Source organism: Lissotriton helveticus, chromosome 4_2 (assembly GCF_964261635.1).
Source record: "Lissotriton helveticus chromosome 4_2, aLisHel1.1, whole genome shotgun sequence".
Lineage (NCBI taxonomy): Eukaryota > Metazoa > Chordata > Amphibia > Caudata > Salamandridae > Lissotriton > Lissotriton helveticus.
In genome coordinates this window covers 78,186,627-78,258,715 of record NC_136064.1, presented here as the reverse complement: position 1 = coordinate 78,258,715, position 72,089 = coordinate 78,186,627, and positions in this window count along the sequence as shown.

Genomic DNA, 72,089 nt, shown 5'->3' with positions numbered 1-72,089 from the left:
GTCAACAGGGCGTCAAGTGACATATGAGGCCACCTTAACTGTAAAATGTGATGAAGCGATGTCTGTGAACGTAACCCGCGTACATGTTTGGACCTATGGGGTAAGACCAGCCTGGTAAGCTCTCTCCTAAACTATCACAACCTTAGGGTCTCACTTGCAATTTGGTGGCAGTAACTCTGCTCTGATTGATGGAGGGAGGGCTGAATAGGGAAGAGAATTCACTGTCATAGAATAGACTGCTTGCACTGCCTCCACAACCTGGCGGGCTTTCAGGTGCCACGCCACTGTAAATAATGCTGTCAGTTTAGCAGAGTGAGATTAGAATGATAGCGCAATGCTATAGCACTCACCATCTTCAGTAGCATCGACAACTGCTGCAGCACTCAATGTGTTCAGTACATTGATTACTGCTGCAGCACTCACTGAGTTCAATACACTGATTACTGCTGCAGCACTCACTGTGTTCAGTACATTGATTACTGCTGCAGCACTCACTGTCTTCAGAACACTGATTACTGCTGCAGCACTCGCCGAGTTCCGTACATTGATTACTGATGCAGCACCACAGCTTCAGTAGCCAGATTTCTGCTGCAGCACTCACCGTGTTCAGTACATGATTACTGCTATAGCACTCACTGTGTTCAGTACATGGATTACTGCTGCAGCACTCACCATGTTCAGGAGCACCAACTACTGTTGCTACACTCACCATGTTCAGAACACTGATTACTGCTGAAGCATTCACCATGATCAGTAGCACCAACTACTGCTGCAGAACTCACCATGTTCAGCAGGCTTATTACTGGTGCAGCACTAACGTGTACAGAACACTGACTACTGCTGCAGCACTTACCATTCTTAGTAGCACCAACTACTGCTGCAGCAGTCATCGTGTTCAGTACACTGATTACTGCTGCAGCACTCACTGTCTTCAGGACACAGATTATGGCTGAAGCACTCACCATGTTCAGGAGCACCAACTACTACTGCAGAACTCACCATGGTCAGCAGGCTGATTACTGCTGCAGTACTACCGTCTTTAGAACACAGATTACTGCTTCAGCACTCAGCATGTTCAGAACACTGATTACTGCTGCAGCACTCACCATGTTCAGTAGCTCCAACTACTGCTGCAGCACTCACTGCATTCAGTACACTGATTACTGCTGCAGGACTCACCGTGTTCAGTACACTGATTACTGCTGCAGCACTCACCAAGTTCAAAACACTGATTACTGCTGCAGCACTCACCATCTTCAGAACACTGATTACTGCTGCTGCACTCACCATGGTCAGTACACTGATTACTGCTGCAGCACTCACCATGTTTAGTAGAACCAACTACTGCTGCAGCACTCACCATGTTCAGTAGCACCAACTACTGCTGCAGCACTCACCATGTTCAGTAGCACCAACTACTGCTGCAACACTCACAGTGTTCAGTACACTGATTACTGCTGCAGCACTCACCATCTGCAGAACACTGATTACTGCTGCAGAACACACTGTCTTCAGAACACTGATTACTGCTGCAGCACTCACCATGGTCAGTACACTAATTACTGCTGCAGAACTCACTGTCTTCAGAACACTGATTACTGCTGCAGCACTCACCATGGTCAGTACACTGATTACTGCTGCAGCGCTCACCATCTTGAGAACACTGATTACTGTTGAAGTACTCACCATGTTCAGTAGCTCCAACACTACTGCTGCAGCACTCACTGTGTTCAGTACACTGATTACTGTTGCAGCACTCACTGTGTACAGTACACTGATTACTGCTGCAGCACTCACCAAGTTCAAAACACTGATTACTGCTGCAGCACTCACCGTCTTCAGAACACTGATTACTGCTGCAGCACTCACCATGGTCAGTACACTGATTACTGCTGCAGCACTCACCATGTTTAGTAGCACCAAATACTGCTGCAGCACTCACCATGGTCAGTAGCACCAACTACTGCTGCAACACTCACCGTGTTCAGGACACTGATTACTGCTGCAACACTCACCATCTGCAGAACACTGATTACACCTGCAGCACTCACCGTGTTCAGAACACTGATTACTGCTGCTGCACTCACTGTCTTCAGAACACTAATTACTGCTGCAACACTCACTATGGTCAGTACACTGATTACTGCTGCAGTGCTCACCATCTTCAGAACGCTGATTACAGCTGCGGCACTCACCATCTTCAGAACATTGATTAATGCTACAGCACTCACCATGTTCAGAACACTGATTACTGCTGAAGCACTCACCATATTCAGTGGCACCAACTACTGCTGCAGAACTCACCATGTTCAGTAGCACCAACTACTACTGCAGAACTCAACATGTTCAGCAGGCTGACTACTGCTGCAGCACTACCGTCTTCAGAACACTGATTACTGCTGAAGCACTCACCATGTTCAGTAGCACCAACTACTGCTGCAGTACTTACCATTCTTAGTAGCACCAACTACTGCTGCAGCAATCGTCGTGTTCAGTACACTGATTACCGCTGCAGCACTCACTGTCTTCAGAACACAGATTACTGCTACAGTACTCAGCATGTTCAGAAGACTGATTACTACTGAAGCACTCACCATGTTCAGTATCTCCAACGACTGCGGCAGCACTCACTATGTTCGGTAGCACTAACTACTGCTGCAGCACTCACTGTGTTCAGTACACTCATTACTGCTGCAGCACTCACCGTGTTCAGTACACTGATTACTGCTGCAACACTCACCAAGTTCAAAACACTAATTACTGCTGCGGCACTCACCATCTTCAGAACACTGATTACTGCTGCTGCACTCACCATAGTCACTACACTGATTACTGCTGCAGCACTCACCATGTTCAGAACACTGATTACTGCTGCAGCACTCGCCGTCTTCAGAACACTGATTACTGCTGCAGCACTCACCATGGTCAGTACATGCTGCAGCACTCACCGTCTTCAGAACACTGATTACTGCTGCAGCACTCACAATGGTCAGTACACTGATTACGGCTGCAACACTCACCATCTTCAGAACACTGACTACTGCTGCATCACTCACCATGTTTAGTAGCACCAACTACTGCTGTAGCACTCACCATGTTCAGTAGCACCAACTACTGCTGCAACACTCACCGTGTTCCGTACACTGATTACTGCTGCAGCACTCACCATCTTCAGAACACTGATTATTGCTGCAGCACTCACCGTCTTCAGAACGCTGATTACTGCTGCACCACTCACAGCTTCAGAACGCTAATTACTGCTGTAGCACTCACCATGTTCAATACACTGATTACTGCTGCAGCACTCACCGTATTCAGAACACTGATTACTGCTGTAGCACTCACCATGTTCAGTACACTGATTACTGCTGCAGCACCCACCATCTTCAGAACACTGACTACTACTGCAGCACTCACCGTGTTCCTTACATTGATTAATGCTGCAGCACTCACTGTTTTCAGTAAATTGATTACTGCTGCAGCACTCACCACCTTTCCGAACACTGATTACTACTGCAGTACTTACGGGCTTCAGTACATTCATTACTGCTGCAGCACTCACCATGTTCAATAGCACCTACAACTGCTGCAACACTCACCATGTTCAGTAACACCTACTACTGCTGCAGCACTCACCATGTTCTGTACACTGATTACTGCTGCAGCACTCACCGTGTTCAGCAGCACTGACTAGTGCTATGGCACTCACCAGGTTCAGTAGCATTGGCTAGTGATACAGCACTCGCTCAGCTCAGTAGCACTGACTACTGCTGCAGCACTTACCATGTTCTGTAGCACTAACTGCTATGGCAGCACTCACTGTGGTCAGTACTCTGATTACTGTTCAGTACTTTGATTATTGCTACAGCACTCCCCGTGTTCAGTAGCACTTACTAGTGCTGTTGCAATCACCTTTTTCAGTAGCACTGATTAAAGCTGCATCACTCACCATGTTCAGTAGCACGGTCCACTGCTGCAGCACTCACCATGTTCAGTAGCACTGATTACTGCTGCGGCACTCGCCGTGTTCAGCAGCACTGACTAGTGCTATGGCACTCACCAGGTTCAGTAGCATTGGCTAGTGCTACAGCACTCGCTCTGCTCAGTAGCACTGACTACTGCTGCAGCACTTACCATGTTCAGTAGCACTAGCGACTGCTGCAGCACTCGCCGTCTTCAGAACACTGATTACTGCTGCAGCACTCACCGTCTTCAGAACACTGATTACTGCTGCAGCACTCACCATCTTCAGAACACTGACTACTGTTGCATCACTCACCATGTTTAGTAACACCAACTACTGCTGCAGCACTCACCATGTTCAGTAGCACCAACTACCGTGCAACACTCACCGTGTTCAGTACACTGATTACTGCTGCAGCACTCACCATCGTCAGAACACTGATTACTGCTGCAGCACTCACCGTCTTCAGAATGCTGATTACTGCTGCAGCACTCACAGCTTCAGAACACTAATTACTGCTGCAGCACTCACCATGTTCAATAGACTGATTACTGATGCAGTACTCACTGTCTTCAGAACACTGATTACTGCTGAAGCACTCACCATGTTCAGTACACTGATTACTGCTGCAGCACTCACCATCTTCAGAACACTGACTACTACTGCAGCACTCACCATGTTCATTACATTGATTAATGCTGCAGCACTCACTGTGTTCAGTACATTGACTGCTGCTGCAGCACTCACTACCTTCAGAACACTGATTACTACTGCAGCACTCACCGCTTCAGTATATTGAGTACTGCTGCAGCACTCACCATGTTCAATAGCACCTACAACTGCTGCAGCACTCACCATGTTCAGTACACTGATTATTGCTGCAGCCTTCACCGTCTTCAGAACACTGAATAATGCTGCAGCACTCACCATGTTCAGTAGCACCTACTACTGCTGCAGCACTCACCATGTTCTGTACACTGATTACTGCTGAAGCACTCACCGTCTTCAGTATCACCAACTGCTATGGCAGCACTCACTGTTTTCAGTACTCTGATTACTGTTCAGTACTTTGATTAGTGCTACAGTACTCTCAGTATTCAGTAGCACTTACTAGTGCTGCTGCAATCGCCTTTTTCAGTAGCTCTGATTAAAGCTGCAGCACTCACCATGTTCAATAGCACTGATTACTGCTGCAGCACTCACCATCTTCAGTAGCACTGACTACTGCTGTGGCACTCACCATGTTCAGTAGCACTGATTACTGCTGTGGCACTCACCATCTTCAGTAGCACTGACTACTGCTGCGGCACTCACCATGTTCAGTAGCACTGATTACTGCTGCAGCACTCACCATTTTCAGTAGCACTGTCTACTGCTGCGGCACTCACCATGTTCAGTAGCACTGTCCACTGCTGCAGCACTCACCATGTTCAGTAGCATTGATTACTGCTGCAGCACTCTCCATCTTCAGTTGCACTGACTACTGCTGCGGCACTCACCATGTTCAGCAGCACTGACTATTGCTACGGCACTCACTAGGTTCAGTAGCACTGACTACTGATGTAGCACTTACCATGTTTAGTAGCACTGGTTATTGCTGCAGCACTCACCTTGTTCAGTAGCACTGACTACTGCTGTAGCACTCCCCATGTTCATTCACACGGACTAGTGCTACAGCATTCACCATGTTGAGTACCACTGACTTCTGCTACAGCACTCACCATGTTCAGTAGCACTGATTACTGCTGCAGCACTCACCATCTTCAGTAGCACTGACTACTGCTGCGGCACTCACCATGTTCAGCAGCACTGACTAGTGCTACGGCACTCACCAGGTTCAGTAGCACTGGCTAGTGCTACAGCATTCGCTCTGCTCAGAAGCAATGACTACTGCTGCAGCACTTACCATGTTCAGTAGCACTGGCTATTGCTGCAGCACTCACCTTGTTCAGTAGCACTGACTACTGATGTAGCACTCCCCATGTTCATTCGCATGGACTAGTGCTACAGCATTCACCATGTTGAGTACCACTGACTTCTGCTACAGCACTCACAGTGTTCACTAGTGCTGCGGCACTCACTGTGTTCAGTAGCACTGACTAGTGCTGCAGCACTCACCATGTTTTGTAGCATTGACTAGTGTTGCCGCACCCACAGGGCTCAGTAGCACTGAATAGTGCTGCAGCACTCACTATGTTCAAGAGCACTGACTGGTGCTTTGGCACTCACCCTGTTCAGTAGCACTGACTAATGCTGCGGCACTCACCGTGTTCAGTACCACTGACTAGTGCTTTGGCACTCACCCTGTTCAGTAGCACTGACTAGTGCTTCGGTACTCACCACGTTCAGTAGCACTGACTAGTTCTGTGATATTCACCATGTTCAGTAGCACTGACTTCTGCTATGGCACTCACAGTGTTAAATAGTACTGACTAGTGCTGCAGCACTCACTGCTCAAATTAAGCACTGCCTATGACTCAAGAGGTAAAACCATCATGAAACCATTGAGTGGTTTTCCGCTATACAGAAGTTAAATAACATAACCTTAGAGACTTTCTCGTTGCACACTCCCCTTCACTAACCTTAATCCTGTTGAAAAATCTATGTGAGAAGTTGTGCTGTGTGTGGTTTGACGTCAGCCTGCCAACAACGCCTGGAAGACAAACATATCTGCTGGGCTTAATTTGAAAAATAATGACTGCCAGTGCCCTAAGCAGTGCCTAGAAGTCCTCAACTGGTGCATTCAAACATCAGTGCACTGAATATCAAGGCTGCATCGTCCTGAATCCATCTCAGGCCTCTTTAATCCTCCACCAGACAATCCCTTCCCCTTTAAGTCTCTCTAGCAGATCCCTGCTTTCTCCCTTGGTGGCGGCTTTTCCTTCTTTCTCTTGTGTGTTTTTCCCTCTCTTGCTTCCGGTAAATGTCTGATGATGGAAAAATAACTGCTGGTCCCCAAAAATGAGTGCCCGTAGCCCTCACTAGCAACCACCAGCTCGAATCTGCCAACAACGTGATGCCACTGATCTTATGTGAATGACCCTGGAGCAGGCCCCCTTGCACTGACTTGTGTTCCTCTGCAATCTCTCGGAATTATTTCACAAATACTTTGGGGGTCCTGCTCATCTTTTTAGGAACAGTGCCCATGAATAGTCATCAATGGCGCAGACTTTAAAACATTCATAAAAAGTGAGGAAATAAATGACGTAAGTAATTAGTGGTCAGATCATAACATTAGTCAGCGCAATGACAACAGAAGACGGATGTATGACGTTACAACGCATACTTTTACAACGCCTACCTTTACATCGCAAGTTTTACAACGCATACCATTACAACGCATAATGCTTTTAGGCGCTGGATAGTGAATAGTTTAATTTACTATTCCAACTCCAGTCCCCGTGGATAGTAGGGAAGGTTATTGGATAGTAAATTAACCTATTCCCTATCCTAGAGCGCCCCCCAGCGCAATGCGTTGTAATAATTTGCGTTGTAAAAGTTGCGTTGTAATGGTAGTTCGTTGTAAAAGTTTCGTTGTAAAGGTTGTTTCCCCAGAAGACACACCCACAATCCAAAAGTGGCTGTGCTATTGTCAAGTGACTAAGGGCCTAATTTAGATCTTGACGCATGGGTTACTCCATCACAATGGGGATGGATATCCCGTCCAATGAAATATACATTCTATAGGAAATAATGGGATTTTAGTTCGGCCGACGGGATTTCTGTCATCATTGTGATGGAGTAACCTGTGAGCCGAAATCTAAATCAGGCCTTAAGGGATGAAGGACAGCTTCACATCTGCAAGGATGTAAGTGACAAGCAGACCTAAACCCAGATCAGTTGACTGAGGGTGAGTGTTTGATTTGCTCCAACACTCCGTCCATCATCCCCTTTGGTATCGCTTTGTTCGCCCTAAGTTGGCAGGGTATGCCCAGACGTGGGTCCCTTGCTCACTCTGCCACTGGATTCAAGATAGCCTGGCTGATGAGGATTATGAACCTGAAACTGGTCCCAGGATGCTTGTTTCCGGTCCAGGGAAGACATGGCTTGGCAGTTCGGGCTGGACTGTTCCCACAAGGCACAGGGTCAGACGGATTTGCATATGGCCATGTCTGAACTGGGGTGGTGGAGTGAGCTAAAGAATGATGATGGATTAAACCCAGATCAGTTGACAGCGGGTGAGTGTTCAATTTCCTCTAGCGCTCCGTCCATCATCCCCTTTTGTATCGCTTTGTACGCCCTAAGTGTGGCAGGGTATGCTCAGACGTGAGTCCCTTGTTCACTTGGCCACTGGATTCAAGATAGCCTGGCTGATGAGGATTATGAACCTGAAACTGGTCCCAGGATGCTTGTTTCCGGTCCAGGGAAGACATGGCTTGGCAGTTCGGGCTGGACTGTTCCCACAAGGCACAGGGTCAGACGGATTTGCATATGGCCATGTCTGAACTGGGGTGGTGGAGTGAGCTAAAGAATGATGATGGATTAAACCCAGATCAGTTGACTGGGGGTGAGTGTTCAATTTGCTCTAGCGCTCCGTCCATCATCCCCTTAGGTATAGCAGACCTGGGCAGCTGAAAGAACACGTAGTCAATTTGTGGAGATTTCAAGCCTCAATCGTCGCCTACATACTTCCTTGAGGACCCCCTTTGTGCGGTGAAAGAGGCAGATATCCTGACCCTTTGTGTAGGACACAGAAGCAGGGCCGTGCCTCCCATCTAGAGGACATATTGTGTGGCAGAGGGAGATGCCCGGAGCAGCTGGGACTGCTCATTGGCTGCTCATCTAGTCCCATCTCCAATTCCCCATCGCCGTTGGCAGATGCGCAAGGCGTCATCGTGTTTCCAAGAGGGATGGTGCGCATGGCAACCCCAGAGCTGCCGAGGGCGGGAAGCCCGCTCCATCCTCTCCATGTCTCTGGCTGGATGTGGCTGGGATGATTGTCTCATCATCTCGGATCATGGCTGCGCCACTCGAGCATCCCCTGAAGAGCCTGGGATGGTCCTCGCCGGAGGATGCAGCCGGGTGGTCCCTCGGCTAATTGAAGAGCCAAGACGCTGCCTCGGTGAACAACAGCTTTGGAGCCCGGTAATGAGAGGAAGCAGCTGGAGCTCAGAAAATGCAATAATTGCAGAGCGAAGCGCGCCCTAATTATAAGGTGTGGCGGCGACGCTCCTGGATTCACTTTCCCTCTTCATCTCAGTCGTCTCTCGAGAAGAACCTTCTCATGAGAGGTGCACGTGGGCGCTACCTCAGAGACGCGCTACGGACGCGCATGCTCGTGACACCCGGAGTGGGAGGGAGGCTTGTTTCCTTGTTTACTTGCAACTTAGAACGTTGGAAACTCTACTCACAGAATCATCAAGATACGAAAGGGTGCCTGATATTAACCATGTAGGTCAGGTTTGCGACCGCCTGTGATTGGCTGCAGACACAGGGCTGGTGTCCTGCAAGGAACATCAGACCTAGTTTGGGAATGTTTACATTCTCAAATAGGAAACATATTTGTTTTAAAGCAGCTATTTCACCTCAGTGGAACCATTACTGCTTTAAGAAAAATGTTTCCTGTTTGGGAAGACCTCAAGAGGAGCATGCAGTGGTCACAGGGACAGCACGCGGTTCCCCCCAAATCCGTCCAGCATGATTCTGAAAGGGGGTGCTGTTCAATAGGGACATTTTCTCCTTTGTGAATATGTTACCACCTCCTTTGAGACCTACGTTACTTATCGATGGTTTGCCGCCACAGCTGAATTCATAAACAATTGATACATAACATTGTGATTCAATTAGGAGAAGACACACCTTTCATACACCTTCCAAACTTCCTCAAATTTGGAATTAATTGGCAAACATCTTTTGCAATTCAAAAAGTGTTTTTTTTCGAACTTCAAAAGTAGTTTAGCAGCTAGCAAAATGCCATTCTGCAGTCACAAACTTTGTAATTTTGTGAACCGCAGGGTTTGCGAATGTAAAATGGCTTTGTACATTAGACTCAAAGCGAGGCGGGCAATCAGTGCAAATCATTTTAATTAGTATCTGATTGGGGTCATGCCAGATTTGTCAGTTAGAATATCTTTTGCATTGTATTAGTTGCAGGGGATGGTTATATGGACTCATGAGTTCAGGTACAAAAGAGAAATACGATAGTGGCCCTTAACATATTTTGATTAAAGCCACAGTTATTATAAGATACTAGCTCACCCGTCGCGCGTTGCTGCGATCTCCGAAGAAATGAAATTCAATGAAACTCGTTATGATAACGTTCAGTTTACATTGTGTCATTTTTATTGAAACTTATTCATTTTAATATGGAAAACATTTCAAAGTGTTGTTTTAATTCTATTTATTTATTCGAGTGCTTGTGGATACACGATTTTTTGTTTTTCCGTCTGGTGCGTACATCAGTGTTGGAAAGATTATGAGGGCCCTGGGGGGCCGATATTTAAAAAGAATTTATGCCAGAAACCTTCGCGGGAGTGTACTCAACAACTTCCCAAAGTTTCATGGTGATCGGATGAATGGTGTTTTAATTCTATTTATTTATTCAAGTGCTTGTGGATACACAATTTGTTGTTTTTCCGTCTAGTGCATACATCAGTATTCGAAAGATTATGAGGACCCTGGGGGGCCGATCTTTAAAAAAATGTTATGCCAGAAACCTTTGCGGGAGTGTACTCAACAACTTCCCAAAGTTTCATGGCGATCGGATGAATGGTGTAGTAATGCATAAAGGACAAACAGACAGACATACATACATTCGTTTTTATATATATAGATATGGTAAGTGGTATGCTATGAAGCTTTAGGATCATCCAGCCATAAAGTAGGCAACAGGCAATACATCATTTCACACCGCGTTAAGGTCCCCTGGCATCATTAACCAGTGCCATCACATTACCTCCAACCCACCTTCTATGCTTCCAAAGGACACTTAGGCCACACTTGCAACACACAGAAGAATGACGATAAGGCTGTGACCTCAATATCCTCCATTAATCTGTTCCTGGTCAGTGGCCTTCCACGTGGATCACCTCCAGCCTGATATTGAATCCAACACTCTTGAACCTACAGCGAAAGCGTAGGGACCACCCGACCAACAATGCACAGTGGAGGATAAAGGTGTTGGGACAATCCTAGGTGGCTGCTTTACAGATTACCACTAACAAGAGAAGGCCCTAAATATTTTACTAGTGAGTAGCCTCCTGCTAGTGAACAGAACCAGAACCATCGGGGCATCTAAATGGGTGTAAGTTTGTAAGCGGTGACACCAAAATCCACACACTGGTTGTCCCATTTCCAAAATCCTGCTGATCAGAAGAGGTAGATCTCAAAAGCTCTCTGGACATCAATTGTGTAACCTAACTATGCATTAAGAGAAAAGGGGAACAATAAGGGGAGAGGATGTAGCCTTACGGCTAGAGCGGTTGACGTCAAAGCTCGAGAACCGGGTTCGAGTCTCGGCAACGACGCTCAACATCCTGTGATTCTGGGCAAATCACTTACACTCCCAGTGCCTAACAAAAATGAATGTGTCCTCAGGTAACGAAACAGGTGCTACGTAAAGCACTCTGATACCCGATATCTTAGGGTATAGTTTGCACTATATAAAACTCGTTAAAAAATAAAAACATAAAAAATAAAAGAGAAGAGTAACCCTAGAACCTAATCCGTTTGAAAACAGGAGAAAACATTTGGCAAAAGATGGATCTGGGGTGAAACAAAGATCAAATTCCTGGCAGAGAAGCCCGGTGATGTCCTGTTGATGTCTGGTTCACAGACCCGCCACAGAGAAAGGACACTGGCAGAGTGGAAGTTCATGAGAGAACAGCTGAAAAGAAAGATCTTGGAGAGAGGCAATAATTTTTGCAGGAAAGGAAGATGCTGTTGGGGTGATCCACCTCTTCACTGTTAAACTCCTGGATATGGACCAGGGATATCCAAAGTAGGTTATCTTCTGCTGGAATTCAACTCTGACAGGGTCAATAGATCTAGATCACATGTCCAACCATGCACCCATCTGATTGGTATGAATAAGCGACCTCCTCAAACCTTGAAAGCCTTGAAAGGGTATAAGTCGTCCCCCCCAACCCCCCCACCCCCCCCCCCCCCCGGTGTATGGTCAAACACCTTGTGGAAATGTAACTTTGAAGGTGCCATCAAAGCACAGTTTTCATTCATCTTTCAGTGCCAGCCAAGGTCACTACTGCAGTATTTTGGAAAAACCTGAACCTCTGCCATTGCAGAGATAGTTATTAAATATTTGCTGTATTGTAAAACAATTCTGCAGAGATCTCAGATAAATTCCCCAATCAGATATTTGGAGCAAGTTATTAGGTCGAGCCGACCACACAGCTCTGCTATCTTGCTGCAAAAGACATGTTGTGGGCTTCCAAGAGCATAGAGGGGCTGGTAGTCCATCTATTGCCTGTCTTTGGTTCACTTTACTGTCACTCTCATTTGCCTGTTTCTTATTTGATGCCTTGATGTGTCCATATTCAGTTTGTCTGTCTCCTTTACAATTTCAATGTGTCATTTCACTTTTCACTTTCCGGGAACTACTTTTTTTTGTCTTCAGTACTCCATGAGAGTCCATGTGTTTTCCAGCTCTCTCCCCAGTGTTCTTCGTTTCCCCCTCTGGTGCTGTTTCTTGCTCTCTCTCACCCTTCGCGAGGCCATCGCTCTGGTATGCTTCTCCTCGCGTTGCTTTCTCGCCTGTGTGCTTCTCCCCCCAGATCCACATTGCACTCTCTGTCACCCATTCACGTTTCTTCTCCCACACCTTTTTCAGTTCTTTTTCATTCTTCTTTAGCCATGCTACTCAGCATCAGGAATGCTGTACAGCATCACTAAAAAGCATTGGCAACGCCAATAGCTCCCAAAGTCTGGATCTTTTGGCTTTGCCACTGCTTGTTGATTAAGTGACCATCCACTTCAATGTCAAAACTGCACACCTTCAAAGCTTCATCCATGATTGCCAGATATGGAGACTCTTGTGCCTTTCTCTAGTCTTAGGTGTGACTTACTCGTGAACTCCTTGGAGTCGTACACACTTCAGGTGAGAGGGAAGGGAGGCAATTTACTTTCTAACAAATAAAAGTTGTTTAGAAGCAAGTAGAACGAAAAGATACCCTCCAATCACAGTTTAACAGGGATTTGAAGGGGAAAGGCAAAAGTATTATATTGTTCATATACTTTTATTAAATATTCAATACGTATGTAGGAGATTTCATTATTACAATGTGTTATTCTTCATTCAACTAAGGGTCAATTTTAATTTAATTTAATTTTTAGTTTCCTTGTTATTTTCATTTCACAATTTTTTTGTTTCCTTTTTTATAGTATTTGTATGTCTTTTCTTTTTTCTTTTCTCTTCTTTTCCATTCTCTTTTTTATTGTTTTATTTTTATTTATTTTCAGTTTGTTTGTTTAGTATTTTATTCACACTAGTAAGGGTGATGTATAAATTGAATAAACAGCCATTTGAGATTAGCAATAAAATTGTTCATGGTCGACCAATGAAAATTCCTTCAGTTCATTCCTAGTGTTTTTTTTCTCATTCCTGCTCTGGAGTCAGGGTCTGGTTAGACAAAGATGTCTCCATGTTGGGATGCTGCAGAGATAATGAGACTATTAGGACGTTCTCTGCTGAGACCTCTGACATTCCTCTGCATTAATTAAGTGGTACCCTTAATTACCCATCCTTCAGGTGGGAAGGAAGAGGTGTCTGAAAGATGAACAAATTGGGTCTTGTGCTTCAGTCCGTCGAACTGGGATATATTGACTTCCTAATTGGGTCAGAGACCTCCTGGTCTATTCTGGGAATCCATAGGCCGAGTTCGATCACTTCAGTTCATGAAGAACAAGCGCTGGAGCTGCACAGTTCTCACCCTTTTAACCCATCCTCGGGGTCTGCTAATGAGCTGTCTCCCTTCTCAACACCACTCAGAAGCTTCAGAGTTTGCTTTCACCTAGCATATTACGTTTAAATGTAATATAACCGCTCATATTGTATAAATATAGCGCCTTATACCATATACAAACTTTTAGTTAAAATATTGAGATGTGCATTTTTATGATTACGTTTTTAACATCCTGTATTGCAATTTCTGTGCCTGTCAATTTTAAGTGTATTCAAGCGTAGGCTTAATGTATTTAAACAAGGATTCATTTAGGACTGTCTTAATATCTTCTTATATCTTGTGTTGTGAAAATGTAATATGAATACTTACCCTTTCTTTTAACGTACAACATGGTTAATAATAAGTCAGACATCTTTGCTTTAAATACTACAGATAGATATTCATCAGTGCCCTAAGTACAAGTGTCACAAGGTGCATCCGTCTTTGAAGAAGAAGCGCTGGGCTGACCTGTACAAAATAAACAGACAATAAACAGACAATATCCCAACTGGTATTACTGTAAAGACAATTAGACATGCATGCGAAAACCATTACAAGAACAGAAACAAGGAGACTCAATATGTTTTAGAACGTGCTCATGGCATCGTATAATTGGAGGAAAAATAATAATAATAGGAAACACAGTTGTAGCAGCACTGTACATGAATAAATAAAACAACCCAAGTTGGACTTGGTGCTAGGTATGTGCAAGTGACACATGGGTGGCGACGCAAGTGACAATTGTGTTCAGCATGAACGGCGCACGGTGTGAAAGTGTGTTCAATATATACAGTGAATCGAAAGGTTAATGTGGCTCAAGTTAGGTACCAATGCAAAAGTTTGTCTGGTTTGGAAAACAATGATTTAGATGAGCCACGCTGGGGGATTCGCCATTTAATGAGCTGAGTGGTCGACGACGCTTCGATCCTCGTTAGTCAGGATCATCTTCAGGACCGGGATGCCTTTTGAAAGCGGTGCTGGAGCAGCAAGGCGAATGGAGTAGATCGGAGAGCGGGATCAGGTGATTAATGTCCGGTGGTAACCTGCAGAGAAGGCCACCTCGCCTCGCAGGGTACATGTAGATATGCCGGGGGCTGAGTGTCCCGGAGGGGGACGGAGGGAGGCACCTCTGTTAGACCATACCTGGAGCTGAGTGGAGCCGCGGGGGACGGCGTTGCCTTGCCACGATCGTGTGCAGAGGGCCGGTGATTGTTAGCTGACCTGTACAGCATAGGTCTGGGAATGTGGTGGTCACCGTGTCCCTTCGATGTTGCAGAAAACCCGATGCACTGACCACTTACACTGCTGCGCCTCTGGGGCCAGGCTGTCTGTGCCAGGTGCACCGGGAGGATGGGGCCGGCAGAGGCGGGCGTTCCTTGCATGCCTGCAACATGGTCGGTTGAAAGGTACCTATGTGCAAAGTAAGGCTCAGAAACAGCCGCGGCCGGCAGTGGGAGGAAATGCAGGGCAGTGACGTGGGGAGGGGGAGGGGCAGGGTGGGGGATAGTAATGTATGGATTACGGAGTTTTACAGGTAAGTAAACATTTAAATAAAGAAAACGAATTTTGTTTCGTGCACTGCATCGCATTTTGGGGTGCAGTGTACTCAACGAAATTCGTTTTATTATTTTATATGTTTACTTACCTGTTAAAGTTCATAATCCATACATTACTACCCCCCACCCTGCCCCTCCCCCTCCCTGTATTTGGGGTGCTAGAGGGTGTCAAAGTGACACCACCTGCACCCTTGCAGGATTCGGTATTTACCGAATCGGTAAATACCGATTCGGTAAATGTGAAAAGAAAATTACCTACATCTGACTACTTCTATTTTACCGATTCATAAATACCGAATCGGTAAAATTCGGTATTTATGAATCGGTAAAATAGAATTACCTACATCTGGCCCTAGGTTAGCTTCATCAGGAAGCACTAATAGATAAAATAAAGCAGGTGCTCGAATTCAGTTAAACTCTAGCACCTGCTTCTATTAGTGCTTCCTGTTGAAGCTAACTTAGTAACTATTTTAGAATGGCGCTGGCAGCTTGCCGGCGACATTCTAAAATAGTTACAAGCTTGAAGCTTGAACTTTTGCCCCCCGGATCCGTTCCGCTCGCAGATTTGCGGATTTTCGGCAAATTCGCAGGAATTCGCGGATTGCGAATTTGCCAAAAATCTGCAAAATCCGCGAGCGGAACTGATTTTGCGCCCATGCTTAGGTAGCCGCTTCCGTTGCCACAGTATCACACTTCTAATGTGCTTGTTTCTTTTAGGAATATCTGCACCTCCTTCATGTACATTTGCAATTTTTTTCCCGTTTGTATCTTTTATGTTACTCATGTATTCCTAAGACCTTATGTATCGCAACTGGTTCTTTTGTAAAGCGCTCTGACACCTTCGGGTAATGTTCGCGCTATATACAATCGCAATGAATAAATAAATAAAAATCTGTTTCTCCAGCAGAGTCACGTTTAAATTCTTGTGATTTGCTAGTTTGCCTTTCTCCTGCCCTTAATTTATTTTCAATTTTTTGCATACGCACATAACAAATGGAAATAACACAGGAGGTAACAAAACAGTATACAATGCTCGACCTGGGACCTCCACAACAGGACACAAAACTACAGGCGTGGCTTCTATAAAGGACACAATACTCTACACAAAAACTCAAAAATAAGATGTGTGATTATTGGAAAGAGCTCGTAAACTAGAAACAATACAATGATTGTAAACCAGAATTAAACAAGCACTGCATATGTGGCCCCCAGAATGCGACACCATACTCCAGATGTACATTCCAATACCTGAATGGGACACACTGCTCCCACAACACAATATTCCAGATGTACATTCCCATCTCTGAATGGGACACGATGCTCCAGTGATGCAATACTCCAGATGTACATTCCAACACCTGAATGGGACACAATGCTCCAGAGACACAATACTCCAGATGTACATTCCAATACCTGAATGGGACACAGTGCTCCAGCAACACATTACTCCAGATGTACATTCCAATACCTGAATGGGACACAATGCTCCCACAACACAATATTCCAGATGTACATGCCAATATCTGAATGGGACACAGTGCTCCAGCAACACAATACTCCAGATGTACATTCCAATACCTGAATGGGACACAATGCTCCAGCAACACAAGACTCCAGATTTACATTCCAATACCTGAATGGGACACAATGCTCCAGCGATGCAATACTCCAGATGTACATTCCAATACCTTAATGGCACATAATGCTCCAATGACGCAACACTCCAGATGTACATTCCCATCCCTGAATGGCACACAATGCTCCAGAGACACAATACTCCAGATGTACATTCCAATAGCTGAATGGGACACAATGCTCCAGCGACGCAAATCTCCAGATGTACATTCAAATACCTGAATGGGACGCAAAATATTGAAGAGACACACTAAATGCATTAAATAGGTATCCCACCTTACGTGGGTTTTGATAGGGTTTTGGTATGATATAGGCATGGTCAGTGATCCTTGGCATTAATAGATAGTTTGGAATATGTTGGGGGCATCTGCCCCCTTCAAAAACAGATCCTGCCTTCCTCAGGATCCACTACCCAAGCATGGTGTATGCTAAGCCACTCAGGGGTTCCCCTATTGCCAGAGGTCTCCCTGTCTGCAGTGCTTAATGTGAGCCTGTTGTTTCCGGTGCTCGGTACCAGTCGTTAATTGTCAATACCGGAGCTTGACAGTCTGCTACAAGGTGGTGCTGTCTGGCTAGTTTAGAGATTACTCAAAAAATAACCCTAAAAAGGAATAAGTCACCTGCCCAGAATATAAGGAAGCGGAAATATCTCGCTATAAATAGATAATGACTTTAAAAATGGAGCGAGTTTGAACTAAATGATTTTTTTTTATATCTAAGCAGTTCTTGTTTTCATTTGATTGAAATGTATTGGTAAGTACACAAAGTATATTGCATATATCAATACACAACATAGATATATATTTAAACTAGATGGCAACAAACAGTTAGATACATTCATTGAATACCAACACTACATATGTATAGGTCTCTCTTCTCCACCCCTCTTATCATTCAAACAAATCCAGTCACACCAATGCAAATCTTAGCCACTTGCACAATCATTCACATCCTACTAGCATTCTTCGATTTCATAAAAATCAAGCTAAGACGGTAGACAGGAAAACACAACCTAGCAATCGACCTTATGGTGCTAGATAGGTCTGTCAATGGAACATTTCTTGTATCTTGTTCTAACAGAATTTGTCACTGGGTAATAACTTTAATCAGAAATTGCACATAGTCCGTTGATTGCACATTGACTTTGTTATCCCAATTCTCTCAAAAATTGATATAGTGTTCCTGTAACGTGCGGACGTGTGGTTCCGTGAATTCTGAACCCGTTTTATAAATAGCATGGTTTAGTTACGAATTTGATAGTAGCAAACCGTAACTAGTGAGTTCGGCAAGTACGAGTGATCTCGTCATGCTAGACCTACAGATTCACTATGTATCTGGAGATTTCGTTCCGGCCCATGGGTTCCATTTTGTGCATGCCAGCCATTCTTTGGTTGCCCTCACATAGGCCGTCGACTGCGGCCGAACAAGTCCTTGGTACACGTACACGTCGGCTCGAGTTTGTGCTGACTTTTGGATGAACCAAGCGAACTGACCACGTTGCCTGAAGCTGACCTTGCTGAACCAGTTCCTTGCCCTATAGCTGATCAAGATTAAGGATCAGAGCACAGGACATTGTAAAGTTTGATATACACACACATCCCTTATCTTGCTCTGTATCTGTTTCTGTTCCTTCCTTTATGGCCTCTTTTATGACATGGGTTGTGGTCCTTTTATTATGGGTACTGTCCGACTTATGTAAGAAGGAATGTTGGGCTCTTCTGTATAATTGATGGTGGGCTGGACAACCGAAAAGTGGGTTTGTCGTTATGCGATACCTTCTGTAATAATGCCTATGATTGGACAAATTGTAAATAATGGGTGTTTGTCCAGAATGTGGGTTTTTTGGCATAAAAGGGATGACTCGTTTTTGCAAATTTGAGCAGTCTCCTACGAATATACGCGGTGTTGTACTTCGTGGACTTCTGTTTCTGGCTGCAGCTAATTAATTCGATCTTTGACGCCACCAAGAAGTACCTCGTGTCTCTGTATTCTAAGACAGGTGAACCCAAAGACTTTGGGCATGCCCCTGGCACCGCTGGGTACTAAAAAGCCCGGTTCTTCAGTTGGCGCCCAACTGGGGACGACTTCAGCGGTACCGGTCCAAGCCCGAAGATTGCGGGGAGCTTTGTGAGGAAATTCCGGAAGAGGGCCCCTACTTCATCGACCCCGGTATGTCGAACGTTAACTGAAGGTTTTTGCTGCAAGGCTTCCCGCTTTTCCTGACGGCTACGAAGGACCGCTGCCCTGGCTGTCGCCCTGTCTTGGACATCCACCCCCTTGTGATGATTTGTACGGCGAGACGATAGACGGGTCTTCTGGTGGCGTGACTGATACCTTAGCTAAGTATAAGTAGGTCGCTCCCAGTCCTTTGTTTTGGGTTTCTTTGGGTCTTTGATTTGGTTCTTGCAATTACCAAAGCCGAGGGACTCGTACATTTACGACACTATCGTTTGTGATAAATCCCTTGAAGTTTGAAGCTAGATTAGTGAGCGAAGATGCCTGGTCTTAGCAAAATGAAGAAGATATTCTGTTGTGGTCATAACAGGGATTCCCAGTTGGAGGACTCATGTCCGATACCTCCGGTTGGAACTCCGACTTATGAGCTCTATTCTAAACATGGCGTGGGTCCAATTACGTTTAATGAAGTATGGGTCCGCTACACTAGGAAAGATGGTGTCTTACGATGGCCTCAACATGGTAGTTTCAATACCGAGATTTTAAATAATTTGGAAGCTGTATTATTTAGGAAGGAAGCCCGGCCGGCAATGTTTGACTCTTTCCGCCTTTGGCGAAAGGAAGCCAAACAACAAGAGATTAAACAAGCTAAAAAAGATAAGAGAGAAAAGGGTGTATCGATAATGCAAGCTGCTAAGCAGTTTAAAGAAAATGAAGAAGATCAAGCGATTGAGGAGTTGCATAGGCAACATAAGATGGCCATTGATAAATGTTATCCAACTTTGCCATCTCGTCTACAAAGTGCAACAAGGGACCCTGAAAAGGATCCCTTGATGTCACATTTGTTGAGATTACCACCCCCTTATGTGCAGAGTGCTACAGCACCTCCGCAACCTCCTGCTGTTGCTCAGCCGCCAGCTCCTCCTCAGCTGGTTTCTCCTCCTACGGCACAGCCTCCTCTGGGGCCGCCGACTTTGCTATCAGTTCTGCCTCAAACTTCTTTGTCTCACTCTCCTGTACCTTTGACTTCTCTTACTACTACTGCTACGTTTCTATCACCTCAAAATACTTTGTCTCCTGTCCTTATGACAGCTTCTCCTTCTGCTCGACAAAGAATGACTGATACTGTTACTGGTCTTTTGTCTCCTTTCTTTGGGTCATTGAGTATGACCCCTGTTTCTGCACGTAAACAATTACGTAGCCAGCTTCCTGGTCCCGAAGAACAGGCAGTGTTAGATCTTTTGGCTCGTAGATGGATTTAGAATATCTTGAGATATGATCTAGAGTCAGTTATGGATGTCTTCCAGCAGTGGGAAGCACCGAAGCAAAGGTACGTTTTCGATGTTATGTGTACTTTCCTCCGTGAGGAATGGGAAGATAATGAATCGGGTCAGGTCCCGTTGGAGTTACTTAATGTACAGTCTGAGTTTGCGAAAGGGACGATAGTGGGTCCCGGCGTTGAGAAAGCAGTTGCGACGAAACTCGCATTTAGGAGCGAGCTTCCTTCTCAGCCACTGTTTGAGTCTGATCCTTCTGTTAGGAGAAAAGTGAGACAGTATCCAATGAGAGAAGTTCCTCCAGTATGGTGCGATGCAGTAGCTGCTGGTGCGAATAATGTTCCCCCAGCTATACCAGCACATTTTCAAAGAGTATGGGTACATGTTCCGTGGAAGAGAGTTGAGGTTTTGGCTCTTAAACAGTCTTTACCTGATCCCCGTAAGAATCCGGCCGGATATTACAAGGAGTTGTCCCAGACAGTTGACGCATGCATCATGAATTTAGCCCACATTGACATGTTGTTGGGTAACGTGGTTCCTCAACCTTTGTGGGCGAAGATTCGTCATGAGGATCATGCGCCAGAGTTAGGTGATACATGGGTGAATATCGCTGCTGCGGATGGTAGACAGGTTGGTGGAGCTAAGCCTGAGCCTTTAGTTGCCGAGTTACCTGGCAGGATTATCGATCTTATGAAGACAATGATGCCAGCTTTACGAGTGAATTGGGATAAATTAGCCGCATGTAAGCAAAAGAAAGATGAAAGTGTGTCTGATTTCTTCACTAGATTTGAGGAGACATTTATAGATCATAGTGGTCAGGATATGAGTACGGAAGGTGGTCAGAGGTTGTTTGTGGACAAGTTTGTCTTTAATTTGTTACCCGAGCTTTGTAATAAGTTGAAAGATTCTTAGAGTTCATGGGCTGTTTCTTCATTGGCCCAGATATTGGCGACTGCACAGTATTACGAGAATAGGGACAAGGATGAGAAAGATAGAGTAGAGAAAAAGACTAAAGATTTAAAGACAAAGGTTCTGTTGCAACAGGTGTACCCGCCTCGCCCGACTCAACAAGAGCCACTGCAACATTCGCAGTTTCAGCAACAGCCACAGTTTCAGAGGATATCACAGAAGCCTGGGTATTTTTCTTCAAGGCCTCCGTTAGGTCTGAATCAGTGCGCATATTGTAGGGAGAACAGGCATTTCAAGAGTGATTGTCCTGTTTTACGACAACGTGCGACTGGTATGTCAGGTCCAAGAGGTCGTGGTGGTTTCCAGCAAATATCGAGGGGTAGAAGGCGTGGCGCGTTTCCTCAGAACGAGCGTTCCATTCCCCCACAGAATTCTATGAATTATTTTGCAGCAGAATGTTCCGACTGGCAGATCTGCTCAATATTATGCTGATTATTATTATGTTGAGAGCAAGAGTACTGGTTATAATGATTGCTAGGATAGCCGAGGACAAAGGAAGGGAGTAGTGTCAGTTCCAGTAGACCAGAGTGGACCTTATGTAGTAGTCACATCGGGTATAGTAGAGCCTTTTCTTTTGGATACTGGTGCAGCGAAGAGTTCTATCATGCACTCTAAACTTGTCTGGCTTAACGAATGTTTCGGTAGGATTCTCTGGCGCCCCAGTTCGTAATCCAGTTTCTAGTCTTTTGTCTCTTTCTATCGGGCCTTGTGAATTGGAAGCACCCCTTATTTTAACGACAGGTGGTGGTGAGAATTTGTTGGGATTGGATTTGTTGAAAAGGTTGAATGCGACATTGCATTGTTCTCCTTCGGGAGTGCAGCTTACATTGGGTAAGAAAGGGATCTCTCCGATGTATTTGTCTAAAGATCGGCTTCCACAGGAATTACGTTCTCTCCCTGATACTCTTTGGGCTACTGGTCCTAATGACGTTGGTCTTTTGGAGATTCTACCTTATGTTGTAACGCTTAAAGCGAATGTTAAATTGCCACGTATTCCCCAATGTAGGATTTCTAGCGATGATGAAAGAGCGCTTTTAGCAATCATCTATGATTTGATTGAGAAAGATGTGATTGAAGAAACGAGAGGTAATGTGTGTAATAGTCCTGTGTTGCCTGTTCTGAAGCGTACTGACTCTTCTCAGCCGCCTGTTTACAGGTTTGTGATCGACCTTCGAGAGGTCAATAAGATTGTCGTGCCACAGTTTCCTGTTGTTCCGGACATTACTGCTTTACTGACTATGATTCCTGCTTCAGCTGCCTGGTTTTCGGTTATAGATCTGAAGAATGCTTTCTTCAGTATTCCAATTGCCGAGGAGAGTAGAGATATTTTTGGCTTCTCTTTAGGAGGCCGAAGCTTCCAGTTTAGGCGCGCTCCCCAAGGATATTGTTAAAGTCCCTCCATCTATAGTCAGGCTTTGAAAACACAGCTTGATGCGATTGTCTTGCCTACTGGTGTTGGCCTTATTCAATATGTGGACGATCTGTTAGTTGCTGCTGATGATGAGGAAACTTGTAAAGAAGCTACTCTTTCTTTGTTGCGACATTTGTCTGACCTTCACCATAAAGTGTCACCTTCAAAGTTGCAGTATTGTCGACAAGAAGTGAAGAAGGGTGACCCCGGAACGAATTCAAGCGATTGCGCAAATGACTGTGCCATCCACACAGAGAGAAGTGCGTGCCTTCTTGTACTGTAGGCAGTGGATTCCGAATTTTTCATTACTTGCGAAACCTCTGTTGGCACTTACTCTTAAGGATACTCCGAATCCTCTTCCTTGGTCTGACAAATGTCAGAAAAGTTTTTCTGGATTACGTGATGCATTGCGTTCTGCTCCAGTGTTGGGTACTCCCGACTACAGTAAGCCTTTTACACTCTATGTTCACGAGAGAGAGGGTTGTGCATTGTCAGTTTTGACGCAACAGTTTGGTGACAAGCAGCGTCCATGTGCGTATTTCTCATCAACTTTGGATCCGGTAGCTAAAGCATTGCCGAGTTGCTTGAGAGCTACAGCGGCAGCGGCTGTTTCTATTCGACAGTCTGCTGGTTTGGTGATGGACAATACGCTGGTTGTGATGGTTCCACATTCTGTGGATACTTTATTGAACAGAACGAAGACTCAGCATTTGACTAGTGCGCGGTTGTCAGGTTATGAGCTGACACTTTTGGCGAGTCATGTGCACATAAAGCGATACAACACGTTGAATCCAGCCACGTTGTTGCCAATTTCTGTAGAGACAGATGTTCAAGAGCAACATGATTGCTTTCTCAGGACAGAGGAAGAGACGAAGGGTAGAATTGACCTAAAAGATACTCCTCTTTTGAATTCTGATGGTACCTTAGGGGTAGATGGTTCATGCTTTAAGCTTCCGAATGGCGATACGACTGCAGCGTATGCGGTTACGACTTTGCATACGATCGTTGAAGCTTCACATATTCCACAGAATTCGGCTCAAGCAGCAGAAATGATTGTACTAACAAGAGCGTGTGTGTTGTCCAAAGGAAGAAGAGTCAATCAATCAATCAATGACATTTATAGAGCGCACTACATACCCGTAGGGTCTCAAGGCCCTGAGGGAGGGGGGGTGCCGCTACTGGTCGAACAGCCAGGTCTTCAGCTTCTTCCTGAAGGAGAGATGGTCTTGGGTCAGGCGCAGGTCGGCCGGGAGGGAGTTCCAGGTCTTGGCGGCCAGGTAGGAGAAGGACCTTCCTCCTGTAGTCGCTCTTCGGATGCGGGGGACGGCGGCGAGGGCGTGGTTGGCTGATCGGAGGTGGCGTTTGGGAGCGTAGAAGTTGATTCGGCTGTTGAGGTAGCTTGGGCCTTGGTCGTGTAAGGCTTTGTGTGCGTGGGTGAGGAGGCGGAAGGTGATTCTTTTGTTGACGGGGAGCCAGTGAAGGTCTCTCAGGTGTCCGGAGATGTGGCTGGTTCGCGGGATGTCGAGGATGAGTCTGGCTGAGGCGTTCTGGATCCGCTGGAGTCTCTTCTGGAGCTTGGCGGTGGTACCGGCGTAGAGGGCGTTGCCGTAGTCCAGTCGGCTGGTGACGAGGGCCTGGGTGACGGTCTTCCTGGTCTCGGTGGGGATCCACCAGAAGATCTTCCGTAGCATGCGTAGGATGTTGAAGCACGACGAGGAGACGGCGTTGACTTGCCTGGTCATGGAGAGGGAGGAGTCCAGGATGAAGCCCAGGTTGCGTGCATGGTCTGTCGGTTTGGGTGCGGTGCCCAGGGCGGGGGGCCACCAGGAGTCGTCCCAGGCGGAGGGTGAAGAGCCCAGGATGAGTGACTGTGTATACCGATAGTCAATATGCGTTTGGTGTTGGCCATAGCTTTGGGCGATTGTGGAAGGAACGTGGATTCCTCACTTCCCATGGTCGCTTACGCTGCAGACGCAAGTTGCGATTGTGAAATGCAGTGCACATAAGAGAGTTACCGATGACGTTAGTCGTGGTAATGCGTTTGCGGATGAAGTAGCGAGAGAAACGCCGAAAGATGTGACGAGTCGAATGTATGTTGCAGGTCCAGCGAGATGGGTTCCGGATAGAGGAATGTGTGAAGACACAATAGAGAGTGTGAAACTGATTCAGGCTGAAGCTACTGAGAAAGAATTGAGTGTGTGGAGAGAGAGTACGGGAATGTTGGATTCGACTGGCTGTTGGATTGAATTGTCGGAACCCAGCGATGGTTGTTGCCTGATGCGTATGTGCTTGCAGTGGTTACGATGGCACATGGAATGGCTCACATTAGTGCGAAAGGAATTTGTAAGTTGTTGGCTCCAGTGTGGCAGAATGGTGGAATTCCTAAATGTGCGGAGAATCTGGTCAAGAACTGCATGGTTTGTCTGATGCATAATCCTGGCAAGAGAACCCCAACTCCAGCTGGTCACTTCGCGCCTCCGGCGTATCCGTTTGAGGTGTTGCAATTGGATTTCATCCACATGGAGAGATGTAACAATCTGAAATACGTCCTGGTGGTTGTCTGTGCCTTTTCAAGATGGGTAGAGTCTTATCCCCTAAAGGATAACATTGCTGTATCCACAGCTAAAGTTCTGCTCAAGGAATTATTCCCTAGGTTTGGTTTGCCAAGAATGGTATGGAGTGATAATGGAAGTGAGTTTGTGGGCCAGATCATGAAGAGAGTGTGTGAGGGTTTGGGCATAAGGCAGAAATTGCATGCTGCGAATCACCCCCAATCAGCTGGTTTAGTCGAGTGCTATAATGGTACTCTGAAGCTTAAGTTAGCCAAGATCCAGGCAAGTTCTGGTCTTCAATGGCCCGATGCGTTGCCGTTGGCACTTTTGTCAACCAGAACTACTGTGCATTCCCGAATAGGACTTAGTCCACACGAAATTGTGTTTGGTTGCCCGGCAAATGTGTGGGGAGTGCCGAGACCAACGAAGTTCAGCGACATCGAATATCCTATGTTGGTTGATTACTTGCATGATCTGACGACTAAATTACGCGTTTTACATCAACAGGTTCATGATAACCTCCCACAAGCATCTGAAGATCCAGGTCACACCATCAATCCTGGAGATTGGATATTAGTGCTCAATTTCCAATGGACCAAGAACATTCAGCTCCATTGGACCGGCCCATACCAAGTACTTTTATCGACACGAACAGCAGTAAGAGTCCACGGCAAGAAAAATTGGATCCACGGCGTACATTGTAAGAAGGTACCTTTACCTCTACCGTACGGCCAGTGGATCCGTGAGGGTATTGGTGATTCAGAAACAGAATGAGAACCGAAATTTATGCCATTTAGCGACGCACATTTGGTAGGGACCAGTTCTGAGCGAGAGGATGACGATATCTTGCAAGCAGCTGTGCCTCCGCCTTTGAGATTGGACACCACTGAGCCTGAGTTGTTGTTCCGAGATCAGACAGTGCCTGGTAAAGGCCGTTATAATTTGCGACCAAGAAACAATGGACTAATAAAAAAATTATCTCTTTTTGCTCTTTCTGCACTCTCTCATCCACGAAGCTGTTTTGTTTTCGTTTTTCTTTTTTTCCTTTTTCGAACCACCATCCGGGTTCAGCTGTAGGGTCGCGGTATCAAAACTTGGAGTGGCAAACCGTGTAGACGCAAGGTCAACAGTTCTGGTTTGTTTTAGGGCGTTCCCTGGACTTACAGACGCACACCTGAGCGAAGAAAACCAACTGCCGCGAACAGCACGGTTAGAGGATGGAGTTTTTTGCGATTGAGAGAGCTGTTGCAAAAATGAACTTTAAGACAGAATTGTGTAAATTGATTCATAGCAAATGTTTTTTAATAACGTGTCTTATAGTGTTCTTCAGCATGATGTTGTCTCTGATGGGTGGGATTGTTTATGCTACCCAATTGGCATTTGCACCTACCTTCCAACCTATGTCTTTCCCTACTACTATTTCTTTGCATTCGTTCCACACTTTACCTGAACATGAACTGATTAGAAGTTCAGAATTTATTAATAATTCCTTCGTACAACTTCTCCATCAACACCAGTTGGTAGTGAACACCACTAATTGTTGGGTGTGTGGTCTTATGCCACATACTACGATAGAGGTATTCCCTATTTGGTTCTGCCATTCAGTTACAATGGGTCTGTATGGGCATATCAGACGATGTTTATCTATGCCAACGAAGTCTATCCCCTGCGTTCCATGAAAGATAACTGGAGTAATAGTGCCTTGGTGAAGGGAATTACAGGTCTGATCAGAGATATCGATACATATGAGACTATTCCTAAGGATGAGGCATTAGCTTATTCAAGTTTAAAGCGCTGTGCATACTCTATAAAGCATTGCACAACTGTGGCCCACATTTCCTGAAATCCCAACTCAGATACCAGTCCTCCATAAGATCGCTCCGATCTAACAACCTTAAAATCCTACAAATACCACGAACAAAAACAGTTAACTGGGGAGATAGACGCTTCCTTGTGGCAGCTCCCAGATTATGGAATTCCCTGCCAGCTTCCATCAAAGACAGCCCATCCCTGATGCATTTCCGCAGAAAGATAAAGACCTGGCTGTTTGATCAAGAATAGTTACCGGCCTAACCTCGGGAATACATTCAAAGTTTCTAGCGCCGAGACGCCTACGGGCAATTGTACGCGCTGTATAAATCTCAAAAATAAATAAATAAATTTCGGATGGAACGTGACTGGGTATAGTGTTAGTCTGAATGAAAAGCAGAGACGAAAGAGGTCTCCTCCGATTTGGATCTTACCCCATCGTGGTCATTTTTGTCTGCAAGGTAAAGGCAAGAATCCGAGAGCTCAGTTAGGGAAGAGTGTTTGTACTCTGACGTATGTCTTTGCGTCCCAAACTTCCCCACCGTTTTTAGCAGCTAAGGGCGCGTATTTTGTTTGCTATGATAGAGCATACACATGGTTGCCTCCTGATTTTTCTGGAACATGTTATGTTGCATATTTGTTACCTCCTACGTATACTGATGCTGTAGATTACCACAGAACGAGAGTTGTTAGGTGTGTCTTCAATAAGGAAGATACCACGGGACAAGAAGTGGGAGACTTTCTCAAGGGTTTCCTACCGTTTTGGGGACCTATGGCAAATAGTAGAAACCTACGGCCATTGACGAGAGTGGTTGAGTCCACCATAAATGAAACTGCCGGTGCCCTTAGTAATTTGACCGCTGAGCTTCAAGCGGATCGCCTTATGACATTACAGAATCGAATGGTTTTAGCCGTCATACTTGCAGACCGAGGTGGGGTATGTAAATTGATTCAATCGAGTTGCTGCGTTTTCATACCAGATAATGCTCCGATAGTATACCAGGCCATTTCTAGGTTACATAAGATCTCCGAGTCTATAAATGTGGACAAAGGAGATTGGTCATTGACTGGATGGTTCTGGGGGCTGTTATCAACTTGGGGATGGAAGATTCTGATGATCATCGTGATGGTTTTAGCGATTCCTTTCTCATGTTGTCTCTGTGTACAGTGTGGTCCTGCCATATGTGGCGTTTGTGTTACTATGTGTGTGAAAGGACCTGTCTCGAGATAAGTACTGAGTAACAGGATGATGCTTCAGCAGCATCTTGATGATCTGATGAATATTGATATCTTTTCAGACGCAGACTGAGTGATTGCCTATGTAAGGGCAAAAGGAGGGTCTGTGGTTCCGTGAATTCTGAACCCGTTTTTATAAATAGCATGGTTTTGTTACGAATTTGATAGTAGCAAACCGTAACTAGTGAGTTCGGCAAGTACGAGTGATGACCTACAGATTCACTATGTATCTGGAGATTTCGTTCCGGACCATGGGTTCCATTTTGTGCATGGCAGACATTCTTTGGTTGCCCTCACATAGGTCATCGACTGCGGCCGAACGAGTCCTTGGTACACGTACACGTCGGCTCGAGTTCGTGCTGACTTTTGGATGAACCAAGCGAACTGACCTCGTTGCCTGAAGCTGACCTTGCTGAACCAGTTCCTTGCCCTATAGCTGATCAAGATTAAGGATCAGAGCACAGGACATTGTAAAGTTTGATATACACACACATCCCTTATCTTGCTCTGTATCTGTTTCTGTTCCTTCCTTTATGGCCTCTTTTATGACATGGGTTGTGGTCCTTTTATTATGGGTACTGTCCGACTTATGTAAGAAGAAATGTTGGGCTCTTCTGTATAATTGATGGTGGGCTGGACAACCGAAAAGTGGGTTTGTTGTTATGCGATACCTTCTGTAATAATGCCTATGATTGGACAAATTGTAAATAATGGGTGTTTGTCCAGAATGTGGGTTTTTTGGCATAAAAGGGATGACTAGTTTTTGCAAATTTGAGCAGTCTCCTACGAATATACGCGGTGTTGTACTTCGTGGACTTCTGTTTCTGGCTGCAGCTAATAAATTCGATCTTTGACGCCACCAAGAAGTACCTCGTGTCTCTGTATTCTAAGACAGGTGAACCCGAAGACTTTGGGCGTGCCCCTGGTGCTGCTGGGTACTAAAAAGCCCGGTTCTTCAGACGCACGTTTCGGTTGAAGGGCAAGAAGTGGACCAAACCTTTCTCAGGGCACAATTGGTAATATACTTGGTTGTTCCAACCACTCAAAAAACAGAGGGAGAGACCATTTGATCACCAAGCATCATGTCACATAAAGGGGCAAACAAATGATCAAACGCTGGTGAAATCTGACAATCCAAAGATTTTCTTCAGGATAAAGCTGTCATGAGAGGCCTTCAGAGTGACAATCTTATCCACCAGCAGTTGTGTAGAGGTTCCATTTCCATCCTTTGCAGATCTTAAAAGATTCCCCTTCAAGTGTCAGGTGTAGGTGGTGGGCCTCCAGGAACAAGCTGCATTTTTTAAACCTTTCAGGCCAGGCTGAAAAGCTAATTCTTTTTGAGTAGGGGTCTCGGTCATATAAGTGCAACCATAAAAATGAGGTAATGGTGATCTACCCACACTTGCTCCAAAGTTTGCAATCATTATTATAAATCCAACCTGGATAATATTCATTCTTTCAAAAAGAATCACAACACAGCTTTCTTTATTTTAAGTTTCTAGTTATTTCATTTATTTATTTATTTAATGTGTGTTTTTATACAGCGTGTACTTTACCCAAAGGTGTCAAAAAGCTTTACAATAAAACCAATTACATTACATAAGGATTTCAGAGAACATGGATTGCATGCAAGATACGCAACAGATACATGCGTCTAAGCACAAAAAGAAAATGTTACAATGGTGTGTATGAGAGACGTGCGATTTAAACTAACAGCGTAGATATAATCTGCCAATCTAGGTGAGAAGTGAGCTCAAAGTAGTAGCAAGAAGTGAGCTCAAAGAAAAAGAAATAGCAAAATGATATTATATAGCATGGCATTATGATATCAACAGGTTGGTTTGTTCGTAGGTGCCAGGAGGGATCCCCAAACTGGTACTGGATGTGGGGGTAGAAAGCCGGGTGGTGTGTGAAGGCGGCGTGCTGAACCCCGGGGCTGTCCTTACACTCCTACTGGGCGCCCAACTGTGGGAAGAGTAGCAGCTAGAAGCTGTAGGGCAGGAAGTCTCCATAGCCGGTGAAGGGTGATCGAACATGGAGGAGAGGAAGTCATTGGTGCCCAGGATGACGGTGCTATGGCAGAGAGACTTGGGTAGCAGGAACCGGCCAGTCATCAGTGCGTCACTTGATGGTATTAACGCATAGAGACTCCGGCAGCGCAAACAGGCGGGCGGGCAGCCTATAGTATCGGTGGCATGAGGCAGGAAAGACAGCCCTGATAAAGTAGCCTGACCAAGCCACAGGCTCTCCTTGGGGAACACCGTCAGCGCCTTCAGTCGAGATAAGGCAGTCTCCAAGATGGAGGAGGCCAGCGTAAGCCTCACCTCTTGATACTCCACCCTCTGCGCCTCCTGCTTGTTCACTTACTCGCCACCTTGCTGATCCGGGCACTCTGAATGGGGTTAGATGTCCTCTCCGCATGTTGCAATGGACGTAAATTACAAGAAAGCATCATAACTAGTCCAGCTGTTGCAACCAAATCCAGAAACATTGCAGGAGGCTGGTGCCTTGTTGAAATAGTAGCTGGGCTTCCACTTGGAGAGAATGGGACAGGGACACCAGTTTGGGATCTTAACATGTCTAGGGCATGCCAAGGGCCGTCCTACTGGGTACTAGATTTGCAGATTGGGTGTGTTTTAGGAATAGGGGGCAAAAAATGGTGGAGATGGGATGTTTGGTATGTGTTTGGTTGGTAACTTGAGGTGATTTGTTAAGGGGTGTTTTAAGGAGTCCACAGGCGTTGGTGCCAGGAGTGGAGATCTGTGCCCATGGAGGGGTGTGGTTGCTGAGTGGAATTGGTTGTTCCTTATGATGGGTGTTAAATGCATGCAGAATGTTTTAGGTTTGTCTTTGCGTGCTGTCTGCCGATTTGTGTGGGTTTGATATGTAATATATATTTGGGATAGGTGGCATGTGCACTAGGGCTTTATAATGTATATTTTGGGTTAGGTGTCATATGCACTAGGACTTTGGAATATATATTTTGGGATAGGTAGCAAGTGTACTAGAACTTTGCATAACGATGTGTGTGGGGGGAGTTTGTGTTTTGTGAGCAGGAGAGGGAGGTTCTGCTCTTGGAGAGGCTGGGTGGTGGGATTTGTGGTAAGAACAAGGCACAACCATGCGGATGTTTGGCCAGTGATATGATCGACCAGAAGTTCCAAGTAGGGTGAAGCTGTCTGGTCTGGTGAAGAAATCCAGAAGTCACACCCGATGTGCTTGTCCCCTGCACAGCTTTGCCTACACGTATTTGCAGTGAGATCTTGGAGTCACACGTCTGGGATCACGATTTTGAGGGTGTTGATTTTGGTGCAGAAAAGCCTGGGCCAACAACTAGGGTACCTCTAAACTTCATTTGATCTTTACAATTTTACTTTTTCCTTAATGCATTTTTGGATCATTAAAGTTCCATACTTTGGTACTCAGGGCAAACTACCTGATTTTTTCATGGTTACTCAGACTCTCATTATAAGGACCCTGAATGCGGGCTGTTAATTCCACGTCGTCTGAGTGAACGATGCTGAGATCTCATAAATTTGAGGGTGCAGAATTAATGGCCATTTAGGAACGAGTCTTGAAAATCACCGGGGTGATGAGAAAGTACAGGAGGTGGCTAATTCCAGGTACGAAGCCCTGGTGGAAATATGAAATATGACAAATCCTTGGAATTCCCCATCTTTCTGGATGGGGAGGTAACGGGGTTACCAATACCACCTGGGGTTACAGGCCTCCCATAACGAGGGCCTATGTGAGCTGTACTTTGGGCAGAGTGGAACTAGGACCACGTAGAGTTGCCTACCTCAGTTTATTTATCTTTGGGTAGGGGCAGCCTGATGCCTGGTGTCGGTCACAAGGACTAGGGGAGGACTCACTGGCCACCAAGTAGCAGAAAAGATGGTGGCATGGAGTAGCATGGAAAGGAAAGGGTGGAAAGGATTTTTTTGAGTTTTCATCCAGTGCAATGCAACCAATTAAGTGCTAACACTTTCTGAGCATCGCTCTGGTGCTCAACCTCTACCCAAAGGGAGATACAGTGATACCATCCCACTTGTAAACACTTCTGTGCGCCTTCTACAACACAGGCAACTGGCACTGTGTCAGCATCCTTCACAATGCCTCTTGGTGAAGACCTAAGTCCTTATTTATGAAGGCCTTGCGCCACTGGTGCGTCACTTTTTCCCATTTTAAAAGTGACGCACCGGCGGCGCAAGGCCTTCATAAATAAGGCCCCTAGTATCACCACGGCGAACACCAAGGTGAGCAGGAAACCCTGACACACCTCCCAGGGGAGCCGGGGGAAACAAAAAGTGGAAATAAATCAAAAAGTGCCTGGGATAAAAACAGGTTTATTCCAGTATTAACAGTGTCCATAAAGCTTTCCAACTCTTGCTGATCTGCTCACTTTGATCCAGTTCTCGTCACTGCTCTCCTGTTCTGTTGTAGCGCCAGGAAGCCATTGGGTGTCGGTGTCCTCTCTGAACACTTTCATTCTTTCATGCATTCAGTACCAAGTGATCCATTACAAGCACTCTGCATCAGTCCTTCCGCACCCGAAAGTACTGATGCTGTGGAGTTCACTAGTTCTAGGAAACCAAATTGCCACTGTATTGCAAGCTTTGCACCAGAGAATGGGGAATAACCTTGGGATTCTTTGTTTTGGCAGCCACGCCCACAGCATTTTCTGGCTTTTTAAGTTCCCGATCCCTTCTCGTATAAGCCAGGTTTGTCCTGGTGATGTGTGCCGTAAAAAAACGCAAAGTTTGATTGCTCAGTTTGTAATTCCAACCTAGGTATTTCAGCCCAAATTGGAATTACTGCTAAACTTGTACTGAAAGCTGATAGGCCCTCATTACAAAATAGGAGCAATCTGGTTGGCGTTTTCTATCTTTATTTTCTTTATTAAAAGTTTTATATAGCGCAGACATGACTCAAGTGGGTATCCGAGCGCTTTACAGAAGTACAAACAGTGGTGCAAGTAAAAAAAACAAAAAAAATAACAATGATAAGCAAGTAATGGAAGGTAAAATATGCCCAGGCAAGAGTAGCTAGTATAGCAAATAAGTTCACCAGACAAATCAAGTGGTAAAGCACAGACCAGCATCAAAGACATAGTCAAAAGCATCGGCCCCATCCTGACAGTAGGTGACGTCAAACAAGGTCATTCATCCATAGGGCTTTCAGTTTTCTTTTGAATTAAGCCGTAGAGGGAATCAGTCTGATGTGCGGAGGAAAGGAGTTCCAGATTCTCTGGGCAATCCCAGAGAACGCCCGATTGTACGTTTTCTTTTTCTGGATTTTTTGAGGTTTCAGCAGCAGAGTGCTAAAACTCCTAGAAGATCGTCTCCCACCAGAGAGCTCCAGTTTTCGGGCTAGGTACGTATTGACTGCTTGTGGGAAATACCTCTATTTCGAGTTTTTACCATGCAAATGAGGCATAACATGCAGAATCAGTACCTAAACACATCAACTTCTTGATCATTTGGCTCTTTTAGGGGGCTTGTTTTCCCTGATAAATGTCTCTATTTGTTAACTTGCAAATAAGGCGTAATGTGAAGAATCCGTATTTAACATCACATTCTGCATGTTTTACCTATTTAACTGGAGTTTTCCTTGAAAAATCATCATGTGTGACCTGTCTTAATCTAACAGGTGAAAACTGCGACAGTGTGATAATTATATTTATTTTATTTTAAGTATGTTATAAAGCGCGAACATGACCCAAGCGTATCAGAGCGCTGTGCACAAGATTGGACACAGAAGCAAAGTCCTGAACACACCAACACATATAATAAAACATAGGTAAATTCCAATTCCAATCACTATGAAAAGAAGAATTTACTCAGGTATCAAAATGTAGCCCCTGCACTTGTAGTGAACGTCAAATTAAGGGAGGGTAAAGCCAGAGACCGTGCAGCAGGGCCGGTTCTAGGATTTGCGAGGCCCTGGGCCAAAATTGAATGTGGGAGGCCCCTCTGATTTAAATAAGTGACCCCTTGAAAGGAGGCCATTCAGAGACACTGCAGGAGGCCCATTGTCCAGCATTTTAGCGCCTCGCAGTTTTAACTTTCAACCTAAAAGCAATTCTTACACCCTCAGCCAGATAGGTATGAGAATTGCTTGTGGGCTAAAAGTTAAAACTATGGGGGCGGGAATATGCTGGACAATGGGCCTCCCACAGTGTCTGTGAATGGGTCTCCTTGCAATTGGGACAAGAGGAAGTATCTCCCTCCCCTAGGCCTCCAGACACCGTGCCTGAGAGGCCCAGGGAGGGGGAGCCCTCCCCTGAACCCTAATTGCAAAGACACACCTTTCTTACAAATTGATTGCTAGGGAAACAACAGGACACACCACCGGTGTGGGGCCCAATGCTGGTAGGCTGAGTACGAGGCCCTGGGCAGCTGCCCACACTGCCCATGCCTCGAGCCGGCCCTGCCGTGCAGCACCCATGGCCACAGGTACCCATGCTTTAAAGACCTGTAGCTTTAACAGCCGTGAGACGCAGGCAGCTATGAGCAGGCAGCAGCATCTGCAGAGGAGCCTGCCCGGGACGCGACATAATAAGGACTTGAGCTGTCAATCCCCATAATCTGCCCGCGCGCGCCCGCTCCATCTCAGGATTCATTTCAATTCCCCCCTTCCGTCCCCGCCGAGGTCTCTTATCAAAATATCATTACGGCTCGCTGCTGCCGCTTGCATTTCGGAGGCAAATAAAGATCCGCCTCTTTGTGCGCCGCCGGGCCCGGAGCGCTCCTGGGCTTTGCCCGGCTGAATGCATCTCTAAACAGAAACCTGAGTCGGCTCTGAAGCCGCTGCGGCGCGGCCGCCTCGGCCCCCATTATCTGAGGCTTCAAAAGGACTGTTCCTGCTCCGCTGTCGGGAATTAAAGGGCAGCTTTATCCGGACGCCTCCCCCGGGGGCGGCGGAGGGCGCGCGGGCACTCTGCGCTGATGGAGGTGAGCTGGCCGAGCCGCGGAGGGATTTCACGTCCGGGTGCACAGGCGGGCGGGCATTTGTTCCACCTGCTCCCACCCTGGCTGTGTCTGGGATCCCGAAGAAGAAGCAGATGAAATGTCATCAGAAAATGTCATCTGTCCCCGGCGGGCAGAGTGGAAAGTAGAGGAAAGTGGACAACGAGCAGGCAGAGCTGGAGACCAATCAAACCAAGCTACAGGCCTAGCAGGCAGAGCCGAAGACCAAGCAGGCAGAGCTGGAGACCAATCAAACCAAGCTGAGGCCAAGCAGGCAGAACCCAAGACCAAGCAGGCAGGCAGAGCCAAAGACCAAGCAGGCAGAGCAGGAGACCAATCAAACCAAGCTAGAGGGCTAGCAGGCAGAGCAGGAGACCAATCAAACCAAGCTAGAGGGCTAGCAGGCAGAACCCAAGACAAAGCAGGCAGAGCCGAAGACCAAGCAGGCAGAGCTGGAGACCAATCAAACCAAGCTGAGGCCAAGCAGGCAGAGCCGAAGACCAAGCAGTCAGAGCAGGAGACCAATCAAACCAAGCTAGAGGGCTAGCAGGCAGAACCCAAGACCAAGCAGGCAGGCAGGCAGAGCCGAAGACCAAGCAGGCAGAGCAGGAGACCAATCAAACCAAGCTAGAGGGCTAGCAGGCAGAACCCAAGACCAAGCAGGCAGAGCCGAAGACCAAGCAGGCAGAGCCGAAGACCAAGCAGGCAGAGCAGGAGACCAATCAAACCAAGCTGAGGCCAAGCAGGCAGAGCCGAAGACCAAGCAGGCAGAGCGGAGACCAATCAAGCCAAGCTGAGGCCTAGCAGGCAGAGCTGGAGACCAATGAAACCAAGCTGAGGCCTAGCAGGCAGAGCCGAAGACCAAGCAGGCAGAGCCGAAGACCAAGCAGGCAGAGCAGGAGACCAATCAAACCAAGCTGAGGCCAAGCAGGCAGAGCCGAAGACCAAGCAGGCAGAGCGGAGACCAATCAAGCCAAGCTGAGGCCTAGCAGGCAGAGCTGGAGACCAATGAAACCAAGCTGAGGCCTAGCAGGCAGAGCCGAAGACCAAGCAGGCAGAGCAGGAGACCAATCAAGCCAAGCTGAGGCCAAGCAGGCAGAGCTGGAGACTAATCAAACCAAGCTAGAGGCCTAGCAGGCAGAGTTAAACCAAACTGAGGCCTAGCAGGCAGAGTTAAACCAAGCTGAGGCATAGCAGGCAGAGCTGAAGTCCAAGCAGGGAGACCCGGAGAGCAAGAACATATGGCTGGAGAGTAAGCAGTCTGAGCTGAGGCCAGGCGTAGGGAGCTCGAGCAGGCACAACTGTGGTCCAAGTAGACACAGCATGAGACCAGTCAGACTAAGCTAATGGCCAAGCAGGCAGAGCTAAATACAAAACAAGGAGAGCTGGAGAGCAAGCAGGGACAGCTGGAGAGCAAGCAGGGAGAGCTGGAGAGCAAGCAGGCAGAGCTGGTACCCAATCAGGCAGAGCTGGAGCCAAAGCAGGCAGAGCTGGAGAGCAAGCAGGCACAGCTGGAGCCCAAGCAGGCACAACTGGAGAGCAAGCAGGCTCAGCTGGAGACCAAAGCAGGCAAAGCTGGAGTCCAAGCAGGGAGAGCTGGATACCTAGAGGAAATGGCTGGAGAGTAAGCAGTCTGAGCTAAGGCCAGGTGTAGGGAGCTCGAGCAGGCACAACTGTGGTCCGAGCAGACACAGCATGACACCAGTCAGACTAAGCTAGAGGCCGAGCTGGCAGAGCAGGAAAGCAAGCAGGCAGAGCTGGAGCCCAAGCAGACAGAGCTGGAGAGCAAGCAGGCACAGCTGGAGACGAAGCAGGCAAAGCTGGAATCCAAGCAGGGAGAGCTGGAGAGCAAGAAGAAATGGCCGTAGAGTAAGCAGCCTGAGCTGAGACCAGGACTAGGCCGTTGGAGCAGGCACAACTGGGGTCCAAGCAGACACAGCATGAGACCAAGACTAAGCTATTGGCCACACAGCCAGAGCTGGAAACCAAGCAGGGAGAGCTGGAGACCACGCAGGCAGAGCTGAAGAGCAAGCAGGCAGAGCTGGAGAGCAAGCAGGCACAATTGGAGAGCAAGCAGGCAGAACGTGAGACCAAGCAAGCAGAGCCAAAGACCAAGCAGAGAGAGCTGGAGTCCAAGTAGAAATCGGTGGAGAGTAAGCAGTTGAGTAGGGAGTTGGAGGTCAAGCAGACGGAGCATGAAACCAATCAGACCAAGCTAGAGACCAATCAGACCAAGCTAGAGACCAATCAGACTAGGCTAGAGACCAATCAGACCAAGCTAGAGACCAATCAGACCAATCTAGAGACCAATCAGACTAGGCTAGAGACCAATCAGACCAAGCTAGAGACCAATCAGACCAAGCTAGAGACCAATCAGACTAGGCTAGAGACCAATCAGACCAAGCTAGAGACCAATCAGACCAAGCTGGAGACCAATCAGACTAGACTAGAGACCAATCAGACTAGGCTAGAGACCAATCAGACCAAGCTAGAGACCAATCAGACCAAGCTAGAGACCAATCAGACTAGGCTAGAGACCAATCAGACCAAGCTAGAGACCAATCAGACCAAGCTGGAGACCAATCAGACTAGGCTAGAGACCAATCAGACTAGGCTAGAGACCAATCAGACTAAGCTACAGACCAATCAGACCAAGCTGGAGACCAATCAGACTAGGCTAGAGACCAATCAGACTAGGCTAGAGACCAATCAGACCAAGCTAGAGACCAATCAGACCAAGCTGGAGACCAATCAGACTAGGCTAGAGACCAATCAGACTAGGCTAGAGACCAATCAGACCAAGCTAGAGACCAATCAGACCAAGCTGGAGACCAATCAGACTAGGCTAGAGACCAATCAGACCAAGCTAGAGACCAATCAGACCAAGCTGGAGACCAATCAGACTAGGCTAGAGACCAATCAGACTAGGCTAGAGACCAATCAGACCAAGCTAGAGACCAATCAGACCAAGCTAGAGACCAATCAGACTAGGCTAGAGACCAATCAGACCAAGCTAGAGACCAATCAGACCAAGCTGGAGACCAATCAGACTAGGCTAGAGACCAACCAGACTAGGCTAGAGACCAATCAGACTAGGCTAGAAACCAATCAGACCAAGCTAGAGACCAATCAGACCAAGCTGGAGACCAATCAGACTAGACTAGAGACCAATCAGACTAGGCTAGATGCCAAGCAGACAGAGCATGAGACCAATCAGACCATGCTAGAGACCAATCAGACCAAGCTAGAGACCAATCAGACTAGGCTAGATTCCAAACAGACAGAGCATGAGACCAATCAGACCAAGCTAGAGACCAATCAGACTAGTCTAGAGCCCAAGCAGACAGAGCATCAGACCAATCAGACCAAGCTAGAGACCAATCAGACCAAGCTAGAGACCAATCAGACCAAGCTAGAGACCAATCAGACCAAGCTAGAGACCAATCAGACTAGTCTAGAGTCCAAGCAGACAGAGCATCAGACCAAGCTAGAGACCAATCAGACTAGACTAGAGACCAATCAGACTAGGCTATATGCCAAGCAGACAGAGCATGAGACCAATCAGACCATGCTAGAGACCAATCAGACCAAGCTAGAGACCAATCAGACTAGGCTAGATTCCAAGCAGACAGAGCATGAGACCAATCAGACTAAGCTAGAGGCCAAGCAGGCAGAGCTGGAGACCAAGCATAGATATTTGAAGACAAAACAGAAAACTAGAAATCATACAGGCAGAGCTGGAGAAAAATACAATAGCATTTTGAACTGGAGACCGGCAAAGAGAGCAAGAGACGAAATAGTTTGAATATAAATTGATAAATCAGCAGGCGTATTATAAGGAATATCATCAGAGAAGGAATCTAAAATAGAATTACATAAATATTGGTATTTAACAAAATCAGAAGTAAGTAATCCAAAACGTTCCTGAAGTAATTCAAAAGGAATAAAAGTATTGTTAAAATATACATCCTTGAGATAAAAAATACCTGCTTTAATCCAAGAGTACCAATAACTAAAATTTTTAGCTAATTTAATAACATTGCTAAGCTTATTCCTTCTGACAACTGTTGGCATTGTAAGCTTCATCCTGGTACATTGCAACATATGCTTTTTGATTGCCCACTGATTTTCAAATTCTGGTCTGATGTTTGGAATGTCATACAAAAAATTGTTAATATACAAGCTGATGTCTCTTACTCATTAATAATATGTAAATCTGCTCTTGTTTCTCACCAATTACCTGATTTACAAGGCAAACTTTTTAATTTTTTAGTTTCTGCAGCCTTAAAATTTATCACTTTTTGTTGGAAAGATGCTTCTCTTTTATCTGTTCATGCTTGGTGGTCGTGGGTTATCTTTTCCAGAAGAGGATCTCAGCTCTCGTTAAAGGGGATTGCTCATTATCCTTTATCTTATGACTCCTTTTGGTTACCTGTTGATGCCTATTTATCTTCTTAAGTATTATATTAGTTCTGCTAATCTTGATTCTTTTTTTACTTCTATGTATATTATTAATTGTAATTTTGTAGCTCTTTTAAGATGGTTCTGCATTACAATCTTTTTTATGTGCCCTTCTACCCTTTCCTCTTATGTTTATTGCATTCTAGAATATTGTTTTACCTATTGCATTGGATATCCATTGATGAGATTGCTTAGTGTATGATTTTAATTTTTAGGTATTTTTGATTTATAATATTGTTTTCTGTATTGTCTTTGTTTATGTATCTATGCAAAAACTAATAAAATATTTTGAACAGAAAAAGAGAGCAAGAGACCAAGCAGAGGTCTGAAGGCCTGCTAGAGTGCGTGCTGATGCAGCAGGCAGGCAGAGGTGACAGTTTGGATGGGCTCAGGAGAACTTATCTGTTGGTAACATCTCAATTCTCTTGATCAGATTGCGCCATAAAGACAACGCTGCTATAGGCCACACTACCCACAACCACCTCAGAATTTTCAATGCAAACAGACAAGAATGTAATCAGCTCATTTATTCTGCCTTGGATAGAAAATACCCCTACTGACCTGTTACTTTTATAGCATGCTGAAACATGTCGACAGGATGGTGAATGTCGCCTGTCAGTGTGCAGGAGAGCAGGACATATATATGTTTCCATTTTGTATAGCATACCATTTTCACTGCTTGATGGTGGCTGAACTTTAGGATTAAACACAGAGTAGACTTTGAAATGTAATAAACAAGCATACAATTAAGAGAAACATTTTCACATGAAAGGGTCTAAAGTTTCTTTGAGAAGTATGGGTTCATGTCTGAGTTCAGGTGGAGCAGTTCCAAAGACAAGGGGCAGAAGTGTGTGCCTTACCGACTAAGGGGACTGTAATGTACCACCTCCCCAAGTTGGTGGGGTGGTTAAAGTGAATACACCAGTGTACATGCTTGTGGATGGGTCCCGAATGACATAGGGTTCCCGATAAATAATCCAGGGGCAGCGCTGCCTGGCAGTCACATAGTAGACCTTGATACCAAGAGACCTTCTGTGTGGAGTCATTCTTATTTCTAGGCCCACATATGTTCTTCCAGCAAACACACCAGTAGTGGGGTACAGCACTACACTGGCGACGAGGAGGGCCACTTAAGCTGCTGACTACCAGGCTGCTTACCATATGCCCGCCGGAGAAACAGCATGGTTCCGGGTGCCACGATGCGCGCTGCTGACCTGCACGTGACTTACCAGAGAGTCAACATCCCCGTGTCTGAATACGCTGTCAGGGTAAGGGTGCGCTGCCGGCTCAAATCTAGCCAGCACCCAGTGAATCATACCTACATACCACCAAGTGGCCGCAGTGCCACAAGATTGGCAAAGTGACCTCAGCCTTGTCGCCTCTCACTGCCTTACCCTCTGTTTCAGCCCTGCGGCCCCACCCCAGTGGCACCAAGCGTGTTCTGTGCACCACCACAGTTTTCATGAGGCTACCTCCCTGTACACCTCTGGAGGCATCCCTTGGACCTCCCAGCTTGCGCTGCCACCAGCACTGGCAAAAGGACTGACTAGCCCACAACTGAACATAATAATAATAAAAAACAGACTTTTCTCCATAGGTCTAAAAGGAATCTAAGGCTCTTGTCTCGCCTCATCACTGAAGTTAATTAGTTAATTTCCTAGGAAGTATCAAAGACACTCAGCCTCAAACTGCATAGGCCTAGTTCTGTAAACTCCCAATTCTGGCTTCTGAGCTTCAAACTACAGTTTTTCCTCCATCTCTATGCGGGGGAAAGGCTAGCCACACCACGTACATGCTTCCTCAACCTGGTGGCTCTCTCTAAAATCTCTGGGGAAGGACAGTGCTCACGTCATGATGTGTCCAAGAAGATTGATACCCCACCCCTTGTCCACAATGTCGCCAAACCCAACAATTGAGCCTTTTGTGGTGGAGGTTGCGCCATGAGCTCTAGTGCCCAAGTGGAAGGACTGGACGGACAACTACAATTTTACTTTGAGGGGGTTTCCGTAGCTCACGAGAAAAGGACAGCCTTACTGCTACATCAAGGAGGTAAGGACATTCATAGAATTCATAAAATGCTGGTGGAAGCAATGCCAAAACCATATGCCACACTTCTGAATGCACTCAATGCTCACTTTGAGCCAATGGCAAATAGAATTTACAAACGTTTGGTATTCCAGCAAGCCCGCCTGGAATCCTAGAAATCTCTAGACACATGACAGATTAAAAGTACTTGCAAGCACGTGTGGGTTCCAAAATAAGCAAGAAATGATTTGCGCCCAGATCATACAGGGATGCTACTCCGTGAAGCTAAGAGAAACAAAACTCCAAGAGCGCAGGAAATTTCTGCAGGACATTTTGACTTGAGGGCGGTCTAAAGGATTAGGGAGAGCTCAAGCTTCACACATGGAGGCAGCTCTCCACCGACCCATCAAAACGGAGCAAGTCAACGTGACTAAAACTCGCCCAGCACCGACACCTCCAAAGTGCCCCCCGAGAACAAAAAGGAATGTGGATACTGTGGAGGGTCCCCGCACAGGATGAGTGATTGTTCAGCCAAAAGCAAAATATGGTCTGAGTGGGGAAAGTATAACCACTTTGCAAAAGCTTGTAGGTTGTCTAAAACCCCGAACGAAGCTGCACATGTGGTATCAAGCGAGCCTGACAGCAAAGAAGACATGGACGATGATGCAGAAGAATACTCTGTCCACTACGTCTTTGTGGTGGGAGCACCACCTACCACCCTCCGTCACCTCCCACTATGTCAAATCAAGATAGGCAATCATCAGACCACCACCACCAGAGACACCAGGGCATCTATCAAACTCATGGCAGCGACCACATATTGTGCCATGGACCAAAACCCCCCACTAGAGAAAGCAAGAATCATAGTCTTTGCATAGGGACATAAATCACCGATTCCCCTCATGGGTTGTTTCAAATCCAAGGTGTCCCATCATGAAGACAGTGCTGGCATGACAGTGTTGTAGCAGAAGAGGGACACTGTATACTTGTCAGCAGAGATGCCGCAGAGGCACCAGGACTGATCTCTTTCTCTTTGCAAGTGCAGGAAGAGGAAGTATCAACTATCATAGAAGAGTTCAACATCGTCTTTAGCATAATTGGCTGCCTAAAGATCAAAGAGGTCAAGCTCCATAGAGACACCGCTATCCGACCAGTGGCCCTATAACATTGCTGCATAGCTTTACACCTGAGACTGAAGATGGAAGAAGAGCTAGAGAAGCTTGAATGAGCCAGCATTATTGAGAGAGTCATCCGACCTATACGTGGGTTTCCCTGATTGTGGTAGCCAAGAAGCCAAAACCACAGAAGATGGTCCACATATGTGTGGATATGAGACTTCTCAACGTAGCCATCAAGTGGGTACGAAACCTAACCCTCACAATAGGTGACATACTGAGCGAATTGAGCGATGCCAAATGGTTCTTGAAGGTTGATCTCAGATCTGGATATCATCAACTTCTGCTCCAATCTGACTCCAGCTATATTACCATGTTTTCAATGCATTTAGGTTTACACAGGTATTGCCGCCTCAACTTTGGTATATCCAGTACGGCAAAAGTCTTTCAAAACATGGCCTACCTGGCGTCAACAGCATAAGTGATGTTATCTATGTCTACGCCAAGTCATTGAAGGAACACCATGTCCATCTCTGAGGGGTATGGTAGAGAATTAAGGATGAAGGACTCACCTTACATCAAAAAAAGGGTGAGTTTATGGAGAAGAAAATCAGCTTCTTTGGGTACACTTTCAGAGAAAGGAGTCGCCCCAGATCCTGAGAAAGCGCAAGAAGCCCCAGCACCCCACAACATCTCAGAAGTGAGTAGATTTCTTGGTATGGTAAACTTCTGTGGGAGATTCATCCCGGATCTCATGGGTCTCACTCGACCCATCAGAGACCTTAGCAAGATGATCAAGTCAGGGCAATGGGGTCCAGAACAAGAGCCAGCTTTCCAACAGACTAAGTAAGCACTGTTGGCGGACACTACTCTGTCCTATTTCATCCCAAGAAAGCAACAAATGTAGCCGTGGACGTTAACCATCATGGTCTAGGAGCTGTATTGATGAAACACTGAAAGTTGGACCCCAGTAGTCTATGCCAATCAGTCCCTACCAGAGACTGAGAAATGCTACTCACAAATTGAGCATGAGGCCATAACAATACACTGGGCTTGTCGGCACTTCGGTATCTATGTGCATGGCCACCTCTTTGTCATCTTTATGGACCAGAAGCCACTCCTACCTTTGTTCCGTGGATCGACATCTAACCCACTACCCCACATAGTGAAATAGCAGCAGGAATATGATTGTCAAGTTTAATACTGGCCGGGCTCTTCAAACCTCGCCGACTATCTTTCCCATCATCCCCATGCTGCCACCTTAGAGGAAGCAGGAGAAGCTGAAGCGGCTCAAGTATACATGAGGTATGTCATCGAACGATCCTGTCTACTCCCACTGCCATTTGACACCCTAGTACATGCCACAGAAGAAGATAAGTGTATACAAGTGGTGATTGCAGCCATTTGCTCCAATGGCTGGAGCAGCATGAAGACGCATTGGTCTCCAAGAAATCTTGAGGCAAGAAAGGCCATTACTCCACATCTGCCAAGAACTGTTGACTGACGAAAGAGGTTGTCTGCTCACGGGACCACAGCGGGCCATACCGTCAAGCCTAACTTCTCAAGTAGTGCAACTGGCACACCATGGCCATCAAGGCATGGTCAAAACAAAGAGCCAAATCCGTTCCAAAGTCTGGTTCCTGGGGATGGATGAAATTGTGGAGAGCGAAGTCAGGTAATGCAACTGATGTCAAGTAGCGGGCGCTACAGAACAACCCTTCCTGTAATCACAGAAAAAGGACCTGAATCTCCTGGGAACATGCAAGTCTAGAGTTTGGCCACTACCGGATTGGCAGCATGCCGTGGTCATCATTGATAACTATTCCAAATACCCAGAAGTGGAGATAGTAGGATTTCAGACCGCTACAAAAGTCATTGCAAAAGTGGAGAAAGTCATTGCCACTCACGGGATAATGAAGGTTGTAAAGACGGATAACAGTCCTTCATTTCATGGCCAAGTGTTTACAAATGACATTTAGTTTTGGGGCAGCTATTATCACAAAGTGACACAGAAATGGTCCCAAATCATCGGAGAAATTGAGAGGTTCATTCGGACCCACAACAAGATAGTCTGCATAGTCCATGCTGACCACCAGCTGATAGAGAAAGCCATTTATGTGTTCCTGCCTGAGTACAGACAGACTCCACATGTGACAACCGGCGAAGTTCCTGGATATGCTTGCATGGGGCGTGTCACTGTGGATACCATTCCCCATTCACCTCACAAGGGTTCCCGACCCCATAGATGACATTGAAGCGTTCAACAGGAGAAGGGCCACCAATGAAATATCTGGTTCTCGACGGAGGGCCCATCAATCAGAAATCCAGCAAGATGACTCTTTGTATCTCAATAACCGCTACCCTATTAGCAAATTCCGCTTACCATTTAAACAACATCCGTGGATAGTGGTACACTGCAAAAGCATGACGGTCAAAGCCAGTCAAGGGGATGAAGAAGTCAGGAGAAATGTTTTGTTTTCAAGAAAGTTCAGAGTAAGGTCAGATAGTCCCGTCAACCTTTTTCTGATCCAGGCATGAGTGGCGACGACCTCGTACAGCCTCCCTCATCACCTCGACAAGACGTCTCCCTGGACTGTTCCCAATACAGTGATGCGATGTGGGTGACATCTAGTCCAACTCAGCAGCACCTACCGGCGGGCAGGGAAGATGGAGCCCGCTCCCCAATTATTTCCGGTCGTAGTGACTACTCCAAGTACCGCCTGAGAGGTAATCCAGTGACATTGTCTCATTTGGCTAACTTCCTGGTGTGAGCTGGATGCTTCCCAAGGGCCTACACCGGCGTCCCGGTAAGTTCTGTATCATATTAATTTCTGTTTTATTGTAAGTTTAATGTGTTGTAAATATTGTTAAAGTTTGGGAGGAATGTAATGTTCCACCTAACCAAGTTGGTATGGAGGTTAAAGTGAATGCACGCACGTATGTGCGTGTTGTGGATACTTCTCGATTGACGTACGGATCCCGATAAATAAACCGGGGGCGGGGCTGACCAGCAGTCACATAGTAATCCCTGATAGCCAAAAGCCCCCCTGTGCGATGTCTTCCTTATTTCTAGGCCCACATACATTCTACCAGCAAACATACCAGTTGTGGGGCTCAACACAACAGGGACATTAAAACAAGCAATGAATTGACTGCCAGTATTAGGAAGACACCTGAAGGTTAACAATCTGATGTCAAGATAGGGGAGTGTTGCAGAGTGTAAGCCTTTTTTTGTGTTTAAGAAATTTTTATTAGCATTTTAGAATAAAGGCATTACATATGTCAGAAACAAATGGAAAATGAAAAGTATTAAAAAGAATTACAATACATATGCATTGATAAAAAGGAAAAATACAGAGGAGAGGAGATGCAGAGAGATGGAACAGGAAAGAGAGAGACGTAAAATAGAAAAGAAGAAGAGAAGAGAGAAAGAAAGGAAAGAAAAGGTCAAAGAAGGAAAGGGAAAATAGAGAGAGGGGAAGATAAAGAAATAAGTGGGAATGCTAGAAAGTCCTTCAAGGAGAAGGAGAGTTGGAAGAAAGATATGAGGTAAAAGGGAGCCGAAGGAGATCAGATTTAATTTTAAGGGAAACAGAAGAGGATGAGTTGACAGCAATCCTATGTTCATCGCAAATAAAATTCTACCAAGTATGAACCGACATTTTTGAGTTACCTTTCCAACATAATAACATGACTTTAAATGCAAGAGCAATGAACAAGTCTAATAATCTAGCAGAAGAAGAGAGAATATCAATATCAGACGACAACGATCCCAAGAAAATAGTCTGTAAAGATAACTGAATAGAGCAGGAAAACATTCGCATGCATAACTTCCAAACTTCTTTCCAAAATGATAAAACTGGGGGACAGTCATATAATAGGTGCTTAAGGGATCCAGTTTCTCTAGAACATGACCAACAGAGGGAAGAAGATGTTGGAGAAAACTTATGAATACTAACAGGGGTGAGAAGGACTCTATGATAAATGAAATATAAAGATTGGGTAATGCGAGCAGCAGGAGATACTTTAAACAATTTGGACCATATACGATCCCACAAAGGAACAGAAAGAGAAATATCAAGGTCAGTTTCCCATGCAATCTCAACAGGTTTTTAAGGGCGATCTGTACTAGTGGTCATTAACATTGTATAAACGAGGGCAGCTTTGGGTATTTGAGTGGAAAATAAGGGATAGAGTGGAGAGGTAGGAGAAAGAGAGGGTAAAACAACAGGCATAGAGAAGGAAGTTAAGTATGATTGAAGAGCAGTCATAATAATGATATATTCATTAACATAAGATGCAGGCAAGTTATACAAATTTTGCAATACTTGAAACGAAATAATAGAGGTATTATCAAAGAATTGATAAACAAATAAAACATTCTTTTCTTTCCAATGTTTAAAATAAAATGATTTGCCCTTATACCGTAAAAATTTGTTATACCAAACAACAGACAATAAAAAACATTGTATAGGAGAAAGGTGAGAGGAAAATACATTATATAACACTGTCTGGGAGTATTTTAAAACAGGAAATTTGGTTATAAAAGAGCAATTTGACATAAAAACAATATGTTGAAAGGAAAGACCTTGGAGAAGAGGGCGTTCAAGGAGAACCCAAGAGGGTGTAGGAGTGTCAACAAAGTCATATGCCAAAGAAAAAGATTGCTTAATCACAAAAGCGGAGTGATAAGTTTTAAAGTTGGGAAAGCGAACACCCCCTTCAGATTTCGGGAGAATCAACTTATTCAATGCTATTCGAGGATGTTTGTCATTCCATAAGAATTTAGTACAAATAGTGTTTATACGGGAGAAATAGGAAAGGGGAATTTTGAAGGGTAGCATAGAGACGACATATAAAACATGTGGGGCAACCATCATTTTAATAGTATCCAATCTACCCCACCATGAAAGAAAAAGTGGGGACCAAAGTTGAAGTAGGGATTGAAGTTTCAGCATAAGAGAACCAAAAGTAAATTTAAGGGTATCTCTCAGGGAGGGAGCGAACCAAATACCAAGGTACTTGATTTTGGAGGGGCACCAAGCAAAATCAGTATGAGAAAACATGAATTGATAGCAGAGCGAATTGAGTGGGAGGACCTCCGTTTTGAACAAATTCAACTTATATCCCGATACAGAGGAATACAACTGGACTTCATCCAAAAAAGGTGGAAGGGAGGATTCAGGATTAGACATGTACACCAGCACATCATCCGCATAAGCTGACAATTTAACTTCAGTGGACTGCAATTTAAAACCAGTGATGTTGGGATTAGAGCGAATTCTTTCTAAAAAGGGTTCGAGACAAAGGATAAATAAAAGGGGGGAAAGGGGACAACCTTGACGAGTGCCTCTAGATAATGAGAAGGGCTTAGAAAACTGGTTGTTAACAAAAATACTGGCACGAGGAGATGAATAAAGGAGTTTGACCAATTGAATAAAGGAGGGACCAAAACCAAACCAGTGTAGGGTACGAAATAAGAACTGCCAGTTAATACGATCAAAAGCTTTTTCAGCATCTAGGGAAAGTGCTGCTAAAGGAACTTTAAGATGCTTGCTGTGGGTAATAACATTGGAAAACATACGGGCATTATCCGCGGCAAGTCTACCCTTCACAAAACCCACCTGGTTCGTATTAATTAAACGGGGAATAAGGGAATCCAAGCGTGAAGCAAGAATTTTAGCAAAAATGTTGCAAACGTAATTAATTAGGGATATAGGGCGGTAATTTTTACACTGGGTATGATCTTTATCAGGTTTGGGTATTATGATAATGAAGGCGTCCAAAAAGGATCCAGAAGCCTTTGCATCTGAAATAAATGAGTGAAATAGTTGAAGGAGTTTAGGAGCAAAAAATGAATGGAACATGGAGTAAAATTCTACAGGTAGGCCGTCCGGGCCAGGAGCCTTAGAGCGTTTGAGTGCATTAATGGCTCGAGTCACCTCTGATAGTGTAATTGAGTCTTTCAGGAGGGTCAAAATCATCCGGTAGGGAAGGGGGGGATGGAAGACCTTCAAAAAAGGATGAGAGAGTGTCGTCAGTGGGAAGGGTGTCATCAGTGTATAGGGAGTGATAATAGGAATGGAAAACCTCCGCGATATCTGCATCAGCGAATACCAACTTATTGAGAGAATCATTAAAAATTGGGCCTACGTTTTTACGTTCAGACTTAATTTTCAAATAGTTGGCCAACATTTTTCCCGCCTTATTTTGGCCACCATGGAATTTGGATTTGATTTTAAGAAGAGTGTTACATGCCTCATTAGTAATAATCTTATTAAGTTCTGTTTTGGCCAAAATTAAATCGTTAAGGGAGGTGGAGGACTTAGAAGAGAAATACACATGTTCTAGGGTCTTAATTTTGCGAAGTTGATCTGTATAACAAAGCCTGTTAAGTTTCTTTTTCTTAGCAACATAGGATATGGTGAAAGCACGGAAAGCAGCCTTAAAAGCGTCCCAATTATTTGGAATGGATGTATCAGAAGGGTTATTAAATGTAAAGAATTCAGTGAAAAATTCTGTACTTTCTTTCAAAAAAATAGAATCAGATAAAAGAAATGTATTGAATTTCCACCTGCTAAATTGAGGGGAAATCTGGGAAAGGTCAAGGGAGGTATACACAGGAGCATGATCAGAGATGAATATGGAACCAATTGTAGAATGTTGAATGGAGGGGAGTAAGGATTTACTAACCATAATGTAATCAATCCTAGAACGGGTGTGATGAACACTAGAAAAAAAGGTATATTCCAACACATCAGGGTTACATAATTGCCATGAGTCATGTAAAGGACATGAGGCAATGGCAGATTGGAAGCTCTTATGAGATTTGTCAGGTTGAAATTTACTGGAGGACTATCTATCAGGGAAGGGATCCAACCATTGGTTAAAATCACCAGCAACAATAAAATCAGGACAATCAATGTAGGAGATTAGGGTTTTAATAGCGTTCCAAAACTTAGGGTCAGGGCGTACTGGACCATAAATATTTAACAAAACCAATGTCTTATTATGGATAAGAACCTTAGCCATTGCCCAACGTCCTTCGTCATCATGTTGAGAGGAGATAATTTGAGCATTCAAACCTTTGTGAAACAAAATAGCAACCCCTCCATTTTTAAGAACAGCAGGAGAAAATACAACCTGACCCACCCATTGTCTCTTTAACTTGAGTGATTCAACATCAGAACAATGCGTTTCTTGAAGAAAAACGACTTGAGAACCAAGTTTGGATAAATGTGACAATACCTTTTGACGCTTGACAGGGTGACCAAGACCTCGTACATTCCAGGAGACAAAATTACACACCATGACGGAAAGGGATGATGGATGACAAGGGGAGAGAACGCACTGCAATCGGGGCACTACGGAAAAAGACATAACAAGAACATAAAATACTTAAAAAGATATTTCTTACACAACGCACACAAAAGTAGAAAACAAATAAGACAAAAATAATGGAAGACAACATGAGAGAGAACAGTCTTGAGAAAGATTGCAAAGGGAAAGAAGAATGTAAAACAAAGGAGAAAAGAAAGATAAACCCAATGAGAGGAAAGAAAGAGAAGACAGACATAGAAGACAGGAGATAAGAAAAAAAGGAGAGAAGAAAGAAAAGGAAGAAAAAAGTAAACAGATCAAGGCAAATAAGCCTGATCAGTAGAACAACGAACCACATAAACATCAGGGGCAAGGATACACCAGGCAGGGGACAAATCCCTACGAGCTACCGAGAAAAGGACATAAAAGACAAGAACACGAAGATATAGAAAGATGTAAGAGCAAAAAATAGGAGAAAAAACAGAAAAGAAGAAAGAGAGGAATCAAATGTAGGCAGAGGAGAAATGCGGAGAACCATAAGGAGACGGAGTAAAGTTACATGACAGAGTAATACAAGAAGTAACAGTAAATAAGATTAGGCAACAATGTCCATCGATGAAGGAGAGACACTCTGTAGATAGTTGTGAAGTAGTTGTGGGTCATCAAAGGAGCGGGTGCGACCATTGTGGGTGATCTTGCAAAAGCATGGATGAAGGATGCCATATTGAATGTTGAGTTGTCGCATAAGAGGCCGTAGATTCAGGAATTCTTTCCGTCGGGCATTAGTCGCAGACGAGAGATCCTGCGAAATGAAGATGTTATGACCGGACCATTGGAGACGTTGTTTAATCCTGGCAGCTTTTAAAACAGTCATTAACTCCGTAAATTCTAGAAAGAGCATGATAACACCCCGAGGTTTGCTAGAGTTAGAGTTAATACGGCCAAGATGGTGGGCCCTTTGAATGTTAAGGGGGTGTGACGTAGGTTGGAGGTCCAAAAGTTCCAGTAGAAATTTTTGTAAAAAAGACACCATATCAGACCCTTCCACATTTTCTGGAATGCCATAAACGCGTAGGTTGTTTCTGCGATTACGATTTTCCAAATCCTCCGTGTGTAATTTGAGTTTGTGGATTTCCTTTTCTAAAAGAGGGATTTTATTCGAGGCATCCTGAATGTCACTGACCCTTTGCTCCAAATTCAAAACTTTGCCCTCCATAAGGACCCATCTATCTTCAATCTGTTTGAGCCGCTCATTCGTAGCAACCATAAACGGCTGGAGGCCTCGAACCTCTTCAAGTATGGAGTCAAGAACTGGATTTGATGAAGAGTTAATAGGAGAGGGCGGATCATTCTTGAGACGCTTAGGTTTAGTACCAGTTTGAGATAGTTTGGAATCATTCGCCATGTTACTTATGTGAGCAGGGAACAACAGGTAAAGAAGTAGACTCACCCGGAGGAAATAATGAGGAATAATATCAGTCACTCGCAATAAGATGAGCACAAAAAGTCAAAAAATTCAGGAAGCGTGCGATGATGTCGCTGACTTGAAGAAAAAAAAAAATACGACACCAAGATGATGCGTTAGAGCTGGAAAGGCAGAAAAATCATCTTCACAGAAAACATTGATAATAGTTAGCACATGAAGGGCATATGCAACGGGGACAGATTGGTAATACGCTATGTTATATGAGTCAAAGTGAACCCAAATTCAGCATTCTCAAAATGGCGGCAACTCTTCCTGTCATAGTAGAGCGAATCATAAATGAATGCTGTGGGAAGGGCAGCAGAAATAGTAGAACTCCAGCATGCTGACGCACTATAATAGCGGAAATTAAACGTGTGGTAAGGTATGTACCTAACACACTACATGGGAGTCAGAGCGGTGAAGGAAAATAGCGCCAGCGGGCTTGGTGGACAAAATGGCGGCCGCTCGCAATACAATGAATGGAGAGAATTAGCGCTCAATATAACCAACTCCACAAGCAACAAAAGTTATTTCCAGCGCCAGCATCCGAGAAAATGAAGAAGTAGGGCCAATACTGTAGCTGATAGCTCCCTGTAATACACATAGCACATGAGAAAGAGAAAGTCAGTTCGACGTCAGCATGCTTAGGGTGACGGCACTTCTCTCTGTCACAGCATCATGAATTAGGCATGAAAAAACGGCGGAAATGTATAAAAATGACAGCACACCATCATAGAAGCTCCATTAGGGTAGAATGAACTGAGCGTGTGGTAATGAAGTTACCAAACACGCTGCCTGGTACTCAGAGCGGCAAATGAATCACCGACGCGGTCACGGCGGCCAAAATGGCGGCCGTTCGCGTCGCGATGAGGAGAGAAAAAAAAAATTACCGCTCTAAAATAGGGCTCAACCAGCAACTAAAGCCGAGTCCGGTGGCAGCATCAGGGTCACGGAGCTTTCTGCCATCACTGGATATATCTCACTCGTCCCTGAAGGTTGAATAGGTGCTCTCACGGCATTCGCAGAGAATGTCCGACGCGGAGCTCACAGGGAAGCCGTCCACACCTGTCGGCGCGCAAGCCACGCCCCCCCCAGAGTGTAAGCCTTAAAGTAAGGCATGCAAGCTTCATCTGAAAGTGTGCCTCAATGGGGAGCAAGAGCAGCCATCTTAGTGCGGGTGTAATATAGTCTTACTTCCTGCTTCTGGTAAGAAGGCTGCTGTAAGCGGAAGGAGAGCTCAGCGGCAGCGCAAGCCAAAAGTGTAATTCTCATCTAAATGAGACGGCAGCAATGATTGGATGGTTGTCCAACTAAACCAGTGCTGGCAGATAATACTTCACAGTCGTAAGGAAAGCTAGCATATGAGCATATTTATTAAGAAGCACGCAGCGCAGCAAGTCACTTTGCTGCGCTGCACTGAGTGACAGGTGGAGAGGTGTGGTGCAGCCGCCAGGGCAGATGACTTCAGAGGACAGGGCTCAAAGTTCGATCCTCGGCTCTGGCGGCAGCTCAGCTCAGCACCATGTGACTCTGGGCAATAGCTCACTTAATTACCACAATGATCCCCAGCGCCTTGAGACTCATAAGGGTGAGTAGTTTGCGCTTTAAAAAAGCGGATTTTACAGGGAGAGAGCAGGAATATGCTGTATTTAATATAATACGGCACATTTGTGCCTTTTCCTAGCGCTGGCACACAATGTGCTGCCTAGCACCAACGCAGGCACCCTTGCACCATGGTTCAATGGTGCCTGCGTTGTAAGCAGGATTGTTTTTTGTGCATGAAGGTTTATCCTTCCTGCACAAAAACAATCCCCTGAGGCATTTCTCTCTTTCTATGTGTGCTGCAGAATGCAGTATACACAGAAAGAGGAAACAAGCATTAACATAAACAATAGCAGCTAGATTCATGAAAGACCCCTTTTGCGAGTCTATAATAGCGATTCATAAGGAATCGCTATTACAGACTCGCAAAACGGGATTTATGTAGGAATCCCAATATTTATTGCGATTCCCACTGATTCCTTGTTTGCGATTAGCTAATTGCTAATCGCAAATAAGGAATGACTCCCCATGCATTCCTATGGGCCCATAGGAATGCATGGGGAGTCATTCCTTATTTGCGATTAGCAATTAGCTAATCGCAAATAAGATTGAGATTTCAAGGGTGCCAGGGTGTCCAAAGAACACCCTGTAGCACCCCTGATATGCATATTTACACAGGCGTTGCACACACACATGTCCAAAGGACATGTGTGTGTGTAACATGCAATTGAGAAAAATGCACTAAAGTGCTTTTTTCTATGTTTTCGCTATTTACCACGAAGTAAGACTTCGTGGTAAATAGCGATCAAAAATTGCGAATTCGCAATGTAAAATTGGTTCATGAATTGCATTTAAGGAATCTCAAATAGAAATTTCTTAAATGCAATTCCTCGCAAATGTGCGAATTCTTTATTAGCGAATTTTGCATTTGGGATGATGAATCCCAAATGCAAAAAATTGCACTCGCAAAGGGCCAGATTCTCAGAATCTGGCCCTTTGCGAGCGCAATTGAGCTTGATGAATCTAGCTGTAGGTCTCGCTTTTGGGAACTTATAAGTGTTTACCCATGCAGTATATATTACCCTGCTTATAAGTGTTTAGCCATGCTGCATATTACCCTGGATGCTGTGCAGTCAGGGATTGAAGAGCTATTCCATTACTACACACTGGTTCCTGCAATCTGATTCAGGAATCCATGTTTGTTTTAGGAAACAGAATAAAATCTTGGTTGGTGCAGTTGAGAATAGTGTATTTTTAGTGCTATGATGTCAGAGCCTGTGTGAATATGTAAGTTATTATTTAACATTTCATCACACACTGTATAATATAGACTTATACAAAATGCACGACAATATTTGAGATAAAATGGTGCTTCCATAATATATATTTTAGTAGTACCCAGAATGTACATGTGTTTAAGTGGGAGTGTATGTGTCTTTATGAGTCTGTGCATGGGCTCTATGTATGAATCAGCGTGTAGATGTCTATGTGTGGGTGTGTTCAATTGTACTGTGATATTTGTATAGCAGTAACCTCTTTGTATACTTGTGGGTGTCCAATTGTGTTCCTGGTTCTGTATTTAAGTGTTTGTGTGTGTATATTGTTGTTTGCCTGTGCTGGTGTGCATCTGTATGTGTTGGTGTGTATGTGTGTGTGTGTAGGTGTCTGTCTTTAAGTGAGTTTGTCTGTTATGAGTTTAATCTGTTTGTGTGTGCGTGCAGCCATGTGCCTGTTTTGCTGTGTGTTGTATCCTCCTGTGTCTGTATACCTCGGTGTATGTTTGTGTGTGCCTATGTTTATCGGTGTGGGTAAAGCCACCATGAACCTATATATGTGTGTCTGTCTCTTAGTGTGCATATGTAAATGGCTGCGTCCCTAGGTGTCCTGTATATAAACTTCAGGAGGTTAAAGCACCTGCTGCAGCTAAATAGAAAATCGTGATGGAAGTTCCAATGTACACAGGGATTATTGCTCAGCCAGCTACATGTATGCAGTGGAATGCAGAGCCTGTGCTAGAAATGTTGCCACCTTAAGTGAAGCAACATTTTACTAACTCGCCCCTTCGTAAATTGGCCTTAGTTCATGGTTCACCAGGCTATCTGGCGGATCCGTAGCTGGCGGCATCATATTCAGCATTAAAGCCGGCCACTGTGGAGAAGGAGGAAAAGAGCACCATCAGCAGCCGCGGACCGTGGAGGGAGTTCTGGTGGGGCAGAAAGGCGGGGCAGGGGAGGGGCAGGGTTGGGGGTGCTAAAAACCGGAATATGGATAATTGGAGGTAAGTAAACAATTTAATAAATAAAACAAATTTCGTAGCGCGCCCTCCATCACAAAATGCCCCTCCCCGCCCCACCTTTCTGCCCAACCGGAACTCCCTCCACGGGCCGTGGCTGCCCATCAGGCCCTTTCAGGCAGCTGATGGCCAGTGGTCCACCCAACGAGTGGGAGAGAGCTGCAGGCTTTGTCCAGGTCAGGCTCTGTCACTGTCCCTGGGCACAGACAGGCCACGCTACTAGGAGTGGCCCAGAATCCAGTTCCTGACCATTCATTCCTGCCGGAACCGGAATCTGAACAGTTGCGATGCCATTTCAGCATTGGATTGTGCACAGAAAGAAGGACGGGCTTGGCACATAACTGCCAGATATACCACGAACTGCCGCAGATTAAGTTTCCCTCTTATCAGGGCTTTAAGTGGGCCGGGTCTCACGGCAGTTTTTTTAATGGGGGCCTCGAAACGGGTCCCTATCAGGCTCTGTTTTGTGTCCTGGCACAGGCGGTCCGTTTTGTTCCAGGCTGCAGTGACAGCGGGCACATCGATGTGCGCTGCTCACACTGCTCACTTCTCACTAGTGGAGAAGTTACGGCATGACGTCATGCCAGGGGAGCGTTGTAGGGGAAGGAAATACTTTAATGAGAGTAATTTTATCTTTCAATCAATCAATCAATCATAAAAATTTGTATAGCGCGCTACTCACCCGTAAGGGTCTCAAGGCGCTGAGGGGGTGGGGGGGTCGCTACTGCTCGAACGGCCAGGTCTTGAGTAATTTCCTGAAGGAGAGGTGATCCTGGGTCAGCCGTAGGTGAGTGGGGAGGGAGTTCCATGTCTTGGCTGCCAGGTAGGAGAAGGATCTTCCTCCGACGGTGGATTTCCGAATTCTAGGGACGGAGGCGAGGGCGAGGCTGGGGGATCGGAGCTGGCGGGTGGGTGTGTAGAAAGTGAGGCGGCTGTTGAGGTACTTTGGGCCCAAGTCGTGGAGAGCCTTGTGTGCGTGGGTGAGGAGTCTGAACGTGATCCTCTTGTTGACGGGGAGCCAGTGCAGGTCTTTCAGGTGGGCGGAGATGTGGCTGCGGCGCGGGATGTCCAGGATGAGTCGTGCTGAGGCGTTCTGGATGCGCTGGAGTCTTTTCTGGAGTTTGGCTGTGGTTCCAGCGTAGAGAGTGTTTCCATAGTCCAGGTGGCTGGTGACGAGAGCCTGGGTGACCGTCTTCCTGGTTTCGGTGGGGATCCATCGGAAGATCTTTCGGAGCATGTGCAGGGTGTTGAAGCAGGACTATGAGACTGCGTTCACTTGCTTGGTCATCGTGAGGGAGGAGTCCAGGATGACGCCCAGGTTGCGTGCGTGGTCCGTTGGTTTGGGTGCACTGCCCAGGGCAGGCGGCCATCAGGAGTCGTCCCAGGCGGAGGGCGATGATCCCAGGATGAGGACTTCCGTCTTGTCTGAGTTCAGTTTCAGGCGGCTGTTCTTCATCCACTCGGTGACGTCTTTCATCCCTTCATGCAGGCTGGTTCTGGCGGTGGCGGGGTCATTGGTGAAGGAGAGGATCAGCTGGGTGTCGTCGGCGTAGGAGATGAAGTTGAGGTTGTGTTTGCGTGCGATGGCTGCGAGAGGGTTCATGTAGACATTGAAGAGGGTTGGGCTGAGTGATGATCCTTGTGGTATGCCGCAGATGACTTCGGTGGCCTCGGATCTGAACGGGGGGAGGCGGACTCTCTGGGTTCTTCCGGCGAGGAACGAGATGATCCACTCCAGTGTCTTCTCTTGGACTCCGATGTTGCTGAGGCGCTGCACTAGGGTGCGGTGGCAGACAGTGTCGAACGCTGCAGAGAGGTCCAGGAGGATGAGGGCCGCTGTTTCCCCGTTGTCGAGCAGGGATCTGATGTCGTCAGTGGCTGCGATGAGGGCGGTCTCAGTGCTGTAGTTGGCTCGGAAACCGGACTGCTAGGGGTCGAGGGATCCGTTCGTCTCGAGGAAAGCTGCAAGTTGTCTGTTGACGGTCTTCTCGATGACTTTGGCAGGAAAAGGGTGGAGCGAGATGGGGCGGTAGTTCTTGAGGTCGGTGGGGTCTGCTGTTGGTTTCTTCAGGAGGGCACTGAGCTCGGCGTGCTTCCAGATCTCCGGGAAGGTGGCGGTGTTGAAGGAGGAGTTGAGGATGTCCCGGAGTTGGGGTGCGATGATGGAGTCGGCCTTGTTGAAGACGTGGTGGGGGCAGGGGTCGGTTGGTGATCCGGAGTGGATGGTGTTCATCGTGCGGGTGGTGTCTTTGGTGCTGATCGGGGTCCAGGCGCAGAGGGTGGTGGTGGGGGGCGTTGGTTCAGTGGTTGGGTGCGTGGTGGGTGCGCCGAAGCTGTTGTGTATATCGGCGATCTTGCGGTGGAAGAACGAGGCGAGTGAGTCGCAGAGGTCTTGCGAGGGGGTGATGTCGTTGTTTCCGGCGCTGGGGTTGGAGAGCTCTTTGACGATGCTGAAGAGTTCCTTGCTGTTGTGGGCGTTGTTGTCTAGTCGTTCTGTGAATGCTGTCTTCTTGGTGGTGCGGATCAGCTGGTGGTGTTTGCGGGTGGCGTGCTTGAGGGCAGTCATGTTGTCTGTTGTCTGGTGGTGACAGCAGGCTTTCTCGAGGGTGCGGCAGTTCTTCTTGGAGTTCGTCGGTGAACCAGGAGGCTTTCTTGCTGCCGGGTCTGCTGGGAGGGTTCTTCAGTGGTGCGAGGTCATTTGCGCAGTTGGTGAGCCACTGTGTGAGGTTGCTGGCTGCTTCGTTGGGGTCCGTTGTGCTGGCGGGAGGGTTCTGGCGGAGGGAGGTGGTGAGCTGCTCGGTGGTGATCTTGCTCCAGCTCCTGCGAGGAATCTGTTGTGGGTGGTGGTGGGTCGTTGTTCTTCTGAAGCTGAAGTAGATGCAGCTGTGGTCAGTCCAGTGGAGTCCGGTGGAGTGGCTGAAGGAGATGTGCTTGCTGGAGGAGAAGATGGGGTCAAGCGTGTGGCCGGCGAAGTGGGTGAGGGTGTTCACAGTTGCTTGAGTCCGAGGTTGGCGAGGTTGTCCAGCAGGGTGGTGGTGTTGCAGTCCTTGTTGTTCTCCAGGTGGAAGTTGAGGTCCCCTAGGAGGATGTAGTCAGCGGAGGGGAGGGCGTGCGGGCTGATGAAGTCTGCGATGTCTTCGCTGAATTGTGTGCGTGGTCCCGGGGGTCTGTAGATGAGGGTGCCTCTGAGGGTGGTCTTGGGATCGGTGTGTATCTGGAAGTGGAGTTGTTCGGCGGCGGTGAAGGTGTCGTCGGGGTTGGTCATGATGTGGATGGTGTTCTTGTGTACGATGGCGATGCCTCCTCCAGTCTGGTTTACACGCTCCTTACAGGTGATCTTGTATCCGTCCGGGATGGCTATGGCGATGTCAGGCGCTGAGGAGGCGTTCATCCAGGTTTCTGTAAGGAAGGCGACGGCCGGTGCTGTTGTGTCGAGCAGGTTCCAGAGTTCGACGGCGTGCCTGTGGACGGAGCGGGTGTTGAGCAGGATGCACTTGAGGTGGTTGATGCTGGGGCTTGGCTTGGCGGGTGCGATGCAGGTGAATTGGCAGGCTTGGCAGGTGAAGGGTCCGTGGGTGCGTTTCGGTGTGGCTTGGTAGCAGGTGGGGTTCCGGCCGGCGTTGAGTGCGTTGAGGGTGGCCGTGACGTAGGTCCGTCGTGAGGTCTGGCTTCGTCGGGGGCCAGGGGTCCTGGCGCTGGGTGCGGTCCAGGCGCGGATGGGTGTAGACGGGCTTGCCTTTGGCGCGCATTCGGCGCACAATCGGCGCGCCCGCTGCGCGTGAACGCTGCACGTACGCGCGGGTTCCATTTAAGGCGAAGTGGGAGGGAGGAGCAGCTGTGTGGCGGGAGAGGGGGGCCAATGGGGTTGACAGAGGTGAAAAGGGTTGGGGCCGCGAGGGAGCAGCGGCGGGAAGCGGGGGGTCACACTAGGGTAACAGTCAAAGAATACAAGGCGCAAAATCCTATTTACAAAAAAGAAGCACTAAATATTAATCACAGTAGAAAACAGAACAATGACAGCTGGGCACAGAGGGGCAAAAGCGGGGGAAAAAAAACGGGCGCAAAATAGCGAGCAGCAGCGAGGGGGCACCTGAGGTCAGGGACGGACCTGTGGCGCTGGGGGAGATCTGCACCTACAGCTGGAGGGCCGTGCAGCGTGGGCGTGGGGGTGTCCTGGATTTCCCTTCTCTTTTTGAAACGCAGGAGCAGCAACATTGTTTTGGTGTCACCAGGGCTTTAAGTGGAAGCTTTTGTAATATTATATACAACAAGCCATTGCTGCTGCTCATTTATCTCAGGCAACTAACAACCATTGACAAAGCCAATAGTCCTGGCTTGTCGTAGGTGTAATGTTATTTGTTGTATCATATATCCGGATGAAATGACAGAAACAGCAAAATACAACTCGGGCGGCACACTATGCTAAGCACAGATATTTAGGTTGTGTTTTGAGCCACGCCCTTAATTACATTGGCCACACCCCTTTGAGAGAACCCCCAGTTTTATCCTCCCACTTAAAGCCCTGCCTCTTATAGAAAACATGTCCAGACAGAAGAGAAAAGTGCAAGCTTCCATAATACACAAGAGCCTGATACAGCACGGATAAGCAGCAGCTCCACTTCCCTGGCAAGCAGAACAGATCAAGTGAGGAAATAAAAAATACGAGCTTACCTGACACAAAATACTGGTATGGCAGGGCCTGCTTGCTTGCAGTAAAATTAAATGGAATTACATGAAGCCCGATTGCAAACCTAGGCTGATCGTAGAGGCAGAGATCAAACAACCCACGGCGGTGCCATTTCGCCTCTTAACTGCAGGGCCAAGTCATTACTGGTGCTCTTTGTGTAAAGTCAGCGCTGGCCGCCGAGTGCTGCCTGTGCACTCTCCGCTGCATCACCAGCATGAATACTTCATAAACCCTGCGGCGGCTGCACTTTGAATGTCCAGATTTTCATAGACAGAGGCTTTAAGAATAAAAATGCACTTATTTTGAAGTCACCTAACAATATCACCATTTTAACAAGGCAGACCTAAGGCTGAGTCCAGCTCCCTTTGAAGTGGCCAGTTACGCTCACAGGTTTTCGAAGTAACATGTCCCCGGTGCACTCTGGTACATGTAGTCATCAAATGAGTATTTGCACCATTATCACAGTGACTGTGGATAATACAATCCCAGCTTTGGGAATCGGTAGGTGATTAGGCCATTACAGGTAATTATAAAAACAGGGGCAGGCTGTGCTCTAAGCTGTGTGAGCAGGGTGGAGGGGGCCTGCCAGGACAGCACTGCGGGGGCACTGGAGGAAGGAACTCTTGGACCAGAAGCAATGTAGTGGGGTTGGGAGTCAGCACCAGACTGAGCGGCATTCAGCATCGTGAGCATCGGCTAGACCTAAGGAGGGAAAGGGGAAGAACCGGAGAGGAGGGAAGGATTGAGGGAATGGAAAAAAACTGAGTGAGGAGGGGCTAGAAGGAGGGATGGCCTGCGGCGGAGGGAAGAAGGAGAAACCGGAGAGCAGGGCGGGACTTGAGAGGGGAGAAATCATGAGCTAGGCGTGCCTAGAAGGAGTGACCACCTGAGGAGGAGGAAAGAGGGAGGAACGGGAGAGGAGGGAGCAGTGGCCCGATGTGGTGTAATGGCCAGAGTGGTTGACTTTGAAGCTGGGAAACCAGGTTTGAGTCTCGGCATTGGCTCAAGCATCCTGTGATTCTGCACAAATTACTTACTCTCCTCTGCCTGAAAATTGAATGTGTCCGACTGTAATTCAACTGGTGGTCATATAAAGTGCTCTGATACCTTCGGGTCAAGTTTGCGCTATATATTACTGCTAGAAATTATATTTTTTAAAAGCAGTGTTGTGGGAGGGCTGAGGATGGGTGAGGGGGTGGTGAGTGCGATTAAGTGGCGGCAAAGCTGAAATATAAAAGACGGGTGCAAAACACAAAAAACAAAAAGCAGTGTTGCAGGATAGGTGAGGGGGTGGGAGGGTGATCGGCACAGGGAGATTAATAAACACTGAAGATGGACAAACAGCAGGCCAACAAAAAAAACAATGCTCTCAAAGTATCCTAAATAACCTGAAGAGTAAGAGCACATGTAACAGGGGCAGTCCTCGTGGGAGGACACAAAAGTCCAAAATGAGTGACTACTATGCCTATTTACAAATCAAAAGCCAGCATTTACAAAGGACAGTAAGAGGAGCCAATTGAAAAGATGGGCTGTGCTTAAAGCCCATTTTGTAGGAGCAGTATGTCTCAAAGAGACAACGCATGCCCTGCCTAGGCAAGACCTAAAAATGAGGGGAAATAATAAACATATTTCTCCTTGTAATGCCTCACCTGGGGAGGCATAGCAGCTTTGGTGCATTCCTAGGTCTACCACTTATGGTACATCTAGGATGAGTCAAAAGCCATGGGTTTTGAATGGGAACACCCATGCACCATCCATGAAACACCTCCCTGGGGCAGATTAACACAACTCAGTGATTTACATTGAGTTGCTTTACTCTGGGTTCATCAAGTCACTCGGGGCCACACAAGGGGGCCTTGATTGGCTTGATAAATCACATCTTAAAGGTTGCATCGCTTTGCACCCCAGTGCATGGTGGGAAAACGATGCAAAGCTTTGGTAAATATGGACATAAAAGTGGGCAGTCTTGTCAGTACACATGAGCCTAGCAAATTGTAATCCAGCATGGATTCCAAGAATGTATCTGTCAACATGTAACGGGGTAGTGGTATTTAAATACCAAAAGCTAAGAATAAAGATGGACTATACCCTGACTCCAAAAAGATGGAGAAATGTATAGGTATATTTACAAAGAAATGGCGCAGCCCTTTGCTGGGAGCAATTTAGCTGTGCCGCATCATTTAAAAATGCTGGAATGTGCTGTATATACAAGAATACGGTGCACCCCTGTGCTTTCCCTTACCCTGCTGCTAAAAAAGCTGCCTAGTGCAAACACAGACACCCTTGTGCCACGGTGCAAGGGTGCATTCGTTGCAGGGATGATTCTCTGCAATTCAGGAACCCTAGCACCATGATGCAAGAGTGTCTGCTTTGCAGGAATGATTATTTATGTGCAGGAAGGGACTCCATCCTGCACATAAACAATCTTTAAAGGTGCTTTGATCCTTCTATGTGTCCTGCATCATGCAGCACACATAGAAAGAGCAAAAACAAGGAGAAATAAAAGTATTTCTCCTCGTTGAGCCAATCTCATGCCTGCTATTCAGTGGTGTTAGTTGTGATGCTGCCTCAGATTTACACCTCCTTGTAAATCTGGAGCAGCGTCACAAAGCAATGGGTGTTGTGTTGGAACGCCCACAGCAACACATCTTTGAACGCCCCTTTCACACAGATACCTGCATGAAAGGGTATGATATTTACAAAGGGCATTATGCCATGCAAAGTGGCTTAATGCCGTTTTGTAAATATGGAGCAAGGCATTGAGTCACCAGAGCGTCCTAAAAAGTGATGTTCTAGTAGCACAGTGCCCCTGTAAATATGCCACTCAGTCTTCTCAGAAGTAGATGTTAGGCAAGCTTGAGTCATCCAGGCTTCCGTGGTTGACAAAAAGTTCTGTAATTATACAGCATTCGCTTAGGCTGACACAGTAAGATATATCCAGGTGTCTCCTGAATACTGATGGATAGACAATGCAACCAAATCTTCATGAGGCTCTTTATAGACATTGAATAAAGTTGGTGCAAGAATGGACGTTTGGATCATTCCACTGCGTAGTGATGGCAGAGGCGGCGAGGGACCTGGGAGTGCTCATTAGGACACATGGGGAGTAGACAATGGGGAAACGTATAAACCAGTCCAGGACCTTCCAGCCATACACACTTGTGGTGATAGAATGGACAGGAGTGATCGAGGGTCTGAAGTTGTAAATACTGGTGAAAGATCCAGCACTGCGAGCCAGCCGGGGACGAACGAGATCCAAAAGCATCCCTCGCAAAAATATTCAAAGCAGTCCTGCTCTCTTCCTCCTGGCTCTCTCATCTCTGTCTCCCTCTCCTGAACCCTTCTGCATCCCCCTCCTACCTACTGTAATTACCTGGGGAAGCTTAAGTGGCAGAGGTGCCTGCAGCATCCCCTGCCCTAAAAACCGGCCGCCAATGGCTCCAGCCCACCGAGGAAATGCCGGGTGGAGAACCAGGCAGCCAGGGCTTGTACCAAGTGGACAGCCTCCATCAGCCTTCCTAAGTATACCATGAACAGCCTGCACCTTTACCATCTCAAGGCTGTGCCTATACTGTTATCTCACTCAATTTAACAATCATGCATTCATTCAATCAGTCATCCATTTCCCCGCTCTCAGTGCCAGAGCCCCTTCTACTGTTCTTGTGTTGAATGGGGTGAGGCACCCTCCATGTCCACAGCTCACGGCTCTTGTGTAAAGCACGATTGTTGTGGCACTGAGCCAGGTTTACATGATAGAGTAAATCTGGGGCAGCGTGAAAATGGACGTATGACATTACAACGCATGCTATTACAACGCATGCCTTTACGACGCAAGTTTTACAACGCAACTTTTACAACGACTTGCGTTGGGGGGCGCTGGATAGTGAATAGTTTAATTTACTATTCCAACTCCAGTCCCCGTGGATAGTAGGGAAGGTGTTGGAAACTATTCCCTATCCTAGAGCGCCCCCCAGCGCAAGTCGTTGTAAAAGTTGCTTTGTAATGGTTGCGTCGTAAAGGTACTTCGTTGTAACAGTTGCGTTGTAAAGGATGTTTACCCGTGAAAATCCATGGGTGCTTCGTGGGAAACACACTGCAATGCCCATGGAATGCCTCCTTGATGCACAGTAAGGCAAGGCAGTGACTTGCGCTACTTTGTCTTACTCCATATCGATGAGGTCATGCAAAGACACGCAGAGTGGCTTTGTGCCACAGCACAGATATAATTGAGGGTCTTACACCACTGGAGCATCCAAAACAGTGACACTTCGACGGCGTAAGCCTCTCGTAAATAAGCCCCTGTGTCTGGCCGTGGGCACCTTTGTTCTGCATCCATGGTGAAACAATGCACTTCTCTCACCCTCCTCCCTGACACAAGTTGATCACACTGAGTTCACCATAATGACGGAACACGCACAATTGCACTGTTCAGGTAGCATCTTAAGAAACCCATTTTAGAGTACTTCAAAAAGAGCTTGCCATACGGTTGTAAAGAAGGTCAGCAGCCTCTTCCCCAAGACTGTCTCCATCAACTGATGTTTGTATTTGGCTATTGTGGTATCCAGAGGTGGGCAAAGTCACACTTTTTTCTCATGAAAATTCATGAAAATTTGTTAGTCCTGGCGGAATTATGCAGAACTTCCTGAGTGTAAATTGCGCAAAGTGGCCAAAAAAATACAGAAAATTAAGCGCTGTAACTCAAAATGCCAGCTTTGGCATTTTGTACTATTTTGTGCCAGAAGGACGCATTTCACACTAAAAAAACTGTGCAAAATCTCTGTGACTTAAAAAGTAGTCTCCCTTGTTTGGTACCTCTGCATTCTTCCTGTGCTCGCCGGTGGACTTTTTACCTGAATGTAATCTCAATTGTAAATGTAAATGTAAATGTAGGTGTACTTATATAGCGCAAACCTGTCACCCAAAGGGCATCCTGGCGCTTGCTTAGGGAACCCGTCCTGGTATTCCCCTGTGAGAAACCCTGGCAGGGTGTCCACAAGGTGAAAGCCAGGCATCCCGCCGCGAGGGGCCGTAGTGGAGATTAAGCAAGCTATTGCCCAGAGTTGCAGAGTGTGACCCCATGATTCGAGTAGGCACCGGAGCAAGAATTGTCGAGTCCGTGGAATTTTTGAGCCCGAGACCCGCCGAGGCGGGGAATCGAACCCTGGTCCACGGCCGATCTAAGCTTCCGGGTCTGCCGCCTCTAACCACTGAGCCACGCTTTTCACGCAGCCAGAGGTAATCTTAGGCATGACCAATGCTTAATGTGAAAAATAATGAGCATGAGCGCCCAAAGCGGTGCCTAGAAGTCCGTAGCTGGCTCTATTAGACCTCAGCAACCTGAAGACCTATGCTGAGAGCCTTGAATCCATGCCAGGCCTCTTAAGCCGCTACCAGAAGCTCTCCAGCCCTTTATCTCACTCTTGCAGGGGCCTGCTTTCTCCCTTAGTGACGGCTTTTCCCTCTTTCGCTTGCTCTTCCTTTCCCATTTATGCGGTTCCCCCTCCTGTGCTCGGGAAATATCTGATGAGGGAAAATAAGTGCTGGTCCCCAAAAATGAATATCGTAGCCCCACCACCAACCACGGCTCAAATAAAGCCTTGGCGCACGTCACGTAACACTCAATAAACAATGGGGGCATATTTATAAGAAGCTTATGTCACGTTTGCGCTACACAAAGTGGTACATGCATGACGCAAGCCTCTAAGTCAGATTTATGAAGCCACACAAAGCCACTTTGCGTGTCTTTGAGTGGCTGCATAAATCAGGAATAAGGCAAAGCAGAGCAAACCACTTAAATGCCTTACTTGATGCAAGGGAGGAGTTCCTGGGGCGTTGCGGTGGGTGTTTCTTTGCAACTCCCATCGTTTTGGACGCATTGCCCCATTTACAAGGACTTGTAAACCTGGGAATGTACCAACATCTTTTGCCCACCCAGGTGAGGCGTAACGAGGAGAAATATCTTTATTTCTTCTCGTTTTTTCTCTTTCTAGGTGTGCGGCTTTCTGCAGCACATGTAGAAAGAGGATTTGTTTCAAATGAGGACATACCTGCTGTAAAAAAAAAGTCACCAAAGATACCAGCAGGACACCGGCTTAACAGAAATGTCCCTCGGAGAGACATTTCCTGCAGACCAGCCTCCCAAAGGTAGAAGACAAATAGGGGCATATCTATAAAGAGCTAGCGCTACTTCAGCGCCATTTTTATTTACACAACAGAGGCACAATCAGTGCTCCACACTGCTCCATATTTACAAACTGATGCATTAGGCTCAATGCATCCGTTTGTAGAGGCCTGCATCAAATTATACCTGTGCCAGGTATAATGTATGCAGAGTTGGCGTTCCCACGTTAAAAGCCTCGTAAAACTGACGCATAAAATGTACAACTTTTCACGGTGCCACTCTACGACTTGGCGGCGTCAAAATCCCTACGTCTTCTCAAACCAGGCATAAGGATTGCTGCAGGACTTTTAACTTGGGACTCACCTCTGTGTTCTGACGCGTTGCTGGAGTTGCATCAATCTTACCACCAACTTTAGCAATGCGTCACTTTAGGGCCAAAAGATGTACCAGAATCCTTGTGCCACGGAATACTGCATTGTAAAAACAGCAAATCCATTGCGTCGTTTGGGCATCTGCGGCAGGTGCAAGAAAACTGACGAATCGATGCATCAGTTCTAGTAAATATGCCCCATAGTGTGATCTTGGAACAAATGACATTTTATTCTGTTATTAATTTCTCTTATTTGCCAGAAGTAGCCACTCTACGAAACAGACAAATCCCCAATTAAGAAGGGTTCGGAACTGGACACTCATGTTTGCTGGACTTAGGGCCAGATGTAGGTAGGCTATTACCGATCGGAATCGGCCGAAAATACCGATTTCCGTCCGTTTCCGATCGGTAGTGAGCGTTCGATATGTAGGTGACCAAAAATAGGCTGATTCGGTAATTATACCGATCGGTATAATTACCGAGCAGTAAAATACCGATAATTGAATGTTACCTATCGGTAATGTTACCTATCGGTAATGTTACCTATCGGTAATGTCACCGATCGGTAATGTTACCTATCGGTAATGTTACCGATCGGTAATGTCACAGATCGGTAAAGTTACCGATCGGAAATGTTACCGATCGGTAATGTCACAGATCGGTATTGTTACCGATCGGAAATGTTACAGATCGGTAAATTAAAGTAGGTAAAATTGAAAATCGAGATGTAGGGAGGCCCAGAAATACCGATTTTGCCTCAAAATCGGTATTTGAGAGTCGGAATTTACCATGGATTCAAATCAGGTGGTAACCAGGTGCAGCCTATAAAAAAGGACCCAAAATGCAATTCAGGTTGCACAATGGCGGCATTCTATGTAATAGCAAGACGTCTACGTCTACGGGAGGAAGGAGAGAGGGAATGGCTGAGACAGGAGCAGGTCTACAGGCAGAGGGTCACCCTGTTCATGCTGACAGAGGAGGAGATAGTACAGAGGTACAGGTTGGCTCCAGTAACCATCATGGAGCTCATCAGGGACCTTAAACCACTGTTGGAGCACCCCACCCCAAGGGCACATGCAATACCAGCACATGTGCAGGTGCTGTGCAGCCTCCACCTGCTGGCGTCAGGGAGCTACCAGAGCGTGGTTGCTGTGGCGGGAGGGGTGACCCAGAGCAGCCTCTCAAGGTTTTTCCACAGATTCCTTGACGCCATGTTGCACAGGATGGAGCATTATATTTCATTTCCATCCACCCATGCTGAACTGGTACAAACAAAATCAGACTTTTACCAGATGGCAAGATTTCCCCATATCATCGGATGCATTGATGGGACACACATCCCCATTTGTCCCCCTGCTGCCACCGAATACATTTACCGCAATAGGAAGTCAAGCCACACCATCAACGTCCAGGTGATTTGCAATGCAAAGTACGTCATCACAGACCTTGTAGCTAAATTCCCAGGAAGTACACATGACTCCTATATATTTCAGAACAGCGGCATCTATGAACGGCTGTCAGCAGGGGAATTTGGCGAAGGATACCTCCTAGGTAAGACAGAGTCTGCGACAGCATTCACACATATTGCAGTGAGACTTACAAGTATACATGTGAGTAATGTACTCCCATTTCCCTTTTAGGAGACAGTGCATATGCCCTACGTTCTTTTATTCTCACTCCCTACCTCAACCCCTCCACACCCAGCCAAAGGAGGTATAACCGGGCACATAAAAGTACAAGGAATGTGGTTGAACGGACATTTGGCATCTGGAAGAGCCGATTCAGATGCCTTCACAAGAGTGGAGGCGCAAGGCAGTATACCCCCACAACATGCTGCAAAATCATAGCTGCCTGTGCCATGTTGCACAACTTGGCTGTCAAAAAGGGTACAGAGGTGGAGTTGGAGGAGTACGAGGACCATGACGACGACAATGCCGTGCCTGACATACAACCTGCTGGAGTCACAACACCAAGTGATGGGAGATACAGGCGTGAGGAAATAACAGCCAACTATTTCTGAGTAAGTAATGACACACAGACAGGTTGTGAATGGAAGTAAAGTATTTATCTCTTGGCACGAACTTACAGCACTTAGGTGCAACAAATTAACATGTACAAAGGTGGGGACAACATGTCCAGGGTTACTTCACCCAAACTTTGATAGTCACTTTCTCTGCCGCTTCCCAGACACACTGGGAATATCCCCACTGCCTTCCTCCAGGCTTGAAGGCTCAGCTGTGCGCCTCCGGCCCCTACGAGCAGGCACCACAGCACTACCCAAGCTGCTGCGGCTACTACTGTCCTCTCCTTCAGCCACATCCAGGGCAGGATTGTGAGCAGCATTACTGATCATCATTGCCTCTAGGGCACTGGTTATTTTGGCTATGCCCCTTGTGACCTCTGCCGTATTTTGTGTTAGGCTTTCCTGCATATTGTTTCCTCTCCTGCATAGCTGTGCAGTGGCAGTGGCAAGGCGATTCAGCGCCCTGTTGGTAGCGCGGGTGTCCCTGCGCCTTGTATTCTCGATGTGGTCCATCTTATCGCACAGCTGCGTGATAGCAGACGTAATACCAGCAACTAGGTTGTCATTTGATTTTACCATGTCCCTGCTGCAATTGGCTATATCAGTAATGCCCTTCCCCATCTCTCCTACAGTTTGATTGAGAGCACGGAATTGCCGGTGGCAGGCCTGGATGGATCTGCCCTGCATGCGCTGGATGCGCACCATGCTTCCCTCCAGCCCCCGGAAGTCAGTGCCTTCTCCAGTGCCTCCTGCAGTGCTGTGCATGCGGCGACGTCTGTGCATGGTGTCTTCATCAGTGTTTGCCTGCAGTGCAGCATGAGGCATAGGTGGAGTTTGCTCAGCCTGATCTAATGCTGCCTCCATCAAGGGCAGTGTGGCCACGAGTCGCCTCCTGGCTGGTGGTGTTGCAGGTGCAGCCTGTTGCATTACTGGGGAAGTCTCCGGTGAGAATACCAATGCAGGTGATTGTGACAGGTGTGGGGAGTGTGGAAGCTCGGGGGTGAGGCCTGTCTCCTCCTCCTGTGCAATGCCACTTGTGTCCTCCTCATCTTGCGATGGTTGCACATGGCTTGGCCCTGCCTCCTCTCTCTCCTCCCTCGCTGCTGCAGTCCCTGGTGTCGATGTGCCTTGCTTGGCTGATGGTGCCCCTAGGTGTAAATAAGCGTATGTACATTGATTGTTACTGTGTCACACTGACTATAAATAAATCTTTACACATTTAACTTTCATGATTCTGCAATACTTTCACTGCCTTGCTGATGTCTGTTCAGTTATACATGGTCTAATATTAGCAGACTACATTTCCCATTATGCATTGCTCCTGTATAGTGCTAGCAGTACTGGACTGGGCTTGGCCTGTGCTCAGAGGTTTAAGGGATGCTGCTTGGTATGGGGTGTTGTGCTGCGCATGCATCTTACCTTTTGATTTGGCTCGGGCTGAGCTGTCCACTGCTCCCAGTCCCGCCACACTGTCTGGCTCGATGGTAGACGCCACCAACTCCTCCAGCTCAGTCAGGGGGGGTGCAGGATTCCTGCCTCCTCCAGTGACACCAGCCTGTTTATGCAGCTCTGCAAGCTTCCTCTTGGTTTGGCTCCTGAGGTCATAGAATCTTTTCTTTAAATCCTCCATGCTCCTGCTGGTGACTCCCACTGCATTTACCCTTTCCACTATGTGCAGCCACAGCTTTCGCTTAGCTGACTCAGCCATGGTGAGGGAGAGCTTCCCAAATAGTTGGGTGTGCACCTTGACCACCTCCTCAACTAGGAGTTCAAGCTCAGTGTTGCTGAACTTAATTTTTCTCTTTCTCTCACTGCTGCTTGACATTATTCCTGGGTTTTAAACACAAACAACTCTCCCCCTGCTCCTCTCTCTGTGTGCTCTGCTCTGCCTGTCTCCAGAACTTTCTAATGAGTTGCACCTGGCTGGGCAGGCACTTCCTGGGAGGAAGGGGGAGGGTGGTTGCACCTGATTGGCTGTTGTGTTCAGTTTCACTTTTGTTTGCTGCACGTTTGTTTGTAATACCGATCGGTATTACCGATCGGTATTACCGATCGGTATTTGCCGATCGGTATTACAGATCGGTATTTCCAATGCATTCCTATGGGCCAAAAGTCCCATAGGAATGCATTGGATATGCCGATCGGTAAATGCCGATCGGTACATACCGATCGGTAATACCGATTGGTAAATACAGATCACCCGTTACCGATTTTTACCGATTCGGTATATTTTTCCGATTTTTTACCTACATATCATTTTCCGATTTTTAAATACCGATTCTGTAAAAATCGGTAAAATTCGGTATTTAAAAATCGGTAAAATGGATTTACCTACATCTGGCCCTAGGTTTCCACAGCAGACACATTAACCTGCTGAGCTATCTTACAGGCTGCCACTGCCTCCTACTGATGTCCTTGTCCTTAACTCTGTGCTCTGACGCAATGCTCAGCGCGGAGGGGGAGAGGAGGGGTGTGCATCCGAGTATTGAAATCAACTCAGCCAGATCATCATTAAAAATTGATAAACAATTTAAAAGGAAAATAATGTTAATAAAAGTCCTCATCAATGTTTGATACCCGCATTTAAGAGGTGGAGATGTGGAACGGGAAAATATTGATATGCCAACAGCAGACACAAATAAACAGCCAGAATTATCATAAGAGAGGCTGGGAAGTAGAAAGGACGCGTTCAAAGGGGGCTGCTTTGCAGGTGCCTGCTTGATGTGCAGTTTATTCCTGGCAGGGTGAGGGAGGCAGATTTCTGCCTTTGTTTGTGAGCGGACTGGATGCTGGGCACTGCCACACGGGAGGTGACACAAACAGACATCACTTACCAATGGAAGGGGGCAGGGTGCCCACTGGTGCAACAGGGACGGCAGCAGTTAATGCCTGCCAGCTAGCAGCACTGTCTTCCAGGCTGTGATGCGCCCACTTTTAAATTTCATCTGTGTCTGGGTGCTATGGGCGGTGCCAGGGCATATTATACCGCATTGTGCTAAGAGGCCTTCCTAGGAGGCATCATGCTGCAGGCAGGCTTTCCTGGCTGTGCCATCTTGAATGCTATTGTTCACATTGGACGTGGAATAGCTGAGGGTTTCCATGGCTCTGATGAAAAGATCTATTTATTAGTTGTGACAACAGCTACTGGGAGTGGATTGCAGCAAAAAGCGTCTGGTATGAGAGAGAATACTTGGTAGTGAGTGTGTATCTTTAAACGGT